This window comes from Solanum lycopersicum, chromosome 7, assembly GCF_036512215.1.
Source record: "Solanum lycopersicum chromosome 7, SLM_r2.1".
NCBI classification, from domain to species: domain Eukaryota; kingdom Viridiplantae; phylum Streptophyta; class Magnoliopsida; order Solanales; family Solanaceae; genus Solanum; species Solanum lycopersicum.
In genome coordinates this window covers 49,219,144-49,291,232 of record NC_090806.1, presented here as the reverse complement: position 1 = coordinate 49,291,232, position 72,089 = coordinate 49,219,144, and the positions used below count along the sequence as shown (strand labels likewise).

The following is a 72,089-nucleotide window of genomic DNA, read 5'->3' as shown; positions in this document are numbered from 1 at the left end:
AAATGCAAACAAAGAAACAGAATTATGGATTTCCATTAAAATGCATTCAAAAATAGAGGGCCCTTCCAATCTTGCCTGTCTCACTCTGATTCAATTATGAGGGGGATGTTTTTAAACCAATCTTTTTTATGCAGTATCATAATTGAAAGACAAAAATGACCTCATTAGTGATATCTCTTGTAATTATTATGGGTACAATAAATTATCTTTGGATTTTCAAATTGAATAAATATGGTTAGAAAACTATTTTTAGTATAATGAATAAATAAAATAAATGAAATTAATTGTTGCTGAACCTCAGGTTGCAAAAATGTAAGAAATATATTAATCTTTTGACTAAGTGCTGCTTAAATGGATAATCCCTCACTTGTGGCCATGGAATAATTTGTCCCTATCAGTATTTGTATCGAAAAACAGATAAAGAAAATGTATTTTATTCATAATATTATAATTTATTTTTTTATAACTATGATTAAACTATTTGATTTAACGTTCATAGAGAGTACCTTTAGATTTAATGTGGAACTCATAAAAGTCGTCGGCTAAAATAAATTAGGGAAAGATACTTATAACAACGCCCCTCTTCTTTCAATATCATTACTATACAAGGAGAATCAAGTATCAACAATAATTACTCTCTTCATTCAGTTTTACTTGTCAATAATAATTTAATTTATCTTTTAAGAAATAATAAATTAAATGATATTTTATAGTATTTAATAATAAAAATAAAGTAAATATCAAATAATAAAATTATTTTTTAATTTTTTAAATTAAACAAATCTTTTTTAATATACTAAAACAAGTAAAAATGGACGAATGAAGTATTACTTAAAAAACCAAAATTGAGAACCTTTTCAAGCTTACTTTTCTTTTTAATCTATTAAAAAAAATTATTTTTCTTTTTATATCAATTCTCTAATTTTAACTTTTTATATATCATGTTTAAAATCATAAAATTTTAAAAATATTTTAAAAAATTTAATATATAATTTTTATTTAAAATTATAAAAAATTATTTTCTTGAATTTAATATCATATCAAAATCATAAAAACAAATTAAACGAGAGTAAAAGTTTAACACTTAAAAGTCGTTTGGTGTGATTTTGAGAAATAGAAATAAATAGTGATAGAATAAAAATTTTGTATCTTGTTGAATTATCATGTTTGAGATAATATATTTAACTATTTATATGATAAAAATAAAATAACTTATATCATATATATGATGTGATAAGTTATCCTAACATAATTAAACGAGAATAACTAATTTTTAAGATAATTTGTTCTCAAACAAGTTAGAGACATTTGAGAAGCACATGAAAAAGAAGTGAAAATTTTAGGTGGAAAATAAAAGGGTTTGGCAGAAAAAAGCCATTAATATAGATGTACCCCTAAGGGTAGGGTCCAATAATTTAGTTTGGTTAATTACTTATTAATTAAAATAAGAAAGTTGAACTAGTTGAGGTGTCAAATGGCAGTTGACACATGCCCACACAACTCAACTCACAGACATCAATTACCTAAAACGAGGATCAACTACACAAATCCCTAAAATTTCAGACCAAATGCTCTAATTTTATCAATTGAAAATTCAACTTTTTAATTATACAACAATAAAATTATTTCTAAACTAATTACAACTAAATATGTGTGCTAAACATTATTTAATGACCTAGAAAATGTGACTAGTAATTTTTTTATTTTTATAATCATTATTACTTGGTTTCCCTAAGGTATTGATATTTCTTGCTTGGTAAAAAAGTTTGATGGAGAATCTCATAACTCTAATCCAACCAATAAGAGTTGCACCATTAATTGTCTCTTCTTCCTAATTACACCCCCAATAAAATAATAAATAATAATTTTAAAATCACTTATTTTAACTTGTTCATTATATTAAAGTTAATTGTCTATTTGATTTGTTTAATTTGAAAATGAAATAATTTATCATTTAATTTTCAATTTACTTTTATTATTAAATATAATTATTTTTCAATAATTTTTTCAAAACATTAAATTTTGATATAATAAAATTATTATATTTTTAACTTTTGAAGTGGTGTGCCTAAGTTAATTCTCGACAAGTAAAGGTGATAGAGAGTAGAGTGCTTACCACTTGTAATTAAAAAAAGGAGGAGTCTTTTTTTTTGGGCAATCTCTCTCTTAAATTATTCTAGGTAAGTGTATTTTCAAAAACAACAAAGAATAATTTTTATAGTGTTTAATAAAAAGCAGTCTAAAAATTAAAAAATTATTATTAATACTCTAATAATTATTCCCTTTACTAAATGAAAAAATGTTTTAGGAGTAAAATTACTTTTTAAATAAGATATAAAATAAAAAGTAATCTAACTAATACCGGTGTATACATTAGTTTGGTGTTAGTTGTTAAGAGTTCAAAGGTTATTAGCATTTAATATAATAGTGTAGTGTAATTGCTCACATGCTACCTGAAACGCCATGTTAATCTCACCTTCTTATGCTTACTCTGACACCCCATTTTTGGGCGTTTCTGCCTCTTCGTTGCTTCTTTCTCAATTCTCTCTCTCTTTCTTATTGCTTCAACTCATCTAATTTATCTTTCTACGTATTTTCTGCTTTTATGTTGTGAGGTTTGTTGTTGTTAGTCTATGGGATGGGTGGAGTGAAGCTGCAACTTGTTTGTTTGCTGCTGCAATTATGTGCCTTTGCTTTCTCTATGGGATCTGCAGGTAATTCTTCTCTTTCTCTACTTCTTCAGCTACCTATTTATTTATGAGTTTTGTGCTATGTAAGTTTAGTGTTGCTAATTTTGACTTCTGAAAAAAATACCTAGATTTGATAATTTTGTAGCACTCAAATCAGATTGATTCATCTTGTATGTGTGTGTGTGAGAGGAAATTGAGACTATTACATTCTGAATTTTGTTTTTATGCCAAGCTCAAATTTGTGCCTTAACTTCTTTAGCCAATTTAACTGTTTCATTGATCACTGATTTTCCCTTTAGAGGCCCTACTTATATTATTCTTCTTACCGGTTCCTTGCAAATTGATGCTGCAATGACTATATTAATCTGCCATGGGATAATTAGCCTGCTTTTATTTCAATGATGTGCCATCTTGTTGGGATGTATTTGCAAATAAGTTAACCAAACATGTAATGTAAGACCATGGTAAAAAAATGATTCACTATTCATGTTCATCATCCCCTCCGCATACGTTCTAATGCTTTATGATTGTAATTAATCTAAGTATGTTGAAAAGGAGGGAAATGATTTTGCTAATGTCTTTTTATTTGTCGTCGAGCTGTCATTTGCACTAAGATTTTTTGTGAAATGGAGAATCTTTTCAAATGAAGAACTGCATATCTAACCTAATATAATTTTTTTGGAATTCATTTTAGGCGTCCGTTTATCGCCCTCTCCGTCAGCATCCTCTGCAGTTCATCCTGTTGAAGAGGGAATACCCTTTTTTGTCTCTCATGGGAATGCGTCCACAAGTAATGCACCTGCTCCTGCATTAGAGTTGAATGGTCAGACGGTGATTCTTGACTTCCAAATCTATTAACCAAATTTGATGTTTTATGTTATTCATCTTATGTTTTTCTTTTTTTAACTCAGTAGCATCTCCTCCTGCAAATGTCTTTCCACCAATGATGTCCCCCACTATCCCTAAACCAATAGAAGTTCTTACACCGTCTCTGCAACCAAGTGCTCCTATAATATTGCCACCACCCAGTTCAGCTCCACCCACAATCAATTCAGCCCCACCACAAATTGCTTCTCTACCAGGTCCTCCTCCTCCAATAGTGTGGAGTGATCCCGCTCCAGTTCTGCCTCCGAGTGCTCCTAAGAGAGATCATCGACATACTGAACAGCCTGTTGTCGTTCCAGAAGCTCCAGGTATGTGGCTGACTGTAGTCATAATGTTCAAATGACTTGATTTCTGTTTAAGTTGATAGTTTTTTTTGGAGAACAGCACCAGTGTCGTCACCTGGAAGGAACTCTACTGAAGATGCACCAACTAAAACTCCACCGCTACCTGGATCTATGCCACCCAGTGAGAGCAGGTCACCAGAGGGTCCTCTCTCCTCAATTGCCCCAGGTAATTGTTGGCTGATGAGAATATCTTAACTCTTAAGATAGAAAATGATTATCACTTTTATTTTGTTTTGCTGTTAACTCAGTTTTGAATGCGCCTTCTCCAAGGGGAATGCCGAGAAATTCACTGCCCACCCTCCCAAGAAATCCAGAAATTTCACCATCCATTCCACCAGGTATCCTTGGCTTTTTTTCTAATATAAATTGTGACATTCATGTTAGAATAAAGTTGCAGATTAAATTAGATCTGATCTTGGATGCCATCAAATTTTGTACATTATTTTGTTTTGCTGTAATTTTGCTCAGTCCTGAATGCCCCTTCTCCAAGGGGAAAGCCACAAAATCCTCTGCCCACCCACCCAATCATTCCAGAAGTCTCACCATCTATGCCACCAGGTATTCACACTATATTTATATAGTGCTCCCTCCATTTCATTTTATATGGTGGTGTTTGATTGGGCACAGAGGTTAAAAAGAAAGGAAGAAAGACTTTCAATGCATACCAAAGGTAGCCTTAGAATCTGTCTTCTTAAACATATGATGATATTTTTATGGCTATAGGAGCATGTCATGAAAGGGTAAAATGGAAGCTTTAAGGTTTAAGAGTTTCTTAATATAGAAAAGTGTCATTCTTTTTAGAACATACTAAAAAGAAAGATTGTCATATAAAAATGGCACAAAGGAAGTATGTGATACTTCCTAACAAAAAAAATAAAGTGCAAATTAGATGTGATCATGAATGCATGAATTTTTACATTATAGAGCTTTCTCTCATTGCATTCAGTCCTTAATGCGCCTTCTCCAAGGGAAAAGCCACAAAATCCACTGCCTGCCCGGCCAACCAATCCAAAAGTTTCACCATCTATTCCACCAAGTATACTTCCTGCGTGTACTTAGTGAGTGATATTTCTGCAAATAAATTGTTTGTAAACAAGATCTGATCATCTATGTGTTGAATTTGCAGCAACATTTGCACCACCTCCGAGGAAGTTGCCTAACAATTCACCACCCAGCCATCCAAGACATCCTCTAAAACCTCCATCCATTTCACCAGGTAACAGTGCTTGCTAGTGTTGCTCATGTACATGTATTCTTCATATTTCAACCAAATACTTTTGGCATGATACAATTTACAAATATTCTTGGCAAGTGTACCCCAAGTAGTCACCTCCTCAGGTAAAAAACCAAATCGATAGAATCTTAACCAGAGGTTTGCTTGCTTCCAAATATTTAATGATTGTCAATGTAGAACTAGTTAAGAAAAATGAACTGATGCCTACTGAATATGTTCGGAGTTGAAATAGTCAGTACTCCTTTTTTTGAATTATCCTTGCCTTCAGAAAGATATAAGAATGTGTTTTATTTCGTTTTCCCATTTTCTGTTAAATAGCTACTTGGTTCTCAAAGTGGCATTGTCAGCATAGTTAATTTAAGTCAGTTTTATTATTGTAGTTAAGCATAATATATCCCCTGTATCAATTCCGTGGCCAAGCATCAACCGCAAAAGAGCAAGTGCTCCAACTGTTGCACCTACCAAGGGAATGAACCATCAGCATCCAGCAAAAGGTATGTCAATGCATTTCTGCTATCATTTCTTCTCATCAGCAGCATGAGGAACGGCCAATTATGTCACTGAAGGATTACTTTTCCTCTCGTCGCTCATACTGAACACAAAGCCATGGGGTGCTCTACTGATGCTCTTCCTCATAAATACCCTAATTCTCCCCCTGTGGAAGTATCATATCCTCCCTTATGTGCACCTTAAGTCTCATAAGAGGGATCACTACCTAAAAGATAATATGACAGAAATCACTCTGTCATCCTATGAAGGTTATCCTCCAGTTTCAACTGAACTAGGTCCTGTATCTTACCTGAGAAATGTCAGTTCATATACTCATTCTGATATACGACAGTAACCAGAATTCAGTCAATAACTGATGAACGTGTATTGATTTCTCCATCTCCTTTGTTTCATTTCACTCAAAATCATATCCAAAGACCCTTGGGCACCACTCGTTCACTTTTAACTGCAGGTTTGTGATCATTCTAGTCATCCTCAGTTGACTATCCATTTGCCTCTCTGAAAGAAAAATGAATAGCGAAAAGAAAGAAAGTGATTCTGATAACTCCTCCTTTACAGGATTGTCGGTACCACCGGTGCTTGCACCTTTAGCTTCTCCGGAGAGTCATGATTCTCCTGCAATATCATCATCTCCAAGTGCTTCATCTAGACCAACTAAAAGTAAGAGTATGTCATATCTTCCCTTTTCATGCAATCCATAGTCAAGGCATTAACCTTATATTTTATTTTTATTCCTATGCATGGTTAATGCTTATCTCTATATCATCTGTCATTGCAAGAGCCATTTCTTTCCCCTAAATTCTCTCCCTCTGGGTCTTCACCAAGGCATCCAAAGATACCGCATCCATTTCAGGCACTACCACCTCCACCTCCTAATGAAGGTACCTTTTATCTGCCTCTGCTTGCTCTTCTAAATGATATAGATTTTACATGCCCAAGTTGCCAGCTGTTGCCCCATTGACTATTCTAAACATGATGCCGATGTTGCAGATTGCGCATCATTGGCTTGTGCTGAGCCTTTCACAAATGGTCCACCCAAAGCACCTTGTGTTTGTGTCTTGCCCATGCGAATTGGACTACGCCTTAGTGTAGCACTCTACACCTTCTTCCCTTTGGTTTCAGAGTTAGCTACAGAAGTTTCTGTTGGGGTATTTATGGATAAAAGTCAAGTTCGTATAATGGGAGCAAATTCAGCTAGCCAGTACCCAGAAAAGACCATTGTCCTTATTGATTTGGTACCCCTCGGAGAAAAATTTGATAACATGACAGCATTTGTGACATCACAAAGATTCTGGCACAAACAAGTTGTTATAAAATCATCACTTTTTGGTGATTATGATGTATTATATGTGCAATATCCAGGTATAGAATCATTCCAAATGCTATTGTGTCATCTTGATGACACATGCTATGTGTTGAGTAACTAAATAGAATTGTTATATGTACAGGTCTTCCTCCCTCTCCACCTTCAGCAGCTTCAGACATTGATACCATAAGTAGCCAACCATATCCTGGTGATAATAACGGAAGGACCATACAGCCTCTTGGAGTTGATGTGAGGGGGCAACAGCACAAAAGTGGGCCAAGTCGGAGTGTCATAGCAGTAATTGTGCTGTCAGCCTCTGTCGCAGTTATTTTATGTTGTGCTGTTGCATGGGTTTTGCTTTTCAGACATAGAGATCACGGATATCAGTTAGAACCAACTCCACCAACTACATTACCATCCCTTGCAAAGTCATCAGGTGAAATCCTTCTCTTGACATGTAAATGATCTACTGCCATGTGGTTTGCCTAGTGTTCGTATTGTCTGCGTTAGTTTCTTCATTCATGCTGAAAGACATTGAACCAGTAAAATTCAGAAGCCTAGCCCTTCATTATCGCTGTGCCTTTGTAGCATGCCAGGTAAATACTATGTGAGGGAAAAGTAAATCATGTTGGAGTTTTGAATATGCTATTTGTTGCTCAACTCAGTTACTTTTACTACTTATCCTGAGCATACAATGGAATGAAATGGAATATAGGAAAAGTTATCTGGTTAGTTGCATAATGTTAATATGGTGTATCTCTTGAATGGAATATCTTGAAGTATCAACTCTTAATGGGTGCATACAGGAACCTTTAAACTTCACAAATTTATTAATATGCATCTAAAATGTGTACAAATATGTGATTCTCACGAGTCTTGTGTAATAAAGATGATTGTTATGCATGATATAGGGATTGCAGCCTCCATGATTGGGAGTAGGCTGAACTCTCCTACATTATCCTTTAGTTCAAGCTTTGCTGCTTATACTGGTTCAGCTAGAACATTTTCTTCAAAGGAAATTGATAGAGCAACTGACAGCTTCAATGAAGCAAGAGTACTAGGTGAAGGGGGATTTGGTCGTGTTTATAGTGGTGTGCTTGATGATGGGGTGAAAGTGGCAGTGAAAGTCCTCAAGAGAGATGACCAACAGGGTGGTCGTGAATTTTTGGCTGAAGTAGAGATGCTTAGCCGCCTCCATCATAGGAACTTGGTCAAGTTGATAGGTATATGTCTTGAGGAGCGCAGTCGCTGTTTACTTTATGAGCTCATCCCAAATGGCAGTGTGGAATCTCACCTTCATGGTAATATTCAATTTGGATCACTCATTAACTTATTTGGTTGAAGCCATGTGAATTTAGATTTCAGATTGGCTACAAACTGTCTTTCAGGTGTTGACAAGGAAAGTTCTCCACTTGATTGGGATGCCCGAATGAAAATAGCACTCGGTGCTGCCCGAGGCCTGGCCTATTTACATGAAGATTCCAGTCCCCGTGTCATACACAGGGATTTTAAGTCTAGTAACATCTTACTGGAACATGATTTCACCCCAAAAGTGTCTGATTTTGGTTTGGCTAGAGCTGCATTAGATGAAGGAGAAAGACACATATCCACTCGAGTCATGGGAACTTTTGGGTAAAATATTCATCTGACTTAATATTTGTATTTTCATTAGGCCAGCCTTCGTCCGGTTTATGACTGACAAAGGTCCAAACCTCTTAAGCAGATCAGCTGCTTCATGCTGGTCTGCTTTCCTGGAGTATAATTTTTTTCCTTTTGAATGTCTTATTTATTTTTACTCGAAAGGTGTTATTACATTGTTAACGGATTGTCCTCAATCAATTGAAATTGACTATGCATAACAAAACCCGTTCTCTTATCATTTTGTTCCTCTGTTGTACACTTCTGACTTTGTTATTTTACCAGGTACGTGGCTCCAGAATATGCTATGACAGGGCATCTACTTGTAAAGAGTGATGTTTACAGTTATGGTGTTGTCCTGCTTGAGCTGCTAACTGGAAAAAAGCCAGTGGATATGTCTCAGCCACCAGGTCAAGAGAATTTGGTCGCTTGGGCACGTCCACTCCTAACGAGTGAAGAAGGTCTGGAGTTGATTATGGACCGTAATTTGGGGCCTGATTTCCCTTTTGATGACATTGTAAAAGTAGCTGCTATTGCGTCAATGTGTGTTCAACCAGAGGTGTCACACAGACCTTTCATGGGTGAGGTTGTCCAGGCCTTAAAGCTGGTATGTAACGAATGCGGACAGACAAAAGACGTAGTGTCTCAAAGTTGTAGCCAAGATGATCTGTCTATTGACATGGATGCTGGGGTTAGTACAACTTCAAGCCAAGTGCTAAACCCTATACAACCTCAATCCCCGGTTTCTAACTCTGACAGTGAGCTGGATGTTGAGAGGGGTCTTTCAATGTCAGATTTACTGAGTCCATTAGCAAGATATGGACAGCAAGAATCTGGTTCATTTAGGAGGTACTCTAGCTCAGGTCCTCTGAGAAAAGGAAAAACTAGGAGGCTATGGCAGAAAATGAGAAGATTATCTGGAGGTAGTTTGAGCGAGCATGGCGTGATGTTTGGGTTACGGCCTGGATCCCACTAATTGAAGTTTTCATCTTTGACTTTGATAAATGTTTCACCATCCATGCCGGATATACTAGATTGAGCATGGAATTGTACAGTATCTTCTTATGAAGACATATAATGAGGAAGCAAACACCAATATACTCAAGTTGTCCTGAATGCTATCGCGTAATCCATGAGTATGATAAGCCCTCCGCCAAAAGCTGGGAAGAGATATCTGAATACGGATTTCTTCTTATGTAAGAAGATTGTATTTATTGTAACATGCTAATTGTTCATAAAAGGAATCATAGTTCTTTATCTTCTGGTATTGAGTTTGAACCTTGAGAGGCAAAAGAGTAATCTGCTGCTAGGATGTTATCCTTTGAACTCTCCTCTTCCACAATGACATTTTCAATTGAAAAACAGCATGTGTTTACTAGGCTTCCCCCCATAGTTCCAACTTATCACAACTCTTCTTATCACACAAACATTTTTGGGTTAACCCAACACCTTCTAGTAACAAACGCCCATCATTCTTTGGATTAAGAAAAGCGTCTTCCCATCTTTCGTCCAAAGATCCATTTTTGCTTCGAGGGAACTCAAACAAACGAGAGAGGATATTTTAGGTATGAAACTCATACTCTCAATAGTCTAAGTAAGAACTCAAAAAAAAAGAATATATTGTTGAAACTAACCATTTGGTTAAAAGGTGTTAATTAGAAAATTTAAAATCTTATTAAGTGTAAAATAAATACCTAATAATTATTATGGTAAAAAAGATAAATATATTCTCGCACTTTTGAAAATGGTATGTCAATACCCTTCGTCATATTTTCCATCCATTAGAGCTCTTGATGTCCAATAATCAATGCACAATTATAAGCCACAATCCAAGTTGACCAATTATCTAACCCAAATTTTAAGAACCCGCCCATAACCCATTTAACCCAACCGATTTATCCACAAATAAACTATACATCAAGTTCAGTCAATGTACCGGCCACCGCCATCGGAGACACCAAAAATTAATCCCATTGTGTTAAATCTTATGTCTCACTAGTACACACCCTATAATATCATGTACATAGGCCCAAAATTCCTATCAAAATAGTACTAAATAATTGGATACATTACTGGACTTCCGGATACATCACTAGACTTTCAAATAGTTTAGCAGACATCTGGATACATAGGTGAGAGATGTATGCGAGAGAGGATAGGACATTCGGATACATCCCTGGATTTTCGAATACATCAACAGACATCCAGATACATAGGTGAGGAGTGTATCTGAGAGGGGGATAGGGATGTATCAACGAGAGTGAAGTGATTTATCCAAGAGGAAATTTTTGAATTTTTTTGAAGGGATAATTGTATATAATAGCAAACTAATAACCTAAAATAAATGGAGTAGCTACGGTTTGATTTAATTGTGCTCCATTGCAAACGTTAGCCAAAGTTTGCCAGTCGCCTCTCTCCCAAAAATCTCACTCGCCACTCTCCCATTCTCGTTCGCCACTCTTCCTCTGCTCGCCTCTCTCGCTTTATACACAGAAGTGTATAAATTGTGTTTCTGTTTTGTATAAAGCGAGAGAAAATTGTATATACACACGCAAAGACATATATTTTCGTGCTATACACTTAATTATACAATTTACAAATATTTTACTTCAATCAATTGTAGACAAATGCAAATTTTATACAAATATTGCAGCGAAAAAGACCAACGAATTATAAAATTGAAATACAATTTTCTCTCGCTTTATACAATAGAAGTGTATAAATTGTGTTTCTGTTTTTGTATAAAGCGAGAGAAAAACATATATCTTCTTCCTATACACTTATAATTATGCAATATACATACATTTTACTTCGGTTCAATTGTATGCAAAGCAAATTTTATACAAATATTGCAGCGAAATAGACAGCGAATTATACAATTGTGCATTATACAATTGGAGTGAAATAGGATAGCGAATTATACAATTGCAGCGAAATAGACCAGCGAATTATACAATTTAGCCCAGCGAATTATACAATTGTATATGTATAGCGAATTATACAGTTTTATGTTTGTTGTGGAGCGCAATTATGCAAACTTTGCTATAGCATACAAATATGAATTTCTTGTTTGCTATATGTGAAAGTTGTCCTTTTTTAAATGATAGAAAATTTTAGAGATTATAATAAAATAAGATGTATATTACAATATTTTTTCCTAAATAGTACCATACATAATACATAAAATATTTATCATATACTTTACTAAATGACCCTCAATAAAATAGAACAAATTTTTTTTTTTCCAAAAATGCCCTTATTAAAACCGACACAGAAAACATGTCTGCTTCACCATCAAGTCTCCTATATAATAAGAGAATATCAGTAGTGATACATATTCTATACGACAAAGACATGGTTCTATACACATGCAAAAATTAGTTGAAAAAAAAGACTACAAAAGACTCAAAAGTGTTTTTTAAGCTTCTTGGTCATCCAGTGTATTTATGTCTTTGTCCCATAAATTGTTGTTTTCATTTTGCTGATTGTCACACAATGATATTATTGTCATTTATGCAAGTTAAATTCATTCACTCATAAATATGAGTCCTCGTTACTGGTTTGAGTGGTTTCCTTGAACCTAGTTATTTATTGGTAGTATCTTGTATCTATGGCTGTTTCGTAGAGTAGGAGTGACAAAATCAAACTCAATTAATTTAAGTTTGGACATATTATTAATTTGCTCATTCATTAATTTTTAAATATGATTCAATAAAATTGGGTTGATAAGTACCCGAATCGGCTCATGAGAAATTTGGTCATATCTTTTAAAAAAAAAAAACCTTTTTCAACTTGATATGCTATATATAGCCATAAAAAGAAAATATATATATTTAACAGATATTAAAATATTTTAAAAGAACAAATAAAACAATTAAGCTTTGAAATTTGGGGGACGTTTGGTATGAAGTAAAATGTTTTCCTGAAAATTTTCTTAGAAAACAAGTGATTTTTTCCCATTTATAGTTGGTGAGTAGAATATATTTTCTGAAAATATTATTAAGTGTTTGGTTGGGGAACGAAAAAACATTTTTCCTAATTTTTTTTTATTGTTAGTTAGAGAACAGAAAATAATTTATGATTCAGATGCGAACCTCTTTGATCTGCAACGCGACCATGACCTCGACCCCGACACTCAAACTAAAACACAACCCCGATAACCAACCCTAAGATTTGACCCAGGATCCAATCCCGACTTCCAATCTTCCTTACGCCTACAAGCTAGGATTTCGCAAGGGAAAAGTAGCCAACATGTGATAGAAACATTGCGACAAGGAATAGAAAGGTGTCTCTAGTATATTGCTCTTTCTTTTCCTTTCCTGGGCTAGGTAATCGATAATGAAATATCCGAGACATTTTCTACTTAGTGGAGTCAACTTAAATCAAAACCCGGCATTCGAACTGGGACAACATATCCAACCTAAGACCTAACCTCGATATCCAAACCTGAACATAATCGATCAATTTGAGATTTGATTCCAACACCTAAATCGAGATTGCTTTCCCAATCAAGACCCCAACAAATCACAATCGACGCAAAATCCAAGATTCGACTTTCTAGTTGAAAGTCGCCCTATTTCCAATCCACGACCTAACCACACCCAACTCTGAGCGTAACTCTCCAATTGAGATTTCCTCTTTTTGAAAAAAGTAAAATAAAATTTCAAATTTCTTTTTTTTTCTGTGTATTGAGGGGCGGGGGCAGAGTAGGATTGGATAAGAAATAACAATTCGAAAGTATTTGTTTTGGTCGGAGGGGGGCTGGAGCTGGATGGAGTAGGGTACAAGAAATTAAAATATGTTAAAGAAAGAAATTTTTACTTTTACTTTTTTGATGGGAGGATCAGGGTGAAAGGAAAAAAAACTATAAACTTGAAGTTCGAAGGAAAGTTTTGAAAAATAAAGAAAAGTCATTTTTTATAAATTTTAAGAAAGTGGTATTTTCTTCATACCAAACACACCCATGGCCTTAGACCCATTATATAACTCAATACCTAACTCACGTAAATTTAGGTCCTGTTTGGATGAGCTTAATAAAAGTAGCTTTAAAAAAATACTTTTGAAAGTGCTGAAACTTATTTTTAAAATAAGCAGTTATGCGTTTGGATAGAAGTGCTGAAGTTAAAAAAAAGTTGTTGATGTGTTTGGCAAATAAGTGCTAATAAACAGCTTTTTAGATCAAAATGTCTGAAATACCCTTAAAAGCTGTTAACATAATAAAAGTTAATTAATTTATATTTTACAGCCATAAATAATTATATTTTGCTATCATTCACATATTTCTTTCTCATCACAAATTATTTATAAGAGGAATATAAACTTATTATAGATTTTAAAGATATATAATTTGAATAGATTAAAGAACGATTTAAGATTTTATTTTAGTTTCATCCATAGGTAATAATAATTGTCTATTATTCACATATTTCTTTATTATCACAAATTATTTATAAGAGGAATATAAATTTTTATTTAAGTTATATATGCAACTTATTTTACATTTTAATAATATATAATTTGAGTAGATCAGTTGAAAGATTTAAGATTTATTTTATTTTTCATTCATTAGTAATAATAATTGTCTATCATCCACACGTGAAAATGGAAAAATAGAAGAAAGAGATGTTAAGGTTATGCGGATAATTTGGAAATTGTATAAAAATATTAAGGGCAAAAAGGTAAAAATGTGATCAACTTAAAACAGCTTTAAGCTGGAAAAAAAAGCACCCCTACCCCAGCTTTTAACTTTTGGCTTAAAATAAGTTTTTTTTTTAACTTTAAATAAGTTAATTTGAGTATTGTCAAACAACTAAATAAGTCAAAAACCAGCTTTTAAGTCAGTTTGACCAGCTTTTAAGCTGAGCCAAACAGGCTCTTAGATTGAGCTAGATGTTGATCCAACCCATCCTAGATGAACGGACTTGAAACAAAAAGCATCATGCTAAATAAGAAAATGCAAAACATCAAGGAGCAAATTAGCACAGATGCAGTACATACAACAACATGCTCTACAGTCTTTGGTAGTTTGAGGCTTGCTGTCTACTAGCATAGTTACCATTTCCCAGCATATCTTTTACATGCAAATATAAATATGCTCCATTCCAACTATTACACATACTGTTTAACTTGTATAATAATACTAATGGCATCTCTACTGCCTACTATTGCTCAAAAATAACACTCATCAGCCTTTGCACTTAGGGGTACACTTGCCCACATGGTCCTTGAAATGTTGCATCTCAGCCAAAACTTCAGCCTTCGGCCGGTACAACATATCAATCATACGCCATATCTGTACAATCCAATAAAAAATTAGAGCCAAACTAATTATATCATATCATACTCAAAATGCCAGCAACAGAAATGATTATCTACCTGTAATGTGCCCCCTCCACCAGAGGTCTCTGCATCATCAGATACACTAACAATAGTCCATGGATCACAAGCATTCCAGTGAAAGTCCACAATCTTATCCCTGGGTCAAACTCAAAAAAGTCAGTTGGTACTCATTGCTCACGATCCAAAACTAACTACCATAAAACTTTAGAATTTATCACTATCCCCCTTCCTCCTTAGAAGAAAGAGATTAGAAAACAAAAATAAATAGACTAGGTAGATTGATTTATATTCTGTTTTGTTTCAAGTCCAAAAGGGAAAAAGAAACAAAACCAAGAAGCAGCAACCCCAGTGTAAAGGGGTTCTTTCTAACCTGTGGCCAGCATGCTGAAAAAACAAGCCTGGAGGAGACTCCTCTTCATCTTCATCAGATTCAATATCAGAATCTTTTGCTGCGCCAACCTGTGAAGAAAATCAACTAAAACTATTAAGGAGAACTACTTGCTTATAAATATATGAATATAGAACACATCTCAATTCATCATTAGGCTGCTTCTTTATTTGAATGTGCACCAGATACCCACTACTAATAAATACATAATAACTCATACTACCAACATCTAAGCCCCACCAGTCAAGAAGGAATTTTACAAACTTGGAACATTTTAGACTAACGAATCATTGCCTTTATACGATAAAGCATCAAAGGCCCAACAAGATAATAAATTTGATAAGTAATCACCCCTGTGTAAGTATATCATGAGCAGATCTCATTTTGCTTCTTTTTCTGTGAAAGGTATTAGTTGGAATTTAAGATTCCATCTTAACATTTTAAAATGTGTTACCCACTCTCCCCTCCCTTTTGCATTGGAGAATGTACAGTTATCATGTATCTTTTGCAAACACTTCGCTATCCAAAGACTAGCAGTGTAACAGAAGATGAAGATCACACAGCAGCATTTACAAATAAAAAAGCTTCTTCAAGAAGCTGGACTCCCAGGGGAATTGTAATAATTTCAACTAGAGGAATAACACACAAGAGGGAAGGGATAAATGGGAGAAATAGACGAGTCTGAGGAAGTTCCAAGGACAGGAGTATCTATACCTTCTCATAGTCCCAAATATTTAAGAGACCATCCTCTGCACAGCTCCCAAACACAGAAGACCTATTCGGACACCACTGTAAATGAAAAGTCATCAGTTAACAGCAATCTAAAGCAGAGGTATCAATAAACATAATTTCACTGATTAACAGAACACAGCAAATGAAATACCTGAACACAGAGAACTGCAGCTGTGTGATGTTCAAACATATGTACTGGTGACCCAACCCCATCTGAAGTCAAATTTCGCCGGTCAAATAAGCGTACTGAATTATCAGCGGACCTGAGTGACACTAGGTTAGGTAAGATTTTTGTAACTAGATAAACTATATGAACTAAAAAAAAACGTCCAAGCAGGCGTGCGCACCTACATGACCACTGATGAGTGATATTATACGAATTCATGATATAACATACCAGTAATGGAAAATTGGTCATTTACAAGAAAAAGAAAAGACAGTTGTAGCAGCATGCCCCATTAACAGCCCCATACATGACCACTCTTCCTTCTTTTTTTTTTCTTTCTTTTTGGGTATTGCACAGTATCTTCTTAATTTATATAATTTTACTATATAACATCATACCCAGTTAATATATAACATCATACCCAGTTATGATAAGATTGTCATTGTGAGGATTCCAATCGACACAATGAAGATCAGCATCATGAGCTTTCTCAACCTGTAAAACAGCAACGACCATTATCCCATTAGGTTCTTTGGATATTTCTTATGAAGGATTATCGACTGAAATTTGACGATCAAGCGTATCTTAAAAACAACTTTATAGAAACGGCTATATGATAGATTAGAACTACATTTGGGACAAGACACCATATTGGTGCTAGAATGAGACAATCTGTTACAGATAATGACGGCAACAAGACATGAATATCTAGGAAAAGCTGACACAGTCATGCTCGAAAGGTAGATATATTGGTATGAACATAATTGAACTATGTTAAATCATCACTTGACCATTAGAATTGCTAAGCTAACATATGCTATCTGGGAAAAGCTAAATATTGCCATGCTCAGAAGGTAGAAATTTTGGTACAAAGATTGGCTTATGTTTTAACATATGTTCAAGAAATCATCATTCAACCATTGGAACTGCATTCAAGATATATCTTCAGAAACGTGAGATGAGTTGCACATTTAGCAGTTTCGGCTCATGATAGCCTACCTATTCCTATATCATTAACAATCTCTCTGAAAGATGAAGTTTGCCATTAAACAATCAAGAAAGTAATCACCAGACCTTTACAGCAGGATTGTTACCAACACGAGCATCCCACAATATGAGGCATGAATCATCACCAACACTACAGAATTCCTGGGAACTTCATGAAGGTTAAAACAAAATGTCAGCTTCAGAAGACTGGTCAGATACTTCAAAACACGTTAATCTCGCAGGTCGAACGCTTATTCACCCTTTCTGCTAAGGATATCACAGAAATCAGAAGCTGTATCAAGAACAAAATGTTTTAGTACACTGATAGCAGAATCGCAGCTTATCTTTGTTCTTGTCAGTGACTCCGGAATGTTCCAAAACATCAGACAGTGAAACTTAAAAGTTTGAATTGAACAGTTGCGCTTTGATGTTTAAGTTTTCACTGTCTGATGTTTATGTGGAACATTCTGGAGTAACTGACAAGAACAAAGATAAGCTACAATTCTGCTATCAATGTACTGTATAATCCAAAGGGAGGATGTAGCAAGCACATGAAGACAAGCAATTGGGAAGCAACAGGTAGAGCTCAGGGAATAAGATAAATTTTTAATATTTCTCTCCCTGGATGATTACCAAAGAAGAACCAAGGAAAATATGAAGACTTTACCATCAGAAGCTCTAATAACCCGAGCCTAATTTGTAAGCCTCACTCCACCCAGACAACCTCCCACAGGATCCAGCAAAGAAATTAAGACATTCAAGTCGACATTACCTTGAAGGACAAAACTGAACATCTTCAACGGTATCCGCATGGCCATGGAAGATACCACGTGGTCCAATAGAAGGATTATCAGCAGACTTAATTATAGAGCCACCAGATCCAGCAGACTTGGTTGCATCTGCTGCCAATGTTGAAATGTGATCTTGAATGCTCCATAATACAACAGTCTTGTCCTTCCCTGACAGAAAATGATCTCAAATGAGGAAATACCAGAAGTGGCTAAATCACTTATAACCCACTGAATTATGATATTAAGTTCCAGACAGCATCTTAGGGGATGCAACATCAGACCATAAGTTCATAATATGATTCTAAATACTACTAGAACAAGTAGCTTTTATGAACCTTACATATCTAAAACTGTATCGGATCAGATGGAGTCTAATTTGGTACATAAGTTGGGCAACACGAGTACCTGATTCTAAAATATAACTAGATGAGAAAATTTAAGAATTAGACATCTAAAAAATGAGAGAACTTCAAACCTCCAGAGAGGACAAAGGGTTCCATGGGGGACAGAGCCAGAGCAAATTCTGCATTGTCCTGATGTCCACTTAATACCTGTAAAGACATTTAATGTTTTGCTTAAAAAGGTTGGTATAGCTTAAGATGCCAAATCATATTACTGGTGTCAGTTGACAGGTGCTGAGATCAATTAGTAGAGCACATTCCACAAGCAAAAAAATTATAAAATCGACCAAAGAGATACTATGAGTGATGAGCACAATGAAGATATACCCAAAATATAGACCAATCAAAAAGATTTAGAGAGCAAGTACACAGACCAGATCTGGACGCGAAGCAGCAGCACCATAGACAGCATGCTTGTTAGGCTGAGCTTCAATGTCCCAAATGAGAACCTAGATAGATGAATAACAAACTCGTTACCAATTAAAAAATATTGATATGCCTAAAATAGAAAAATGTCACAGTAACTTAACTAAGACTTCCACAAAACACCTTACAAAACCACTTACTTCAGGACCATCAGTATGGGTTGCCACTATGTTTTTGTTCTGCGGGAGTTCTCTGATTCTGTTAACCTGGTGAAGGATATCAAAAAATAGTTCAAATAGAATTCCTCATTGGAGAACCGAACTGCACAATTTTTATGCAAGAGGATAAATCTCAAGCAAGTTCAACAAGTGTTTTACTTCACAGAACGTCAAAAGTAGCAATGCTGATTCTAGGCAAAACAGAGCATGATATACATCTCTTTTTAGATTTTTATTTTTAAATTCAAACTTTGCTTCATTCAAGTTACTCCTCTAAATAAATCACAAAACTACAAATGCAGAATCTCAACTTTACTGTGAAAATACAGAAGATGTAGCATTGAAAATTGACGTAAACTAAAACCTTACACCCAAAAGAGCTAATGCCCTCAATGAGGATACGATCAAGCAATGGAAATCCAGTAGGAAATTGGCAATGCAAAAAGCATGAAGACAAGGAGTGAACTATTTTCCTTTTAATCTGAATAGTAGTATCAAATATAAGGTTTTCACTCTTTCATATACTAGGGATAATTTGGTATTACTTGAGCCGAGAGTCTCTCGGAAACAACTTTGCTACCTCCAGGATGTAGGAGTAAGGTCTGCGTACACTCTACCAAACCCACTTGTGCTATTACACTGGGTTTGTTGTTGTAGTTAGCAGGAGAAGCATAAGAAACAATAAGCACATAGCTGAAACAATTCAATACTCTCAAACATCAAATATTATTTATTTCCGGTTTCATTTTAATTTTGTGGTATAGACTATTTATTTTGTTTCACTGCATTTGAGTTCCTCGTCAAAATGATTTATTTTTATACAAATATGGTGGAAGATGGATATACACCCTGTAGCTAGTTTCGAGTGTAATCACACAGATTAAGATCGTTTGTTTGGCCAAGTAATTACTTGGTCAGCATGAAATTGTATGTATTTGAGAGAGAGCAATTACACTCTAACTCTAAAGGAGGTCTGGTAAATACATCGTGTAATTACCAGATAATTTGTCAAATATATATTATGTCTTCCATTTCAAATATGAGTGGAATACTAGTTAAAAACAATTTCAGACATTTTGGATTGTTTCTTTTGCCAAGTTTTTCTTGCTCAGCATAAATTGGATGATTTTTCAAATTCATTTGGCCAAGTTATTACTTTGTTAGCATAAAATTGGATGATTTTTCAAATTCTCTTATATTTCTGTTTTTCAAATGCAGTGTGTCTTTTATTTCGAATAAGTGCAATACTTGTTAAAAGCAATACTCACATGAGTGGGGAAGATGCCAATTACTCTTTAACGATATTAGCTGTCAATTTATAATTATTAAATATATATTTTTTTAAAATGTATAGATTAAACACCTAATAATAAATAAAACTTAATGTTTCATTGTATGCACTTATATTTGTCACTTCACTAAAATATATTACTTGTTTATCCAAAAGAAGTTTATTTAATTTATTCATTTATTGACAAGGTAACAGACTGTGTATATAAAACATCAGCACAAGATGGTGGAAGCCAAAATTACACCATTGAATCTTACATCCAAGAGTAAAAACAATAGAACAACACTAAATCGTTTCTCATCTTATAAGGATCCTAGGATGCCTACTATAGAAATTGAGTGATCTGTATACTCTGAGTTGCACCAATAACAAGAACTTATAATGCAGTTCATTTTCAACTTTTACAGAGAGCTAGTATTGCCTTCAAAACACCTAGAGTTTCTCTCTGTCCAAATGGCCCACCATGTTACTGTTGGTACAATTTTCCATCTGTCTTTGTTAATGCTACCACCGCCCTCAAAATTTCAACTAGTCAGTGCCTCCTCTATTCTTCCCTACATCATCCATCTTATGCCTCTGAAGCTGGTACATAAATTCCAAAGCTGGCTAACCACTTTACAAAGCAGAGACAGGTGATTAATTGTCTCTGCATTATGCTCACAAAAATAACATATGAAGCACATATGTTTGCCCCACTTCTATAGATTCTCCTGAGATAAAACTTCTTTTATTTTTTGAAATTGGTAACATTGTATTCCTCGGGGCATTAAGGGCTATGCTGGCTACCTCCAAAAGTGTTAGTTACATAGAAACCAACAAAAAAAAACAGGACTACTTACAAAGCTCCTATGAAATCCACTAGTTGAATTTCTTCTTCTATGTTCATTTCTTTACACCAAAAACCTCAAGTGGTAATTATTTTCCACTTAATCTTCTCTATAGTGCATTCTTTCCCCACAAAAATTCTCTGATTTCTCTCCTTCCAAATGCACCACTAGATACAAGCAGGTACAGTTCTCCACCACCTCGTCTGGCTCTTACTACCTCCCCTTCTGACTCAATAACTTAGTAGGTCTGTTGTGCATTCTGGCATAATCCAATTTAGGCTCTTTATATTTGGTGAATTACTATGCAGTGGAGATGATTGTTGGTTTCTAGAGCCTCTTTAGAAAGATAACATCTTGAGGCAATAATTTTTCCCATCTTTTGAAGTTTATCATGTGTCAGGCAAGCTCTCCTAGTTACCAACCAAGTGAAACACTTCACCTTAGTAGGGGCTACACTCTTCAATATAGCACTTCATGGCCCTGATTACTTCCTCGCAATTGTGGCTAGATCCCTTTTATACATTCTGTTCACATAGAATTGACCATCACTATGATGCCTCCATAGCAATTTATCTGGAAATTTATCTGTTTCCAGATTTGTGTCGGGAAAATCTCCAATCAAAGCTAGCATATCCCTACCCACTCTATTTCCCAATCATTAAGAAATCTCCTAAAGAGCAAATTTCATCCTTGTGGGGACCAAACCTCTTGTATTTTGCTGACCGGATTCAGGCAAATTAAAACAACCCAGGGGATAAATTTTCCAAGTACCCTTGACCAGTCCAGTCTTCCTTCCAAAACATAGCCTTATTTCCTCAACCAACCTTTTATCCTTACATTGTCTATCAAAGCCAACCATAGGTTTCTTATAGTCTTCCATACTCCCACACCATATGTTTGAGTCACTTCCTTTGAACACCATTGAACCATTGATCTTCTTGACCATACTTGTGTAGAATGAGTTCCTTCATTAGAACTTTATCTTCCAAATTGTATCTCCACAACCATTTGGTATGTAAGCTGTTGTTGTGTATCTTTAGGTTTCTTACTCCCAAACCCCCATATCTTTTGCTCTGTTGAACCGCCATCCATTCAACTAAGTTGTAGCTCTTCTCAATCTTGTTACCTTGCCAAAGGAAGTTTCTCCTCAATGATTCTATAGCTTTGACTACCTTGCCGGGAATAGAAAAAAGTGACATCACATATGTTGGCAAAGAGTCTAAAACAAAGTTAATCAAAGTGACTCTCCCCCCCAAGGGATAGATATTGGGATTTCCAAAGTGCCAGTCTCCTCTCTGAATTTTGTAGTACACCATCCCAGATGCAACTGCTTTATGCTTAGCACCATGGCAAACCTAGATAAACGGTAAACAACCTCTCTATCTTGCACTTCAATATATTAGCCAAAGCTTGAATCTGTTGGACCTCTTTAATAGGAAAATGCTACTTTTCCTCCAGTTCACCTTAAGTCAGAGCATGCCTCAAAAATTACCAGAAGTTGTTTGTGCTCTGCTTCACAAAAAAATATTGTGTCATCTGCATACAATAAATTAGTCATATTCATCACCTCATTAACCCTATTTTTGATTCTGAAACCCCTAATCTAGTTGTTTAGAAAAACTCTCCTCATCAAACTGTCCAACCCTTCCATGGCAATGATAAACAGAAAAGGGTACAAAGGATCTCCTTGTCTAAGACCTCTTTCAGCAAGAAAAAAACCTACAGGTTTTCCTTTAACCAAAATAGAGAACCTGATGGTTTTAATACAGATTTCAATCCACTTGAGCCATGTAGGACCAAAACCCATTTGTAGAGTGTTGATCAAGAAGTCCCAGTTAAGATGGTCATAGGCTTTTTCACTATCCAGTTTGCACATTACCCCTAGCACATCTCCTCTAATCCTAGTATCAATACATTCACTAACAATTAAAGCAGCATCCATTATTTGTCTCCCTTTAATGAAAGTCATTTGATTTTTGTTGACTAGCTTGTCTATCACCTACTTCAGCCTTTTTGCCAACACTTGGGCAATTATTTTATAAACTCCAGTAATGAGACTGATTGGTGTGAAGTCTCTTAGATAATTTGCCCCCACCTTTTTAGGAATTAGAGCCACAACGGTAGCATTGAAACTCTTCTCAAAACTTTGGTGACAGTGAAAGCGTTGGAAGGTCTGCATCAGATCTTCCTTTATAGTTTCCCAGAATGCCTGAAAGAAGGCCATGGTATAACCTTCAGGCCTAGGTGCTTTATCACAAGCACACAATCTTATCCCTTCTAGCACCATATTCTCACTGAATTTTCTAGATAACCAACTTTGCTCCTCCATTGTTATTCACTGTACGTTAAGAATATATACTGAAGGTCTCCAGTTTTCTACCTCCTAATACAAATGGTGGTAAAAATCCATAATAGGATTCTTCATTTCCACTGGCTCAGAGGATAACTCTCCATTAATCATTAATGACGCAATGGAGTTGATTCTCTTGTGAGTTGTTACCATTCTATGGAATACTTCATATTTTTATTGCCATTCTTGATCCAATGAATTCTGGACCTGTCTCCAAAAAATTTCTTCATTTTTTGCCACCTCCTTGTATTTCATGCTCAAGTGTACTTTCAGTATATGTTCATCACCAAGAAGAGCTCTAGTCTCTTGAGTAACTTCCATGTCCCCTATCTGACTCAAAATTTGCTCCTCCCTTGCCTTCCAGTTCCCCCTATTCTCTCTACTCCATTCCTTCAGTTTTGTTTTAAGCAACCTCAACTTAGTAGCTAGTTTGTAGTCCGGTCTTCCTGACACTTCAAAGGAGCTCCACCATTCATGAACTTTACTTTGAAACCCTCTCCATTAAGTCACCACTTTTCGACTCCTGAAGGCCTTATTCACACATGTTAAGACAATGGGATTATGGTCATACCCCAAGCTAGTCAGAGTACATTGCCTAACTCGAAGGAACATTTCATCCCATGGGAACGAGTATAAAAATTTGTCTATCCTGGAGGCATTCCTATGGTTTGCCTCTTTTCCAAGTGTATGAGCCCCCAAATAAAAGGGGGTCAATCAGCTCCTATTCGTTGATACAGCTGGACAGATCTATCATGGCTTTAGAAAGCCTGACATGGTTTTCTCGAAAGGGAACCTAGTAGTATTGAAATCCCCACATACTACCCAGGGCCCTTCACACAGACTCCTCATAGCTTTTAATCTTCCCACAACTCCATCCTTTCATTTCTATCACAAGATGCATAGACTGCTGAGAGAAACCAAATTAGTTCTTGATCGACTCCACTTAATTCACAAGTAATTGATTGGTCCCATATTCCACCATCTCCTCCTTCCATGACTTTTGTCCCACATAACTAAAATATCACCCTTGCTGCCAATCGTTTTCTGCCATATTCCCCCTGCTAATTGTTGTATATGATCCCTTACTGCCCCATTTAGCTTTGTCTCCATCAAAACTATACTATCTACCCATCATGTTATACTCTGCTTTTCACCAAATTTCTTTTATTCTCCATATTTAAACCCCTAACATTCCATGATAGAATTTTTAAATTCATTGCAACTGGGTGGCAAAATTTCTCCCCCTGCTTCTAGATTTACTCCTAGGTTCTCCATCCTTGAACTTCACATCGAAGATCAGACTTTAGAGCTCTTTAAGGATATCTAGTTGTCCTTATGTTCTATAGCACTTAAGGCTAAGGAGCCTTTCTTTTCCCTTCTTTGATCAATTTTTAACAGAACGACCAAGTTTCGCCAGTTTAACCATCAAAAGACATTCCAAACATTTGGCTGAGTCGAAGAATATTGTTTTGTACTCATCGGTTTGTTTTTCCCCCTGCCTCTTTGCTGCATTCAGAGGCATCACAATTGAGAGGTGTCGGATCACTAAGAGGAATTAATTGTTGAGAATTCCCCTGTACCTCCCCTTCCTTAGTTTTAGCACTTATCTCCCTTATTTCCGACATAATCAACTTTGAATGACGCTTCTTTATATCGTCTAGCTGCAGAGACTTCGTCTGACTAGCTATTTTTCACACCATACTCTGTTCTATGCATGTTGACAGTATTTTGGGCTTCTATATTAACTGCCCAAATGTTTATATCTTTACTAAAAGGCTCAACAACCTTTGTTGGACTTTTATTTAAATGGGGCGACTGGCCTAAATAATTTGATTGGGGTTTCACTTGACCTGCAGTAGTGGGGGCCCCGTATGCATGTCCCATCACATCCAAAAGATTATTTTCCTCTCTCCTTAGCCCAATTCTCTATGAAGTCAACATCTGCTTTATGACATCAACAGCTTTATCCACATGGCTACTGGACCCCATAACACTCCTTAAATGCATATCATTATCCTCAAGATCCTCTTGTCTTGCCCCTTTGCGCAAATCCTGGGAAGTCATTATTTGCTCTATGGAGTTGGCAGGTTTAGCCCTTTACTTTTCTAGCCTAGGACTGACTTCTCGGTTTTCAAGCTCACCACCTCAGATCTGTAAAATCTTGTTGGAGCTTCAGCCCAAACTGGAAGGGAAAAAATCAAACCACCATCTTAAATTTCAACTTCCCTGGGAATATTTTCAATGGGGCCTTTCACTTTGATTCGAGCCCATCGCAGATGGTCTTTTATTGTGGTTTCTTCTTCTGTCGCAAGCCATCCCCCACATTTATCTCCCATCTCTTTCATAATATTCTCAGACCATAGTTGGAGAGGTAGACCAAGTACTCGAATCCAAAACCATTCAAAGGTGGTGTGGGCTGGATAAGCCTCAGATGTACCAGTCAAGCACAAGTTGTTTGCCCCGTCTCTTCCAATTACCAAAGAGAATATGTTGTGCATCTTTCCTCGACTGAAATTCAAACATGAATTGAATGCCATTCATGTCGAAAACCTGGATATTGTGAACTCCTTTCCAAGTTTGTTGGATCCACCTTCTTACATCATTTCTTGTTGGCATCACGTTGCAATCTGGAAAGCTTCCTACTAGGCATCTCTGTAAAGATCCTTTCCATCATAGTTTGAAGAAGTTGTCATAGTGCCTTGTACCTTGGAGATAGTTGGTTCCTGCACCATCCATCTCTTCTCTATTCTTATAGAGAGCATCCTTTTAGCTACCTTCTCCCCTCTTTGAAGGATGATTTACCTCCCCTACTGCTGGAGTACCAGCTTGCATTACAGACCTCCTATTGATGAAGCTTTAAATTCGTCTGACAAGTCCCAACCACCCGTCATTCTCCTTGTTTTCTGGAATAATAATAACAGATCTCATTTGGCCATCAACCATAATGATCGACAAAAACCGACCAAACTAATCGAACTTCAAGGAGCAAAAGATATTAGTTGAAACATCTCTGCCTCTCCATGTCTTAAACATTTTACCCCTGACTTCTGATGCTTCTCGCAACCTTCTGCATAGCCAACCTAGAGCCCCTTTGCTCAAATTCAAACCATGTATCAAAATACATTACTCTGTAATGTCAAGATTTCCCACCTAGTCTAAACTAAATACGATTTTCCATGAAGAAAAAAGGCTTTCAAAGAAAAAGAAGGATAGGTAAAGATTCTGGTGGTTGAGGACCACCGAAAAAGGGATTAGAGACCCTGAAGTGGTCTTCTAAATGGAATCGATAAAAGTGCCTCAAATACAATAAAATCAAACTCCCACCACCCATCTGCACACGGACACACAAAAAAAAACAAATGACTAGATAGGCACTGTGATATATCCTAGTGTCTTATCTTTCATTCTAGAATATATGCATTCATTGGCAATAAGATCGGGATATGTGATCTATATGCCTTTCAAGACTGCAAGTATCTATTAATTTGTGAATCACTTTCTTCGGTCTCTATGTGAGGATCTTTGATATCAATTTATATATATTTCCTATTAAGCTAATAGGTATGAAATCACTAAATTCTTACCCCCATTTTTTCTGAATAAGAGCTATGTAAGTTAGATTGAAGCTTTTTTTACAAAAACTACTTGAGAATGAAAGTTGTACATAGTGGACATCGCATCATTCTTTAAAGCCTCCCACAACAATGAACAAAGAACCCCAGAGTGTACCCATCTGGACCTGGTGCTTTATCTATTGTACATGTCTTCAGACTATTCAAAACTTCTTTCTCCTCGAAGGTATATAGTAATAGGGCATCCATTTCTCGTTTTCAGACTAGAACGTCTCATGACCTCCCTTTTAATGTTCTCTGTCTCCACAATATCTTTCACTCATACAAGCAAATGATCAATGTGGTTATTCCTCTTGCGAACAATGATCAATGTGGTTATTTAATCCACAATATTCTTGACCTTTGTCTCCATGCAATCTCGTCTTTTTTGGAATAATCTTCAAATTCATGAATAAATTAATTTTCTAAATGGCTTCCTCAAATTAAAGATCTATTCTGTTGAACATTGTCAATCTTTGCAATTTTGCTTAATATCAAAAAAAAATTCTTCTCCAAGTTCTCACAGGTGCTTGAGCTCCACTATGTCAATTTAGCCTTCAAAGCTTTTACCTTGGTTACTAAAATATAATTGGCCTTCTATTAATAATAATGGAATACCACCAAACCTTAAATTTCTCATTGAAGCCTTTAGTTTCCAGCCACCATCGTTCAAATTTAAAATAGGACTGTATTTCCAACTTTGCCACTCTAAAGGGCAATTGGTGTGTATTCAGAACAAATTCTAGGGAGGATATCTTGCTTAATATTATTGAAATTTTCTCCCAATTCAATAGAGTATAAAAACCTATCATTCCAGGAAGAGTTTTTTAGGTTGTTCCCTCTAGTTCAGGTATAGCTTCTCCCATCTAGTTGAGGATATAATTGGCGTTCTGTTAATAATAATGGAATACCACCAAACCTTAAATTTCTCATTGAAGCCTTTAGTTTCCAGCCACCATCGTTCAAATTTAAAACAGGACTGTGTTTCCAACTTTGCCACTCTAAAGGGCAATTGGTGTGTATTCAGAACAAATTCTAGGGAGAATATCTTGCTTAATATTATTGAAATTTTCTCCCAATTCAATAGAGTATAAAAACCTATCATTCCAGGAAGAGTATTTTAGGTTGTTCCCTCTAGTTCAGGTATAGCTTCTCCCATCTAGTTGAGGATAAATCAATTCCATCTCCTCAACAAAATCAGAAAATTATGTTCTGTATGTAGAGGTTTTGGAGAAATTCTTTTACTCTTGAAGCATATCTACCAATATTAACATCATCCCCTATAACCCAAGGACCTGTAAACAAACTTCTGATCAACCCTATTTTCCACCATACTTCTTGCCCTTTCTTGATTGCTATTATGTGTCGACCAAAATCATTATATGTTGACTTGAATCTTCAAGGTCAAAGTAAGCACCAACTTTAGTACTTCTCCTTTCCAAGGTTTGTCAACCCATAATATCAAAATACCTCCTCTAGTTCCACTTGCCTTTAATTGCTCATACTTGACTCCCTCGTTTCCCCACACCTGCTGCTGTATTAGTTCCCCCAATACGCGCTTCCAATTAAGTTCCCTTCAAACAAATGATATCTACTATCCATTTTTAACCTAAACTGTTGATCACCCTCCTTTTATCTCAACAATATAGTGACATTATTAGTTACAGTTCCATTAGTTAAAGGCAATTACACAGTTGGGTACAGTGGAAATTAGTTAAGAGCAGTTTGATGGTAACACATTCAGCTTTAGCTTAAGAGTTCAATTTAGTTCAATTCAATTACTATAAAGCCTGAAATCAATTCATTGTACAATCATGACATGAAATATAAATCTCTCTCTCACACTCAATTCTTCTTCCTCCTTACTAACTGTTTTCTCGAGAAACTCCTGAAACAGTGCTTCGATCCTTGAATTCATTGTAAATTCCTGCAACCGAGTAACACTATAACAAAGCCATTCTATTCTTGGATGTTAATGGCAAAAGGAACATGGTCTGCCGATAATTCTCCAACATAAATGGGGGAATTGAAGGAAATAATGCAGAAATTGGCAAAGAAAATGGGGACTTAGGCAGGGGAAGTTGCAAACCTAAAGAGTGGATCAAGTGGTCATGGAATTGAAGGAACATTTGGTCAGCAATCGAGAATCTAAGAGGAAGAAAACTCCTATGGAATAGGATGGTACTTCGGCTGCAAGGGCTTCTGAAGAGATAATTCATCATTCTAAAGGGAGAACTCACATACCTAGGAGTCCCATCAATTTCACTTATAATTCCAATTTCTCAACGTGGTCGAGAAAGGAATTTATGAAGTTTTCTGGAGAGGATTTGAGTTATTGATTATTCAAGATCGAGTAATTTTTTTCAATGGAAAAATGTTATTAATGAAGAAAAGGTATCAGTTGCAAGGCTTAAAACTGGAAGGAGAAGCTATATCGTAACATCTCTCTTTTATGAGACATAGGCAATATTTACAACTGCTACTTGTACCGAGTATGTGATGGCCATGGTTGAAAGATTTGGTACCGACTTCAATGACCCTATGGAAGAGATTAAGAAGATCAAGTAGGTGGGGAGCGTGAAGGAGTATCAAGCTATGTTTGAGAAACATCTGACTAGGGTGAAACTTCCACAGGAAAATGCTATTAGCTATTTCATTAGAGGGTTAAAGCATGAATTAATATTGTCGTGAAGGTGACAAATCCTATATCATTATCTCATGCTTATAGAAGTGTAAGACTACAGGAGGCCTATCTTACTGCGATAAGGCAACCAAATAGATTTCAGAGTTTCAATTCATCTAGGAAGATAAGTGATCATAGAATGCAGAGTAAACCAATGATATTGCCTACACCTGGGATTAATAACTTCTTTTCTCCTAAAGGAGTCAGTATAAGGACATTGAGCATAGAAGAGATCAATGAGAAGAGGATAAAAGGGTTGTGCTATTTCTGCAATGAAAAATACACATTTGGCCATAAATGCAAAAATTCCAAACAGTTTTTTCTGTTGGAATTGGAACAAGTGAAGGGTGATGATAATGTGGAGGAACAAGGAAAGGATGTCCAGGAAGAAGGGTTCAATCAACTTGAAATGGCTCAACCTACAGAGCTATGGAAATCTCTATTCATGCATTAAATGGTTCATTAGGTTATTTATAGAACCTTGAAGGTGGTTATCACTCAAAGAAAGAATTACACATATTGATGGACACTGGGAGCTCACACAATTTCATAGATCCTAACTTGGTAAAGCAACTAGGAGGTGAGGTTAGATCTACTATTCCTCAGATGGTAGCTGCAACAAATGGAAACATGAGGGTGAATAAGGTGTGTACAATCAGCTGATTGTTACAAGGACCTGAGTTTGTAATCAAGAAAAATATCTATATTCTTACACTTGTACCACCAAACATGACAATGGAATTACATTGTAATTACTTAATTACTAGCAAGCATGTATGTGTAGTTATTTTTGAGTAATTACTGTGCTAGTAAGTGGTAAATACAAAAGAATACTGAACTTACATTCACAGGCAAACTAGATCAACTATTAGCTCTGTGAACATGCGTGCCAGTTCAGTATTTTTTCAGTGTTAAAGACTTCAACTAGTTTTTACCTCTCCCGGATGTATTATGGTTTTGTACTTCTTCACAAATGGCGAGCGTGCCTCTTCATTGAACTAGAACCAAGCCATTTAAAAAAAGTCATGATGATTGATGTGCAGTATAACTAAGACAAAACCATATTAAAATGTGAAACATACTTACATTTGCAATATGATTTTCTGCTGCAACCCTGGGCTTAACCACATCACAATTGGCGATGATCAAAGTATTAGGCACTGACTTATCCGTCTGAAAGACAAGTGTTTAAAGATTAAAAAAATGTATGAGCCTAATTATAGAATCCAGAAACTCAACTCATTTCTTGTACATGCAATGGGAACAATAAGTTATCATATTTGTCAACACTAGCCTATCAGAGAGCAAACTATAAAAATGAAATTATTTGATAATACTAATATCAACAGCAACGGTGACAATAATAATGGTAGAACTGAACTCTAGCCATCGTAGTAGCAAGGCCTGGTCAACCCACGGAACCGCCCAAGCCTAGCTCACTAAAACTGGCCCCAACCCCTACTGTAGGGAGAAGGAGCTAGCTCGGATCCTAATGGAACTTGAACCAGTTAATCACATCCCAAACTTCTAGGTTCTAACAGCTCAGGAATGGTCTTAACCCTGGCCTGCAGCACGCCAAAGCCCACTTCTTAACTCCTCGTCAAAAGTAATTTTCAGGATGCTACTTCAAATTTTGAAATCTTTGATCTTACATTTCTAAATTTAAGGACACAAGCAACAATACAGAAATAGCTGCTTGTTAAGAAAAAGCACACTTTAATACAAACAACATAATTGCTACTTAAACCTATAAACTCTACAAATAACCTGTTCACAAATCAAGCAATTGACATCAAACTAAATAATCAATATTGATATTCTTATATATAAGATATATGGAAAGCTTTATAATAGCAAGCTCTGCTTATGTTAGAGAACTATGTCATCAAACAAAAATCCGTTAGAGAATCTGTTATGAAAAATGTGAGAAATGAATATATCTACTCTTAAAGATGATTAGAGAGAGAAAATTAACAGTACCCATGATTAAGTAAAAAAGTAGAGGCAGTGGAGTAATAATGCATCACAAAAATATCAAGAAATTTACAATGGAAGTTTAAAAACTAAAATTTGGAAATAAGAAAATTATTGGGCTATGCTTGGGGATATGAAGGAAGAAGATGTTTTCAAACAGTATTTTATACCTAAACCTCATTGATTTCATTTCCACCTTCACAGTGGAACTGCAAATTACTTAGTAGAATGATAACTTAGCACCAACCAGAGGCACAATAGATAATCTAAGACCACAATAAGAGCCTACTCAGATAGGCTTATAGAAGCCAAAAGCCATTAAGTTCAAAAAAAATTGGCTTATTTTTATTTTTTTGGCTTAAAAACTAGTGCTTAAAAGCATTTTTTTAATGTTACCCACACAATTAAAGTGCTTAAAAATCATTTAGCTTAAAAGCACCTAAAATAAGCCACAATCCAAACAGGCTCTAAATCATATTTCTAAGCTTCTAACCCTATTCCTCACAATACACCAAAAACTCAGACAAGAAATCTTCATATATGATACTCGAACCAACAACCTTAAGATCAGAGGTGGAGGTGTGCTCCAGTACCTCTTCCACTCAAGCATCTCAACAAACCAAAGGCACGCAGGAGAATAACAAGGATTATATACCCCAAGACAAGTAAATTATTGATATTATTTTTATAATAAAGAGATTTGCCAAAAGAGGGAGAGCAGGTGCCCTCAATCCCAAAAAGAAACGAATAAAAAACAAGACATAAATCACCTACACTAAATATAACCTTTTTCCATTAAGGAAAGAGTATACTTCTACAAAATCTTGGTGATATGGTAAATCTTTTGGGAAATCAATGTAGAATACACAGGAAATGCTGAAAATATTAACCAGAAAATAATAATCATGTGCAATGCAGGCTTGCCTGTTCAGAAAGGTAGAGTCGCTGGCGGTTTTTATATTTACCCTCCTCAACTACTGCACCCCACCTGTTGCCAAAGACATGACCATTAATATGACTGATCAATTTTTATACCAAACAACTTGATAAGACCAAGATCAAAATGAGACAGCAACACTAATTCTCAAATGTTCATAAAAAAAGAGATTATTATCCACTTCATTAAACATATAAATGCAAGGCCAAAGAGCTCTGTGGATAACCATCACATGGAAATAATAACCACAGCTCTCTCTATCTCTCTCTCTCACACACAAAAAAAAAAAAGAATCACATACCAAATACAAAACAACCCAATTACATAGTTTGAGATCAGAACTTAAACAACATGAGCTGAAATGATAAACCATGAAACCAACTAGCTCACAAGTAGAAAGGACATCCCATATATGTTGTTCAACCATGTGCAAGATGCATATACTCTACCACATACATAGTATTTGACCACCATGTGCAGGGACGGATACAATATACTCCTAAATACATAAGCATGTGTCCTACTTATCATTTAGAACATACCTCCTCAACAAAGCGATCACCCAAATGGTAATTATTCAGATCTTTTTTTTTTTTTTGCTTCTTTTGGGAATTCAAAACTTGGTTTAAAGGATACAAATTCCTTTTTTTATAACGCACCTCGGTTATTCCACAACCTGCTACCTTGAATTCAAATCTTGGTGAAAGCGTTAGCAGATTCTCCTAAAGAGATTTTCATTTAATGATGAAAGGGAAAAATCAAAAGACATCACAAAGTCATATACCAAATTAATACCTATCTTCCAAGTTTTAAAGATTTGTTTTCCATTTCTAAACTAGAAAACTTACTCATAAAGCTCTATTACAATAATTGCCTAAGTTTTAACATTAGGCATATACTCAGATTTAACTTTTGTCATCAAATCTGTGATTTCTAATTGTCCACCTGCAACTATACATACAAATGACATAAGCAAATATACAGTTTCATGAGATCAACTACATGCCTAAGAAAGCAAAAAAAAAACAAAATGAGTTTTCGTCTTCATCAATAGAACTTGGTACAGCATAACAAAATTACAGTATACTGCAAATGAAGAAAGAAATCATAATACCGGCAAGAAAGAGAAGGCCATATAGTGCTATGGTTGGTGAACCAGTCATACAGCACAGGGATATTAGACTTCCACACCTGATACTCCTCACCGTACTTGCTAACATTCTTCTCCCCATCTTCACTACTTGATCCCCTAAGAGCCAAGTTTCGTTTTCCTTCGTTGCCACTTAAAGAACTTGAGGTAACTACCATTTTGATTCGTAGATGGATCAAATCTTTACAATGGAAAGAAGCAAGAACCGACAGAAGATGTAATGGCTCAAAGTGGATATATTCACCACAGAACCCTAGAAAGCTAACTGGTAGTACAGCCGCTATGATTATTTTATGCCCTAATTTGGGGGGGGGGGGATGGGGGAGGGGGGGTAGAGGGGGGATGTGAAAAAATATTAGGGAAAGTATGGTCTAGATATATAACGAAGAAGAGCTTGTTTGGATTGACTTAAAAATTGGTCAAACCTAATTTAAAGTCATTTTTTAGCATTTGGAAGTGTTTGACAAGGTTAAAAATAACTTAAAATGAGTTTAAAAGTTAGAAACCAAAAGTAGATTCCCTCTACTTTTTATTTTTGACTTAAAAGTCATTTAAGTTTGACTTTTTATTTTTCGCCTTAAAAGCTACTTTTTTAAGTCAATCCAAACAGGGTCGAAGAAATTAAAAAACTTTTTGAAATACTTTGCACGAGAAAAAAATATTCTTTGATTTTATCAACAAAAAAAACAATCTCCAATCGTCCTAAATTGACCATTTACAACTTATTCTTTAAATAATCTTTGTTCACACGGGGAGGCAGATGGGAAGGTAAAGAGAAACAGAGGTATATAAACAAGGGTTTTACCGTGGATAATTAGTGGGCAATTATACTCCTACGTGTGGATTCACTATATTAATGAATTGCAAAAACTTCCGAAAGTGAGCAGTTCAACTAAGAATTAATTGAATGAACTCCAGAGTTAAATAAGTCAAATATCACACTTCATTGAACAGCAAATTGTGTTTCCACATTTCTGTAAGCACTACTTAAAAAATTTTGAAAGCAATAACTACCAATCTACACTATCACCCTATTTTACAAATTTGCAGCAATTGTTACCTCAAAATACATCTCATCTTAAGAAACAGATATCAGTAACCTTTATCAGTAATTTCATTGTTTTACACCGCTCATGAAAAACTGTAGCTTCCTAGATGGATCTAGGCACACTAAAGCAAAGTCAGTGAAATCAGCAGGCCAAAACTCAAAAGGAAATCTGAAACAGCACAATCAGGGGCAGACCTACATGGTTGCAAAAGGGTTCATATAAACTCACTTCCTCGAAAAACTACACCATATATAGACATATAAAATCTGTTTTTTAAACAATATTACTATATATAAACATTTGACTCCACTTGAACAAAGAGCAAAGCGTAGCCCAGTAGCAAAGTGGGTTCAATTTTTAAAAATGGCCCCAATTTCGAATCACGCAAACTACAAATTAGCTGCCTCTTTCTTTTAAACATTAAAATCCTTTAGTATTTTTTCCCCTTTCTGTAGTTTGCCCCAAAACCTTTTTTTAATATAATACAACTGAACTTAAAATAAAATAAAAAGGGTTCCCAGTTCCAATCTAAACAGGAATAATAGTCCCCAATTCTCAAAAGATCAGAACCTAGGGATCTTTTAGTAGAGTATATTAGAAAAAAAATAATGCATGTATTTGTTTTATGCATTACTAGTACCTTGTTTAATACTTTTTTTCAACAAGTGTATAACTAATACTGCTTGTATTAGACTATTAGTTATACACTCTATTTGGTATTAAGGTCCATATAACTAGTGCATGGAAATTCATGGTATTAATAATGCAATGAGTTCTAATATATGCATTAACATGGTTAAAGACACAATTGTTCCTCAACACCTTTTCCACATCTTCTCCATCATATTTTTGGAGGATATTTTAGTTTTAAAAAATTGTGAAATTGAATGGACTATGACTTGTGAGCAGGTGTGTTGCGCCTCATATAGGATAAAAAATTAATATTATTCTGATGATAGTACTATGAATAAGTTTCAAGAAATGAATAACTCGCAAAATACAATTTACATAATATATTTTTATTAATCAAACTTTGTTTTGTTGTTATTTTGTTTGCTTCTTTGCGAATTAATTTTTCCGTTTTAAATATTGAACCCACTTAGTGAAAGTTCTGTGTCCGCCACTGTTACACAACAGTATACTGAATTAGCTGCCATATCTCTAGATCAAAGCATTAGCGATGTCTAGTAAACAGTATGCAGCAGCAGCAGTTCTTATACAACAAAGTGGTTCAAATAATTGAAGCATGGGCCACCAAAAACAAAATCCATCTACTGATCCAAGTCCAAAACATCCCCCGTATATGTTCATAAAGTCAACCTCTAGTGTATACAGCTTAGTAAAGAGTGCCACCATGTATTTAGGTATTTAGTAGGCCAATTTATTTTTCAATGAACACGGGTTGAAATTCTATTGAAGAAACTTCCCAACAAAACGGGAGCCGTTGGTCGGGGATAACTACTAACAGTTACAAAACTCAATCACTACAGTGATTGCATTGAAACAAGGAAATCAAACAGCGGATCTATGTCATATAAATTATTTGCTCGGACAGGTCCTGCATATGTCCATATTACTGCTACTCTTAAATTTTACTTATTCAACATAAGAAAAACTACCTACTATCCACTATAGATGACAGTTCAACAATGGCTTAGGCAGTGCTATTGAGGATTATCATTTTGTAGCTTAAGGGACGAAGCAATGTGACATGAGAGGTTAGGGATTCATAGGCAAAATCATGAGCTTTTGAGAAGTTTGTTAGAAACAATGACGCATAAAATGATCCCAATGTGAAACGATCAATCTTTTACCTCATGAAAAAGGAGCTGGACATTACCTACATTACCTATATTAGATGTTGAAACCTTGAAATTAGTTATGCCACCAGGGCTGTGATCTAGAGGTAAGAGCACAAGGCGTGACATATGGGTAAAACACACCTCATGAATTTGAACCCTCCACAGACAATGGCCTTTAGGTGGAGAAGGGTAGAGGGACAGACACATCATCCACCAAGTTCCAACTCATTAACAATGCCTTTCGGTGGAGTGTTATCAAAATCAAAAGATGCAAAAAAGTTTTAAGGTCCCTTGGGGCTTTAATCGCAAAGCGCAAAATAAAGCATGCTTTAAAGTTTAATGAAAAAGGGTGCAAATAGAATATATATATATATATATATATATATATATATATATATATAACACTTATTCGCAAGGAAAAGATTGTCTCAGAGCTTTAATGACGACATTGAAGTGCACATTAAATGAGGCAAAGCGGTCAACATATTTTGAGCCTCACTTCAGGTCTATGGCTGTGACACCTTTGACAACACTACATTACAGGACCAAATTCATATATGTTTGCAATCTTGAATTTAACGTAAGTTGCTTACTGTTGGTGCTTTCATCCAGCGATAACACTTCATTTTACAGTTTCATTGGTGCTTTCATCCAGGGATAAATTATTTTGTTGTGTGTATTTCATGTTGTAACTTTTATTCAGCGATAAATATATATAACAGTGCTTGTGTTGGAATCAAGTAATGTACTTCACATCAACCTTCTCACTTTCTGTTTATTTTTCTCTTTTCCCTTTTTTCCTTATAATAAAACTGATACCACCAGATTCCAAATTAATTATATCTTCTCAATTGAAAAAAAAAAGGGAAAAGCGTATCCCAAACATAACAAGAGAAACAACAAGGCAATGTGGTTGCTTCTTCATGAATAACCCTCATCTACCATGAATGTTTTGGGTAAAGACAAACCAAAGAGCAAAGGTTGTTAAATCCTAGATCTAAAGTAATCGAACATCATTGCCAACAGAGTCCAGAACACATAACAAGGACTTCAAACGCAACAAAACCGAAAAGCAGAAGTTCTAGAAATGTATAAGATACCAAATATACTTTTAAAAAAGAGGCATATATACCTGCAAGAGAGCGAAGGCCAAATGAGGTTGTGATTAGCGAACCAGTCATAGAGGACAGCAACGAGTGACTTCCACTGAACATACTCCTCGTCCACAGCAGCAGCTTTCTTGCTAGCACTACCTCTCATCTTGCCGGAACTGTGAGGTTCCTTTTCTCTTTCGTCTTTGGATTTGGCAGCAGAACCCTTTGGCCTGCCACGCCTTTTGGGCTGCGAAGAAGGCGTTTCCATGGTAGAAATTTGTTGGGGGGAAAGTTAAACCCTTGGAGCAAATACGGACCTACCACACAGTAGTGAAAAGACTTGAAACTGAAAGGGTTTTGTAGAAATATGACAATGACCAAAACACAGTTTTTGCCTCTTCGATCTTTCTATTTATAGAAAGGTATTTTGATTTACGAAACCACAACCTTGATCCACCTTTTCCCTCTCTTCTTATCCAAAATAAAATATTAAAATGGACTCAAATTCATGTTGGTTTGAATATGTTATAGTGTACAATGTAGACAAAAGAAAAAAAGATTTAGATTAAAAAATGATGACCGGAAATTGAAGTTGAATATCAAAATGTAATTTATGATAACTGAAAATTCAAGTTGAATTTCTGAAATTTCAAGAAAAAAAGTAAAATTGAATCATGGTCAAACGTCTTCATGTTATACTCTTGAGTCATACTTATTTAAAGAGTTTACAGAACTGAAAAATAGTAAGGTGCAATACTGTAATTGTCTAGAAATAGTAAAGACAATGAAAATGATGAAAGAGGAAATCATGATTGCATATCAAGAAAGTCATCTTAAAATTAATCTCCGCACAAACAGCTACATAGTCATAATACTTCGTCATGCTCCACTGGTGCATGGATCTGGACATGTTCTCAAAAAGGATTACAAGAATAAAAAATAAAAAATATGCATCCAAAAAGTATCATTGATTGATCGTGTTAAATTAGAAATGGTTGCTGAAAGAACATGTATTAATATTAATTAGGTATACGCACTAAGGTGTTAGTGCTTTCATAAAAATTGGTTGAACGAACTTAAATGGATCGTATCAAAATGATTCTTGAGTTCTCTTAAATAAATTCTAAGTTTCAACAAAAATCTATAATATGTATTGACCTGATCCGGCGTTATTAAAAGACATCTCGTGAAGAGCTTCAAAAGTCCTGAAGTGCACTGTAAGAGTTTTAAAATTTGAGCGCACGACGATTATGGCCCAAATTTAATTTTGGGTCAAGCTGACGTTATTAGTCCACTTTAACAGTCTAATAGGTGCTATAGCGGAATGATGAAATTTTACAACCTAATTAATGCGTCGTCTTTTATTTTCATCCCACTTTTGAAAGGAAAAAATAGACTAGGGCAACTCCAAAAACCTCCAAAGGCACCTATGGCAGGGGAGCAATAGAAGTGAAGAACCACCACGCAAGGAAGGTGAAAACCTAAGGACTTTCAATGCTCATTCATCATAGGTTGCTTCCCAGAGTCAATATTCAGAGGCAAGGTTCATCAGTAGTTATTTGGCGCTCAAGTAGGCTAGGTTTCCTTAATTTGAGTTGTTCAGACTTGTTTTACTACTTTATATCTTATAGATGTTTAGAGATGATATACATAGGCCTTTAGTACAGTGTCTGGATGGTTATAGGTCGTTTATTGTCTTTAAGGCGGGAGACTAGATACTTGCTGAGGGTGGTGCTCTAGGTCTTACTTAGCGTTAAGTTCATTGTAAGGATGGTTGGCGTTGTCCAATAGATATAGGTGTGCATGTTTACTGCCTTTTGTATCACTTGTGAGTCACGTATGCATAATAAGGATGCATATGTAATGACATCATGCTGATGATCTCATGCAATGACTCAGTTATGTGACTTGCGGTTTCAAGTATTATTGTTCTTGATGTATTTGATTGTACATGATGTTGCGTGTTTGATGGTTGGCTTGGGCATTAAGTTAGTACAAAAATCCCCACGATTGGCTCAGATACCACTCATGTTATATACTAAAAGTTGACTTAATTATCACACGTGGTATGGAGATATCCATGTATGGTTGGCTGGGGTACCACTCTGGTACATTAACTATGGATGATTCGAGTATCGCATTGATGCACTAAAAGTTTGATTTGAGTTCCGTGACAGGACCATGTATATTTTATGGTTCCACGAGTGGACCTAAATTATTCTTCATAATATAATTGTTGCATGTTTGATCCTTGAGTGGTCCAGATTACTTGAAAGGGGAGTTGATCCCAGATATGATTTGTAGCAATCATGTGGGACATGATTCATGTTATTGTAAGGTAGAATAAGGACTAGAAGTCTGGGCTATGTGTTACTTTTGATGATAAAGGTATGTTATTTGTTGTGACAACTCAGTGCGTAGTAGTAATTTCCTGTATAATTGTTTCAATTATTGGGTTGAGTTTATAAGGATTCAGTTTTTAGTTGTTTCTAGGTGTGATTCTTATTAATTATCATGTTTAACTTGATTTTATAAATGTTGTTGGTTTAATCTTAATAGATGAGTGGATCTAAGGCACCAATTACATTTACTGCTCTATCCAGGGCCAGTAAGCGGGCATGAGAAATTGACAAAGTATAAAAAGTTGGTTGATAGGGATAGTGATGGCCTACTATTCATGAATATTAATGTGGTAGAAGGCTTAAGTTGTGATTTGATATTGTGGTGATCTTGTATTTGTGGATGTTAATATGGTTGAAGGATTAAGCTATGATTTGACATTGTGATGGTCTTTTATTCGTGGATGTTAATGTGGTAAAAAAATTAGGCAAAGATTTGACAATATTGATGTCTTGTATTGATGGATATTAACGTGGTAGAAATATTAGTCTATGAGTTGACATTATCGTGGAGTAACAAATAGTTATGGGATCAAGACGATAGTTATGATATTTATGGGGGATGGCTATCAATATGTGAATGGAGAAGAGGAATTGTGTAACATTTATATTTTATGATTATTTCTGAGTGTCTATTCTATATTATATGGTAGGTTCGGGTCTATTCATGATATCTATCAGTATGTATTGTTTGTATTGACACTACTCTTGCTTAAGCTTGACAACGAACAGGTAATGGCACTACATAAAACATGTAATGACACTACCAGACTGGAACCAACCATTCCACGACGAAAACAATCGAAACTGAAACGGTATCGATACTTGTCCATCAGATAGTTTTTACAACGTGTCGTCTCGGATCGGTACAGTATCGGGATCAGACTGAATTAATTATTGATTGAAGTTTATCAAACATTTATGAGAATTTTGTCATGACTGAAAATTAAAATATTTGAAATTATATAACTTATTGTTCATTTATTTTTTTAAAAAAGAAGATTTAAATTCTTAAAGTTTAAACTTTAAATAAGGGTGTGTTTGGTATGAATGAAAATGTTTTCCAATTTTCTCATGTTTGGTTGGGACAAAAGTTTTGAAAAATGTTTTCCAAATCAACTCATTTTCCTCAAAATTAAGGAAAATGACTTCCCTTCAAAAATTAAGAAAAACATTTTCCAAAATTTTCATTAAACTTAAAATTACATTTTTTTTTTGAAAAACATCAATTTCTAAAAAATATTTTCAATTTTTGTTTTAAAAAAATATTTTTCAACTTCAAATTTTTATTCAACTATACCCCTCCCCCCCCCCCCCCCCCCCAAAAAAATGAAGCTTGGTACGTATATGCCTTGTTATACTTTGCATCCATATAAGCCTCTGCCGTCCAATTATAGGTATATATATACCCCTCTCACTAACGGACTCCTAATTTTTTTACACATGTCTTAATCCTATTGAACTATCCGTTTGATCCCCTTTTTTAACACATAACCCAACTATCCGCCCCATAACCCAATACTCACCCAATTTCCTCTAAAAGGAATCCAAATTAAAACACCTTCTGTCAACAAAACTCGGGGATGTCAAGAGCTCCACTTATAGAAAACATCAACTTCTCCGCAAGACGGATCTCGTCAACTGATATATATCCTATAAATATGACATATTTGGGTGTTTTAATAGTTTTAAAACATTCTTGATTATTTTTTTCAGTTTTTCATTCAATCTGGAAAAAAGAAAGTCAAAAAATCCTAAATCCATCACATATTCTTGTAAATTATTTCAACCCCACTTGAAACTTTCACTTATAAACCTCAAAGATTAAATCTTTAGCATCCCCATACAAAAATTAGTGCATTCTTGATTCGTTTTTTTTTTCAGTTTCATTCAATCTCGAAAAAAAACTTCTAAATTTATCACATATTCTTGTAAATTATTGCAACCCCACTTGAAATTTTCACTTATAAATCTCAAAAAACACAATCTTTAGTATGCCCATGTAAAAATTTGAGATTTTTAATACATTCTTAATTTTTCCCCCCTGTTTCATACAATTTGTGAAAAAAAACCCAGAAAATCTTAAACCCATCACATTTTCTTGTAAATTATTCCATTTCAAATTTGCACTTATGAACCTCAAAAAACACAATCTTTAGTAGTAGAAATTGTTGATTTGTTAGTTTAGCTTTAAGCTTAATTAATGTCAGATGCTTGTGGATTTGAGTGTGTTGTGGTTTTAGGATGTACGTGTTGCGTGTGGAAATGTTAGACATACATAGGCAATGATGACAGTGCCATGTGGCTTCCAGCAACCTATGATGAATTTGAACCTATTCGTCGTCTTTGTCGTACAATTCTTGTTGTTTATGAAGATGATCTTCATAACCCAAAGTTTCCTCATGAAGGAGGATATAGGCTTAACCCCAATTGAGTGTTTTAATTTGGATTTTTTTTAGAGGAAATTGGGTTGATATTGGGTTATAGGGTGGATAGTGGGATTATGGGTTAAAAAAGGATTCAAACGGGTAGTTCAATAAGATTGAGACATGTGTAAAAAATTAGGAGTCTGTTAGTGAGAGAGGTATATATGTATCTATAATTGGGCGGCAGTGGCTTATATGGACGCAAAGTATAGCGGAGGGCATATACGTATCATTTATTAAAGTTCTGTGGTAAATTTGTCCCTTTTAGTTTAAATTTCAATCGTTAAAAGTTTAAAGTTTAAATTTTAAATTTCAAACTTTAAAAGTTTAAATTTTAAACTTTAAAAGTTTAATTTTCAAACTTTAAATTTTAATTTTTTAAAATATCAAATATAACTTGAGTTTGAACTTTGCCATTTAAAAATTGTAATATAATAAAAAAAACACTTGTATTAAATTGGAGACAATAAATAAAAAAAAATTAAGGCGAATAACCTATGATTTTATTAATAAAAATTAAATAATACAATTTAAGTAATAGATTTAGTAGAGGACCTAATCTACACAATCACCTTCTAGGAAGGGTTCTGTTTGATTTAGACCTCGAATTATCATAATAATAGTTCAAGGTACCAAGATAGTTAGTTGTCTTAAATCATTTAACATCTAGAATTGGTTGATCGACTATTTCCTCCAATGCATCAATGTCATCGTCACTAAAATCTTGCAACATTTCATCAATATTATTTTCAAATTGGATTGGTAAAAGTGGACACGCATAACTCCTTCTCTCGGCATTAATTCAATCTCTAAATAATACTAATATATCCAAGCTGTCTGCTGCTAATGAATATCCATGTTCTCTAATTTGAAGTCTTGTTGCACTAGAAGTGCCCTCCGAAGCTACTTAAAATGCTTAAATGGATAACACAACTCTAACCACTGATTGAAGTTTTGAAGTCCCTTGTCGTGATTGCTCCATCAATGTAAAAGGTCAAGTAAACCTTGTGGATGCTTAATAGTTTCTTTACATTGATTAATATATGCATCAAAATTATTTTTTTCCTTAGTAGCAAGTCCAAGATAACTTTCTAGCATATCATTAATGTAATCTTCATCATATCCATATGTAGAAGTTTCAGGTTCTTCATGACATACAACTTCATTTATTCTACGAGAATTATACAAGTCATACAATTTTAAGCTTCGCTTTTTATAATACCTTTAACGGTTGTCAAGCTAGGTATTTCAAAATCTTGAACATCTAAATTTAAATATATATTTTCAATCATTCATGATGCACTTACATATTTATAAGTTGGGTTTAAAAATCAAGCAATTAAATGATTTTGAGGAATAGGAAAAAAATATTTTTTAAAATTTTCAGTTATACTTAGCAAAATCTACAAACCTTGGTTTATTTTTGAATTTATAAAATTTAGTAAAAATAATATATTTGGTAAAACAAAATAAATAGTAGGATAATAAAGTCTAGAAATTTATTTTGTAGCTAAATAATAAACTTCTAAAAATTCTATAAGTTCTCTTACGTCATTCCAATAATTATCAAGTCTATAGTCCATATTTGAATTACGAGCATTCCAAGCCCTTTGTAAAGATTTTCTATATTCATAAGCGACTTAAATCATTTCAAATAAAGAATTTCATCTAGTAGACACTAATTTAGAATTTTTTCTAGGGGGAGATTAAATTTATGACAACGATTTCCAAGTTCTTTACATCTAGCCTTTACTTGACATTTAAAAATAAAATGACATGTTGTTTCACATTTTATGCGACTATTATTATACATTGTTATACCATCTCTAACAACCAAATTATATATGCATGCGACACATCTAATATGAAAATCATCAATATAAATAGAGCAAAGTGTCGGTTTTAGTTTATGAGCGTGGCACACTAAGGACAAAAGCATTATAAGAGTTTAATTGTGGTAGAATCATATTAGAGCTCCCTACTCCTACAGATGCATTAGGAAGCGGTGTATCATTCTCTTTAGCTTCAGCTGCAACTTTAACAAATATAAAATCATTTTTACAATATCCCATTAAATGATTACTTAAATTTCCCATCCCGCTTGCCTTTTTCGCAGTTTTATGATTAATTCTATATTTACACTTATTACAAATAACTTGTATTTTATCTTCACTTTCAGTCAAAAATTTGACACACAATAAATTTTTTAGAACATTTTACCTTGGGCCTAACTCGATTAGGATATACAAGGGGAATGAGAGTTGAACAACCAATAGGAGTGGGAGTCAGAGTGGGAGTGAGACTTGTAGTCGTAACACGTGTTTTAACATCATCATCACCAAAAGTATTAATATCATCATTAACATTATCATGTTCTAATTCTTCATCAAAATTACCAAATCTTGCTTGTAATGATTCATGATATTGATCTAATTCAATATTACTATCAATATTAAAAATAATTACGTCGACATGAGTAAAATATATCACATTTATTTTTATTTGAGATACTTGTCTAGTGTAGATTTAGAAGAACTATCAATTTATTATTTTTTTCATAGTTTTGTAAATATAGTGAGAAAATTATATATAATATGCAAATTAAATGCAAACAAATAAATAACTAAATAAGTAATGACAAAAAGATGAAAATTGAAACGAATGTACCAAACGTCACTTAAAAAGCAGGCGTGTACGACCGAAAGTAGAAAGTTGATAGATAAAACTTGAAAGTTGAAGGTAGTTCCAAAGAATAAATAATCCACAAAAATTGTTTTCAAACTAATACAATTTGTACTTTAATAGAGATAAGAGACTTGAGAGTTGAGAGAATAGAAAATGAAGACAATTTGTGAGTAAAAATAATGAAGGTTAGGGTTTTTTATAGTTAAAAAATAGGACTAAAATATAAATTTTAAATTTTTGGGATATTGAAAAAAGTTTGAGGGTAGGGGGTGTTGGGGGGGGGGGGGTTAAAGTATCAAAGTTACCAATGGCTAGCAACGACTAGTTAGAATTTAAAAAAATGAAATATCTAACAGAACCGGAACGGAACGAAATCGAATCTAGTTTCTAGTCCAATCGAGACGGTCCAAGAATTTCCACCTTCCATTCCGTTACTGCTCCTTATTTCCTTTAAGTCGGGCCTAATTGGGGCCTAGAGAACCCGTACCGTGCCGATAATGGACCAAGATGGAACAGTATCGGTATCGACAACCACCAGTTATATTGCCAGACTTACTCTTATTATACCACTTGACATAGTTTAGTTACATGGTCAGTATTGTTTTATACGTGAAGACGATGATATTTTTTTAAAACTTCCATTTTTCCTTCCTTATAGTAGGTGTTATGTCATCCTATGTTATATAAACTATATCATTAGTAGCTCTTTAATTTGTTTGGACCAGTTCTTTGTGGATTGTTTTCGCTGTTGTAAAAGGGGTTTTATTTAAGTTTGAATATTTGTATAAATATTTAAGGTATTAAAAGAATTTTGCTGTATTTTGTTAATTTTCGCATACTTTGATTAAATTGGATAGTAAGGATTTTTGCTCATCTTGGAGTTAGAGTTGGTGCCCACACGGTTTAGTGGACTGAGTCGTGACATAATCACACTAAATAATTAAGTAATAAAAATAAATCAAAAAAATATCGTACTCAATAAATTTAAATATATAAATTACTATTACTTCTATACATTAATAAAAGTATGACGTTTAACTTAAAAGGTAAAGTGCCTAAAAAATATTTAATGTCAATACTCTATTTTAATTTTAAGATTATACTACATTCACCGCATAAAGTTCCTAACTTACCATTTAAATTGCCTAAATTTTATTTAATGCAAAAACTCATTTTTTTAATTATTAATATTTCTATATATTAGAAAAGAGTGTTTCAGCATGTCAGTTTAATGACATTAGATGAAAGTTTAAGTGTATAATGATATTTTGCAAGATAAGTTTACTTAAAGAGGTTTTGTTTTTCGTTTTAATCCTTAGAACACATTAACAACTTCTTTCACATCAACAAGTTCTTAAAAGATCCATTATTTTCTGTTAAATTTTAGGTGATGTTATTTACCGAAATATCATTGTATACGTGGAACCTATTTAACTACACATGTAACATAACTACATAAGACTTGTGGCCTCCTGATTTTGCCTTATTTATTTTTTAATAATAAAATACCTTTTAGGCAATTAATTTATGAAATTTCCATATCAAAATTGGTCTTAAATATTTTTTTTTTCAGGAATGAAATACTATTAATTCAGATTGAAAATAGTATGCATTAAATAATATATTTTTGAAATGTTATATTATATAATAAAAACTGTGAATATTAAAAATTAATTAATGGTCTTACATAATAAATAATTATATGTTAGTTAGAAATATTATATAGTAGAAATAATAATGAAATAATCCAAAAATTAAATAGAGAGTATGAATAGTAAGGTCTCCTTTGTTTGCACTTAATGAAGATCTGAATCTTAATCAATCAGATTTGCCTCATTCAGTGTGTTCGTTTTTGAAGATTGAATCTTAATTATTCAGATTCAGCTTATTAAGTTTGTTTGTTTTATTTTCTTATAAGTCTCTTAATGAGTCTGAATACATCTAAATGAATCAGATCTGTAACACAATCTTAACACTATTCAAATTCAAAAAAAATAAATAAGACTCCTATCTTAATTCAATTATATCACAACAATTCATGAAATTTTTTTTTCTTCTTATAATTTCCTTTATTCATACTAGGTTAATATACGTCTTTTACTTTCATAAATTAATCAATATATTTAAATTGATGAACACTTCATGATATAATATTTAGCACGATTTTAGAAAATAAGATAGTATTAATAATTTGATCGATAACAATAACAAATCTCCACCATAAAATAAAATGTTTTCATAAACATTATACTACTACTCTATATAAACTATTTTACATTGTATTATATTAGATTCTCAAAGTTTTTGAGTGCATAGAATAGTCATTTTAATGTGTAACTTAATGTTAAATTCTTAATAAATAAATCATATTATCTTGTTATGATAAAAAAGTTCAAAATGTTATTTTCTTTTAAAAAAATTATTATATTAAAATAAGGTTTTTATAATATTTTATTGATATAACGTTTCATATGTACATTCAGATATTGAAAATAAAAAATCCCAATAATTCAGTATTAAGATTCAGAGATAACATCTTAATGTTTAGATGTTTATTCAGATTTACACATCTACATCTTAATGCATATCTTAATATTTAGATGTGTATTCAGATTCAAATGTCTAAATCTTAATAGAAACAAATGAAGCCTAACTCTCCAAACTTCTCTATAAATGAAGAATAAGGAGTGCAATGGTGGATGGAGATAGTTGTATATGTTTTTTGTTTACAAGATATTCACGATTGATAAATCTTATAATTAAAATTAAATTATGATTAAATATAATTTTTTTTAAAAATAAATATAATATCATGTAAAATAATATGAAAAAGGTGATAGACTCCTTATAGTTCGTAGGAATTTATCGTGATTGAAAAACATCTCCCTCTACTATATTATATTTTTAGATATTGATATTTAAAATTTTAATTAGAGTATTAATAGTATATAGAATTTATAAAAATAAATTATGCATAACTTTATCCTAATATTTTGTATTTAAATTATTATAATGTTGGGCACGTGTCAACACAAGCTATTTTCTCTAGTTTTAAACTTGATAATTTGTGCCCGTGCTCACACGTGCCCAGTGAATGATCGTGTACTTTTTTATTAAGCTAGCTCATTTCCAATACTTTCACAAGTTTTTTCCATTTGAAACTGCATCATATCATCAAAAAAGGTTATGGTAATAGTAAGTATTTTGTCATTCTTAATGAGAAGTTTCAGGTCCTATCTAAGTCGAGAATTAATTCATTTTTCTAGCTAAAGGACTGTGCTGTGCTGCTAGCGTTGTTGAATATTTTGTATTTCCAAATTTGATATACAATGGACGGAAAACACATGTGGATTATTTTTAATAATAATTTGGACTATATAATTTTAGTGGTATTTTTTTACTTAAATAGCACATATATATGTGTTAGCATGTTATAAAATATAATAAGAATACATAATATTTAACCATGATGAAGTAATATACATGCACACTCATATTTTAGCGTTAATTTATTTGACAAAAACATTAGATTGTCTTTCCATCCATGGTACTCATTGATATTCATTTCAAACATTTTCGAGGTATTTCAGATTCTGTGGCTGGTACTTCGCACACTGGGCCATGGATGACGCCCTATCTAATCAGCAATGTTTATTCGTTGATATACTAAAAAGCCCTCACTTAGTCAAAAGGCATCAATCACATAATTTGCATTGTATGGCCATTGCATTCGAGCAGTAGAAATTTGATTTCAATTAAGGAGTGAACTGATGAAATCTACTAAAAATCAATTGACAAAAAATAAGTAAACTAAGCAAAAATAGACGGAATATATCCTAAGAAGAATTGACATGAAAATGAATTAAAGTACTAATTAACATTCAACAGATGAAATAGACTTTTGAATATTGTCTCCTCTCATCACGAAGAAGCAAAGAGATGAACAAAAATCAATGAAAAGGCAGTACTCACCGGACTCTCAACTATTAAACAAACACAAATCAATAATTATTTTATTGTTATACAAAGCAAAAATACAAAAATATATATGACTATTTTAGAGATCATAAGCATAAGTTATCTATATCAATATGTCTCCACATCTGGTGTTGCCCCATATCATTACTAAATAGAATTCTAAAACTACCCAGTTATAGGAGTTATAATAACTTAATATTTTTATTAATTCTATTTATCCAGTTACAACAACTAAATAGTTATCAATTGTATCATTATTATATCAATCATAACTCATCCTTGAAAACCACATGAAATTTTCAATTAAATTAAAAATCACTACACATAAAAGAAATCCTGATCCAAAATTATTAAGCGCACAAGAAATAGGTGCAAGAAATCCAATGAAGAATTAGAAAATAGACATCTTAGCCAGTGCTCAAAATAGAGTCATTTTTAGTACGAAGGAGGAAAATGAAATTTTTGTTTCTTTACCTCATAGAAATTGATTCTCTTTGAAAGGTGAGAGAAGAGAGATAAGAAAGACAGAGATTGAAATTAGTGAAGGATACGTGGGAAAATCAATTGCTACTTCAAGGATACGTAGCTTTAATTGATGGTGAAAAGTCTAAAATGCCCTCAAATATAATTTAAATGACATATAATTGTCATGATGCTACTTAATCTATAACTCATGCTTCTAATATAGTGGAAAAAATAACTACTTCGTACTCCTATTAGTAGTCACAACTTTTCAATTAAAACTTATTATGAAAAGTGACTTAGACAATCGTAAATAAATTTGTCAATTAAGTTATATTAAAATTGGAAGATAATTATTTTACTTAGGGAAATTGTAGATACTTATTTGTTTGATGACTATTCATTCATAATTTAATGTCATAATTATTTCATGTGATGTAACGATTCGAGCCGTCGTTATTTAGGAAAGGAAAGATGTTTGGAGAATTGAGCCCATTATCCCGCTAGAGCGGCACATATGCCGCTAGGGCTGTGGCGCTCCAATGTGACAAGGAGTGCCACAGCGAGATAGTTGGGGGCAAAATTTAAATGACATGGAGCTTAATTTTTTCATTTTATTGAAACACCAAAGAGAGGTAAAGTTTACCCCAAAAACACTTAAAAGACTGCTCTAGGCTTGGGGAAGGAAGGGGAAAGAGATTTCTAGCATGAGATTGACGATAACTTGCAAATTTCCGACCAAAATCCACCATCTCGAGATCCAAAAACAAGGATTGGAGCCAAAATCCCGTGCAACTGCTTGACGTCCAAGTAGGCTAGCTTAATTTACTTGAATAGTAGTAAATTCGTGCTTGCTGCGTAGTACATAGTTAATTGAGGGTAGAATTCATCCGTAGTCCTTCGGACATTGGGGGGTGGGGGGTGGGGTGAGGGATTATACATGTTCCCTAGTTGCTAGAAGTAATGTGTATTATGAGGAAAATTCTCACCTTGTGAACTAGGGGTAGGTGACGGTTTGATTTCATATTTTTGTGATATATGCCAGTTGATTGCTATGTATGTGCATGCTTGAATGAGAATGAGAAATATGAATCGAATCTAATGAAATGATTATATGCGTAAAACTACATGAAATGAACCTACATACTTAATTATGTGATTATATGTACTCTTTATTATGGTGTGGTTGTAATTATGGTTGTGCTGACTAAACTGGGTGTCATGTTCCAACACATATAGTAACACCTTAGGAAATTTTTCAAACTTAGACTCAATTCATCCTTCATTCATAGTGAGTAAGTTTTTGCTAAGGAATTTAATATTTATTTAGTATTAAGTTCAGGTAACTAGACGTAGCACCTTGAGTTCTAAAAACACCTAAATTGGAAATAACAAAAATCTGAAATTTGGAGAGTTAAACTAAGTATGAGTTTTGGGTCAAATTTAAATGACCATAAATCCTAGCACATGATGATTTAGTTGTACAACAAGATATCTTACGAAATATATTTGAATTATCTTTCCAATGTTGCTGAGTTTTCTAAGTTTCGAGTTTGGATGAGTGAGATATGACCTTTTGAAGTTAGGCTATCAAGTTAAGTAAAGTTAGCCGAAAATAGTGAGGGGTATTTTGGTCTTTTCCTTAACCAACAAGAATTAATTCGTTTTTAATAATATTTTAGAGGTAAAATACTATTAGATTCAGTTTTATAATCCTAACATACACCTAGGTTTTAATTTAGAGGTCAGGAAAAGAAAAGAGGAGAAATAGGGGAAGATAAGGCGTATGTCGAATTCTTGCGTGATGTCGTGAATTTTCTCCATGGGTTTGATCCCTAAGAGGTATGCAAGCTTCCACAGTGTTGGTTTAGTTTACCCACACGCCAATCATGTTATTTTCAGCAAAATTTCATTCTTAAAGTTTAATATTTAGAGTTCTTGATGAGTTCTTGAGAGGTGTTCTCGAAGTTCATTCTAAATCTTGTTGTATTGGGGTTTTAATGATTTGTTGAGATGGAGTTGAGAAATTCAAGTTTAGTTTTAAGTAGATTAGAGTGTAATTAAGTTAAGAAATCAAATACAAGTTATTAGGGGAAGAAACCATTCGATTCTAGGCTAATTAGAGTGAGAAAAAGAGCAAGAAAACTCATTAGATTTTTTGGGTTGGGGCCTGGTGCGATGCACCTGCTAGACCTCCCCAAACCCACTTCTGAACTTTAGAAGCTGGTGCGATAGGTCCAAGGTTTCCTGCCCCATCTAGTTTGCCTCCAGTTGCTCTGTTTATATTTGTTGAAAGTGAACCTTCACTCCTTTTCGATTCTAACTAACCTAAGATACTTCTAAACACATAAAATCATTCCTAAAATGATTATAACCTTGAATGATAAATCAAACTCAAGGTAGAGTTTAAAGTTAAGTTTTGAGAATTCTTTTCAACATTCTAAGAAAGTCCCTTTAGATCCTTTTTGTGGAGTCCTCTACAACTTTTAGTACGTTGTTTCAAGACTCGAGCAAGTGAGAATGAGAGAGAGGAGGATATATTCATGATTATACACTATTAAATACATATTTTATATCATGAACCATAAATTTTGAATTCATAATTCACATTCAAGAGAGAGTTAAGAGTAGAGTTCAAGAAAACTTTTGAGTCCAATGGTGAATCCTTTGAGATTCAACTATTAATTTTAACTATTTTTGAGGAAGTAAGTGAGAGAATGAGAAGAGTCATATACACGTCTTCCATGTGGTTATGTAGACCTTAGAGTTGAGTTGCTTCATGCCCATAATTCAACATGAACTTTGGAGTTGAGCATCTTTAAGAGAAGTGGTATATTCAAGCCTTCTGTCTTTGAGATTCATTCCTAATCATATGACTATTACATGTTACCCGTGAAGTCCTTGAGTTGAATAGTTCATTCCCATAATTTCGAATGAACCCTATGAGTCGAGCAGTCTTGAGGTGAGAGGTATCCTTGAGTCCTTGATTTAAGTAGTTCATGCCTATAATTCCGCATGAACCCTCTGAGTCGAGCATTCTTGAGATGAGTAGTATCATTGACTCCATCAGTTCTAAAGTTCTTGAGTTCCAATATTGAGTTTTATGCATGATTATTGTAAACCTTGAATTGAGTTATTCATGTCCATAATTCTGCATTAACCTTATTTTAAGAATTCTATTTACAAATTGTTTTAAAACTTGTTTTAAAGACTTGAGCACTGAGTTGAGAAAGAGTACAATTGAAGTTCTGTTCTTCAAAGAAGCATATGAGGACTAAGTATTCCCAAAGAGCTTTCAGGCTATTTTTTTAGAAAAGAGTAATCACTTTCTAAGTAAATCAAGAAAGGAAACTGAGGTTTCCAACGTAGCCTTCGAGCTAAGTTTTTGAGCACTAATCTCAAATCAAAGAAGAAGTATATTTTAAAACATAAGAGCTAATATATATTAGGAGTAATATTGAGCACTGATATGGGGAGAGTTCAGACAACTCACAACCCCCATAAATCATGTAGCTCTATCATGGGTAGAGAAGGGTCATACTTTTTAGATGAACTCGTTTCACATAGACTAGTGGATCCATTAGTAATTCAAGTCCTATACCTTTGGCCGGATATAAGAACCTCTAGCAGCGTGAGGTTGATCACTGTATCATCACTATATCTCTTATGTGATGGTTGTCGGTTAGAGAAACTCCCGCAGAAGTTATTGTGTTTTTATATACATTTCAGAGTTATGTTGTATCCTTGTTATATACACAGAGTTGAAATCATATTTTTAAACAACTTTTCTTTATATTCAACTTGTTTTAAACTACTTTATATGAAAATGAGTTCAGTTATGTATCAAGAGTTGAGTATTTCAAGTTGAGTACCTTAAGTTGAGTATCTTGAGTTGATCCGTGATTTATTGAGTATACCCTTGAAGTTGAGTATCTAATCTTTGTGTTGTGTATCTAATCTCCGAGTTGAGTATCTTATCCTTGAGTACTTCTGAGTTGAGTAAGTTGAGTAGTTTTAAGTATCCTTGAAGCACTCCTTGAGTTGAGTAGAATTAAAAATAGGTAAGTATGTTTCCTTTTTATCAAGTTTCAAGCTTATGTTATGCTTTATAATTCCCCTTAAATGCTCGTACATTCCATGTACTGAGCCATTTTGTCTGCCTCTTTTGATGATGCATACACATTTACTTAGGATCATCAATGGAAGCTTCGTTGATACATCCGAGAGTTTGAGTTAGCTATGCTGAGCATCCTTGCTTTCGGAGGATTTCATTTACCTTTCAGTTATATCAGGTTTTTTTGGATACTGTCGGTCTTTTCCCGACTTCATCTTTATCAATTAGAGGCTTCATAGATACTCACTATTATTGAGAAGTTGTATTATTTATTTTTTAAAAATGTTTTAAAGACTTAAGTTGCCTATTTTATGGCGAGTTGAATATCTAAATTTTATTCAAAGTTAATCTTTTGAGTTTTTATTCAGTTTTAAGTTTTTTCATGCTTAAGTTAGTATTTAACTTGTAGTCAGCCAAGATGAGGATTCGCTTGGGGACCACCAATGGTTCTGGAGTTTCGGCCACTTCCAGGTTGTATACTTAGATTGTGACAAACTTCGTATCAGAGCACAGAGTTCAAGTGTCCTAATTATGGTGTCTATTAAGCTGTGTAAGTATGATCTTATCTATGGTTATGAGGTCCCCACTTCTATAAATGAGGGACTACAGAAATTTAAGATAAGTTTCCCATTTTTCATACTCTTACTCATGCAATAGAGCTATGTCGTAGAGATTTATTCTAACTTGTGCGTTCTCAGATTCATTAATTTGACTACCTGTCAGACAAGAGGTGGTTGAAAAGAAAAGTCAGTCTTCTATCGATGAGTTGCTATTAGCATTAGTCTTGAGGAACTCATGAGACTTTAGTGGGGCTTGTTTATAACCCCAAAAGTAAGTGAAATGTTCAGTTTTAGAGGAATGTACCGATAATCATATGAATCATGCGTTTTGACTTAAAAACGAGTTATACTCTCTTCTGCAGATCTTGTTTCAGCTAAGATCCTTAAGATAAAGTATGTGTAGAGCTTGGGCAGTATTTTCATCCCAAAATGAGAGTACCAATGACGAGATTATGAGCAAAAATAGTTAATACGCAGAGGTATACATATCTGAGTAAGAAATATAGTGATGGAGATTGATTATGTTACTATTGTATGCACCTAGGAAGTCACTAATGAAGAGTTTTTCCTAATGGTTAGACTAAGAAGTGATGAGTAGTGAAAATTCCATCATAAGACGTAGAGTGTGTTGTAACTACAAACAAGTTTGTGATGAAGTGTCATTGTGTAGGAAATGACCAAGTGTAAGTTTTCAATAGAAGAGAAAGAGTATTCATAAAGTGATAAATCTAAGCTAGGCTTATGATTTATTTTCGAAGGTGATGATGTTCATAAGAATATTATAGAACTGATCAAGTAATAAGGTATAGTATAGTCGGCGAGCGATCGTATTGATATTCGGGTTTGGAAATGAACATTAAGCTTGAATTTGAGATGAGTGTCATGATAAAAAAGCATAGCAACCTGAGGGTGATGATGTTAGTCAAGATAATTGACCCAGAAGACTTGACATAGAGTAGGTGAAGAATTAAGATGATAAGCTATAATAAATATAAGTGGTACAAGTAGGAGACCCTAAGATTTAGATGAGGGAAGTGTGGCTAAGTCATAAGAGTAACAAGAGCATTAAAAGGTATGCCGAGATGATATATTACCAGATGAGGTTCCAATTAAGTTATGATTTTCTATGTGTGTCTAGATAGTATAACTGAGTTGTCAATGTGGAATAGGTCCATAACTTTCAAGTGTTAACTTTAGACTTAAGGGGGAGATGATAAGATGAAAAATCATGTCAAGTGTTTGATAGTAAGGTAGTAATGAGTTCCAACGAATTTTAGGGATATCTTTTAGAGGTCATCTCAGTTATGGAGTTTTTAGAATACTAAGCTTGAATCTGGCATTGTTAAACATTTTGTGGTTCTTGACATGAGCCCAGCGTGGTGGTAAAAAGTAATAGTCTTGGGATGAGATTCCCTATAGAGAGGTGTGGAACTTGAACCTAAGGATTTAAGTTAATATTGAATATTGTAAGAGTCGACAATTAGGCGCAGACCTTAGTTAGAGTAACTCATTCTTTATCTAGTCCAATCATCATTCGAGGACGAATGATCCCAAAGGGGAGATATTGTAACAGCGCAGAAAATTTTTTGAACTAAGACTCGAACAATCCTTAGTAGTGCGTAAGTTTTTGCCAAGGAATTTCAAATTGTAGTATTAAGTTCAGGTAACAAAGATGTAGCACCTTGAGTCCTAAAAAGAACTAAACTGGAAATAATAAAAATCTGAAATTTAGAGAGTTAAGCTAAGTATAGTTTTGGGTCAACTTTAAATAAACATAACTCCTAGAACAGGATGAGTTATGTGTTCCATAAGATAACTTAGGAAATATCTTGAATCATCTTTCCAACGCCACCGAGTTTGCTATGTTTTGAGTTCGGATTAGTGAAATATGATCTTTTGAAGTTAGACTTTCAAGTTAAGGAAAGTTAGCCGAAAATAGTGAGGGGTATTTTGGTATTTTCCTTACCCAACCAGATTTAATTATTTTTTAGTAATATCCTAGGGGTATAATACTCTTAGGTTCAGTTTAATAATCCTAATATACAATTATGTTTTAGTTTAGAGTTCAAGGAAAGAAAACAGGAGAAACGAGGAGAAAAAAAGGGGAGGATCAAGCATTTGTCAAGATTCTTGAGTGATGTCGTGGATTTTTTCCATGCGTTTGATCTCTAAGAAACATTTAAGCTTCCATAGTGTTAGTTTAGTTCACCAACGCTCCAATCATGTTATTTTCAGCAAAATTTAATTCTTAAAGTTTAAAGATTAGAGTTCTTGAGGAGAGATGTTCTTGAAGTTCATTTTAAATCGTGTTGTGTTGGGGTTTTGATGATTTCTTGAGATTAAATTTAGTAATTTGAGTGTTGTTTCCAGTATATTAGAGTTTAATTAAGTTAACAAATCGAATCCAACTGGTTGGTGGAAGAAATTATTCAATTTTAGGCTAATTAGGGTGAGAATAAGAGCAAGGAAACTTGTCAGATTTTCTGGGTTGGGGCCTGGCGCGATGCGCCAGCTAGAGATCCCCAAAACCACTTATGAACTTTATATATGGGAACCCTGCTCCAACCATAGCGCCAGGGTTGCCTACCCCATCATGTTTGCCTCCGGTAGCTCAGTTTGAGTTTATTTAAAATGCACCTTCACTCCCTTTTGATTCTAACTAACCTAAGATACTTCTAAAAACCTAAAATTATCCCTAACATGATCATAAATTTGAATTAATAAATAAATTTCAAGGTATATTTAAGATTTAAGTTTTGAGAATTCTTTCCAACATTCTAAGAAAGTCCCTTTGGATCCTTTTGTGGAGTCTTCTACAACTTTTAGTAACTTGTTTCAAGACTCAAACAAGTGAGAATGAGAGTGAGGATAATTTATTAATGATTCTACACTATTAAATACATATTTTATATCATGAACCATAACTCTTGAATTCATAATTCACATTCAAGAGAGAGCTAAGAGAAGAGTTCAAGAAAACTTTTGAGATCAATAGTGAATCCTTTGATATCAACTATTAATATTAACTATGTTTTGAGAAAGTAAGTAAGAGAATGAGAATAGTCATATACATGTCTTCTGTGTAGTTGTGTAGACCTTCGAGTTGAGTTGTTTCATGCCCATGATTCAACATGAACTTTTGAAGTATAGTATCTTTTAAAGAAGTGGTATCTTCAAGTTCTTAGCCTTTAAGTGTTGAGTTACTACTCCGTCTTCGAGATTCATTGCTAATCATGCGACTATTACTTGTTACCATGAAGTCCTTGAGTTGAGTGGTTCATGCCCATGATTCTACATGAACCATAAGAGTCGAACAGTCTTGAGATGAGAGGTATCATTGAGTCCTTGAGTTAATTAGTTCATGCCTTTAATTTCGCATGAACCCTCCAAGTCAAGCATTCTTGAGATGAGTAGTGTCATTGACTCTATCAGTTATAATGTTCTTGAGTTCCAAGTTTGAGTTCTGTTTATGGTTATTGAAAACCTTGTGGTGAAATTTCCGTTAGGCAGGCATTGAACACCCAAACTTTGGAAATTTTAAATGAAGACCATAGACACCTGAATAGACCATGGTCTCTTTAACGATCCATCATGTTGCCCTGGTGAAGTTTCCAATGTTCAAGTATTGGAAACCCACTTTTGGGGAGTTCCAAGGGAAGACCACAGAGGGCTTCACAGTCTGTGAAGCCTTTGATGGGTCGTGGAAGTGTTAGTGAAAGAGCCCAACAATTTAGTCTTATTTCGTGTATGATTTATTTTTGAAACACTTGAATTTATTAGGTCGTTTTCCATATTTTTATCATCATACCTTGAATAATGAACTAGTTTCCATTATTTTAAGTTTGTATTCTCGATTTGAATATTCATAATTAGTTGGAAGTTCAAATTTCGTTTCTCAGATTATTAAAGTGGTTGTTGGTTTGATTATTTCTCGTACGTATTTTTAACATGCTTTCATTCTTTATTGATGATTGTTTACATGAAATCATGAGTAGATAAATACTAAAACTGGGTTATGGGATCCATGACGTAGTTCCAACCGTGATTCCATAATGAGTGAATGGAAATTTATGGTTAGAAACTCTAGTCTAGGTTTCATATTCATGTATTCTAATGAGTGGGCACATTAGATTAAACCTGTAGATGTCATTTGTTCGAGACAAAAATGGTAGTTTGGGAAAAACTAGACTAACCTAACAAATTGAATTTAAAGTTTAAGTTCGAGAGAAAAGAACTTTAACATCGAACCATTGTAAGCAAGGGTAAATGTTAGTAACATTCTAGGTCCGAGAGGACACAAATGAGAATTATTAGATGAAGTTAACTCACATATAATTTTTAAAGATGAATTGCCTGCAAATTAATTATGGAAGAATACTAGAACTTGCATTATGAGGAATACAATCCTAGTTTCATTTAATCAATTGAATCAACTTGATAACATAATATTCTTTTAGTCGTTTACGTGGAGGTTAACTTCTAATCTTAGTTACTATAACATTAAATCAACTCCAATTTACTTTCAGTAATCATATTGTTAGGAGATAATAACAACATTCGAGTAAACACAACAATTAAACCTTTTATATAAAGAAATTATTGTGATATCGACCTCAACTCACGTTGAGCTATAAATTCACTTCGACCATTTACACTTCTTAATTGAGGTCTGAGTTTGGACGTATCAAATTTTGGCTCCACTACCAAGGAATTTCAATTCAGAAGTTTTTTACTAGATTTTATTTGAGTTGTAGTTATAGTTCCTAATTTTACTCTTTTTCTTTATCTGTGTCTCCTACATGTGAGTTTGATGGTGTATGCCAAATACTTGAAGTAAAATATCTTTATTGGTACCTTAGGACCCAGAACTTCGAAGGACTCTTTGAAAAATGGTGAATGCACAATTATTGGAGGCACAAAGACAAAGGCTGGGACTAGAAGCTAAAGCCGTTGCAAGATGTGTTCAGCAGAATGCTATGAACAACTAGCCTAGGGTGGTGAAAGAGTTAAAAGGAGTGGGTGGATAGATTATTTTCAACTGCCAACCAATGGAAGATGATGATGGAGAGTTGGATGGAGCTGGAGCTATAAGAGCAATAGTGTTACCTGCACTACCTCTAGGGGAGAGATTTACAATCACCAACATAATGATTCAACTTTTGAATTTTAAAGGTATGTTCATGGGTGCAACCGCTGATGAGTCAAATCAACATCTTATAAATTTTGTGGAGATCTGCAAGTCACAAGAGATTCCTAGAGTTAGCGAAACAACGATGAGGTAGAGGTTGTTTCCTTTGTCTCTTGTTGGTGCGGCAACTAACTATTTGAACAAGATGTTGAATGAGTCCAAGAATCATTCCTGGAACGATCCTTCCTAGAATAAAAAAAGCTACAAATGAAGGATAAGATAAGTTCTCATAAGAAACTACCGGGAAAACAATACATGATACTTGATGAGATCCAGGCAAAAGCTGAAAAAATGCCCAAACCATGATCTCACCGGGAGACTTCTTAAACAAGCCTTCTATAAATCTTTAAACTATGTTACTAAACCTGTTGTTTATGCAGTGTGTGGATGATCAGTCATGAGAAAACCATATTCAGTGAATGTACAATTGCTGGACGAGGTTTCAGAGAACAAGAAGGCATTGTTCATCAGAGATGCACTAGTAGGATATCTTGGGTACACTTTTGAACTACCATCCAAGCAAAGGTAGAGAGAAGAATAAAGGGACCAAGACATGGCGCACATGAGGAAACATATATATCCGCTCACAAAGCATAGTGTCTCTAAGTTTGAAAAGGTAAATATTGTGGAACAACAAAATAACAATGAAGATTAGGGCATCAATCTTGATGGGGAGGCTAACTACCTGGGCAATCAAGGAGGTTTTCGGAATTATAACTTGAGAAACGAGGCTTACAATTCTAGAAATGTATGTTGAAACTATTTTAGAGAAGAACACTATGATAGGCCAACAAACAGAGAGAAGGAAACTGGTAAAAATAGATGGGTACAAGAATGATTGTAGTGGTGTGTATCCAAAATGGAAGACATGATGGCTAAGGTACTCTAGAAATTTTAGTTAATGGATGCAGGGGTTAAAGAGCTGAGAGGTGACTTCTCGAGTATAAGTCAACTAATAGACTCTCACACTAGTTCTATCAAGAAAATTGAGCAAAAATTGGGGAAACTTTCCACCTTATTGAATTAGAGGAAGAATGGGTCATTACCAAGTGATGATCCAAAATCTGAAGAAGGTCAGACACTGCATGGCTATCTCCAACAGGATTTTTTAGATTCTTACTAACATTATTTATGTAGGTACTAAAAATGAGCCGGTGTTAAAGCAAGTAGATATAGAGGAGGATGAAGCTGAGAAAGTAGATGACTTGGAGGATACTCAATCAATAGTCAAACCAGTTGGAGCAAAAGAGAAATAGGTTGAGGGAATCTTACCGTTACAACAAATCCCAAAACCACCACTTCCTTTCTCTCAAAGGCTTTCAAAGAAAGCCGAAGATGGGGAATTCACTGAATTCATCACCATGCTGAGAAAGTTGTCAGTCAACACCCCATTGGTGGAAGCCCTTGAGCAGATGCCAGGATATTCCATGTTTATGGAGGACTTTGTTACTAAGAAAAGAGAAGTGAGTATTGAGTTGACTAACCATTTTATCACTATAGTGCTATTACTACCAGGTCTTTGGTGCAGAAGAAGGAAGATCCAGGTGCATTCACCATACCATGAATTATTAGATTGATCAAATTTCTAAAATCCTTATGTGATTTAGGGGCCATCATAAACTTGATGCCACTGGCCATCTACAAGCAACTGGGTTTAGGAATTCCAAACCCACATCCAAGAGGTTGATGATGGTCAATAGGTTAGTGTAGCGATTTGTGGGAATACAATGTTATGTGCTAGTAAAGGTGGATATGTTCTACTTCCCAAAAGACCTCATGATCTTAGATTTAGAAGTGGATTATGAGGTTCCCATTGGAAGACCATTTCTAGCCATAGGAAGAGCATTGGTAGATGTTGAGCGAGGAGAACTGAAATTCAGAATCAATAATGAATACGTAAAAATTAATATTGTAGGTCCATGAAGCAGACACATGACATAAATGTGGTGTCTGCAATAGAGATCTTTGATGAAGAAGAAATGAGAGAAACTATTGATGAGAAGCTGACTGTTACGACTATACTCGCAGTACTCGTGAACTTTGAATCTGGTTTCCAGTGTGACTATGTAGAGACTGTGAATGCTTTGTAGGGTATGTGAACACACTCTTGTAATCCAAATAAATTTGACCTAGATTTGAAAAACAGGTCATGTCCTCCAGCAAATTCGTTCATTGAGGAGCCACCTATGTTGGAATTGAAATAGCTAACCAATCACTGAGTTATTTATTTTTATGAGCTACGGTTATTTTGGGTGCAAATTTAAATGATAAACAGGTTCCGGCTATGATCAAGGTATAGATAAGGTATAAAAGGGCCATTGGGTGGACCATTGTTGATATCATCGATATACCTCTGGGAATATTAACCTATAAGATTCAACTCGAGGAGGACTTCAGTCCAAACATTGAAAACTAACAGAGTTTAAACCACCTATGCAAGAGGTGGTGAAAAAGAAGATCATCATGTGGTTAGATGCTGGGGTGATGTACCCTATTTTTGTTGGTAACTATATCAATCTAGTGCAATATGTTCCCAAAAAGGATGGTATGACTATGGTTGCAAACACCAAGAATGTGTTAGGCCCATAAATACCAATCACTACAGAACGGGTGTGCATGGGTTACTAGAAGCTGAACAAATGGACCCTGAGGGATTACTTTCCAATGCCATTCATAGACTAGATGCTTGAACGCTTGGCTGGAAAAGGGTGAACTATTTCCTAGATGGATACTTTAGCTACAACCAGATATCAGTTACTCCTGAAGATCAAGAAAATACAAATTTTGCGTGTCCTTATGGCACCTTTGAATTAAAACGTATGACATTGGACTATGTAATTGTAAGAGACCAAAAATGAGATAAGGTGTATAGAGACTAACATGTTTTTATTAAAGTTATAATGTCCTAAATATTCTTAAAATCTAGTATAGACAGTAGCTAAGATATTAGAGTTATTGGAAATTAAACGTTAAGAGACGACTAAGATGTTCGACGACTAAGTCACCTAGATGCCTAATATATGGTTTTATGTGTTTATAGATGTTTCATGATGTTATAAGGTTATAAAATGTCATATTATATGATTTATAGGTAGTTTACTAAGTTTGAATTTATTTGGAAGTCGAACGTCACGGAACGAGCAAGACGTTCGACGACTAGTCGCTTATGTGCCTCATGTGTCTAAGCATACTTAAATTTGTATAAATGAGTATTATAAGTATTAAAATGGTTTAAAGTTATTTTTTTTATGTTTTTCTTATATGAAGTTTTATAAAGTTTGGAGGTCAAACGCCGAAGAACGTCCAAGGTGTTCAAAAGATAGCCCCTAAGATGTTCATCATGTGTCATGATGGGGCTTGGCCTGTTTGGGCGTCTTGTAGGTGTTTGTTTTGGATGAAATTTATGTGGATGGTCTATAAATTGTTAAGTGTTATAATAATATTTAAAAAATCCGGGTACGACTTCTAAAGGGCCCCACAAGAGGCCCCAAAAGAAGGACCCAAAGCTGCCTAAGACACTGCAAGGGCAGTGTACATTGATGGACCCAACGACGGATTGTTGGTCCCAACGGCCCGTCGAGCAGGTATCATCAATATATACATTCCTTGGGCAGGTCTTAATCCAATTTAATCTAAGTTTCAGGCGACTGAGGCTAGGCACGGCCCGTCATGGCCTCGATGCACCGTCATTGTCATCGTCGAAGGTGGCCTGCAACTAGCAGCCTGCGTCTGTTTCATTTAAGGGGTGAATGGGAAATTCACCCACGTCCTAACCTGATTATTATGGGTTTATTTAAATAATTTTGGGTGTATATAAGTCATCACAAAACGTGAGCACCCCATTCTAGAATCCTCTCACATGTAAGAAACCTTTCCCTCCAAAAATATTTCCCTTCAAAACTCCATTGTTGGTGAAGCTCAAGAAATGCTTGGAGCTGGGTTTTTTATGGATGAATAATCAAGTTTCATAGGTTTTCAACTATACAAAGGTATTGTTATCTTCATCTCAAGTTATCTTTTCATCTAGAGATCCATTCTCAAAGATTTCAAAGAAGAAAAAATATGATCAAAGTCCTTCTTCAATCTGCCATGGGTTCTTTCTTAAACTGATTTCAAAGGAACAATATGAATGTATTTATAATTTTCTACTGATTTGTAAGTTTTTTTTCAATCCAATTGCATGGTGAAACCATGCTTCTTCACCAAAACGATTTAGCCTTGCATGTGCTTTGCGATCTTGAATTGCTGTCTATTGAATTATGATTCTATTATGTTGAAGTGATTGTATATGCTGTTATTTACATGAATTTATGTTGAATTTATGTTGAAGGATCCATGAGGATCAATGTATGAAGATTTGAACATGAATAGCCTACGTTTCTACATGTTGAATTGAAGTCGATTGTAAGAACGGTTGTGTAGAGTTTTGATTATGTATGAATTGCTTTAGATACTGTTTTAGGGTGATATAATAGATGAATTTTGTAGGTAAAAATCCTTAATGATCAAATTAATAAAGGCTTGCATGAATTGATCTAGATTCCTGTAGGCTATGAAGTCAAAAAGCTTAGTGTGTGATGGATCTCCAATTATGATTAGATGAAGCATGATTTCGTATTGATTTATTATATAATTAGGTGCTTCCTTATGAGTGTATTGTTTATAAATATGAATGATGATCCAAGCCTTAGAGAGTTCATAGTATTGGTAAAGTCTTCTATACTCTAGCAAATCGATAAGCCTAAATGCCTATGTTGTAACCGAATCTTGAAGGTATGAAATTATGATTTCAATATGGTTAATTTAAGGTTTAGATACTTCCTTATACTTATAATATGTATTAAATATGATATAAATCAATGAAAGGGAAATTAGCTAATGATCTATGTTATTCTACTTTCGTAGTATGTTGATGTGTTGTATTATGTTATAGTATAATCTTGTAGAGACTTTTACATAGTTTCTTATATGTAAAGTACATTTATCTACTTCCAAATATGTGTTTTATTGATGAATAAGGTGTATTGATCAATGATGATCAAATGGTGAAAAATTGGTAAGAATGCTTATTCCCTCTACTCTTCTACTTCTCTATTTCTTTATAGTAATGTTGATGAAGCCTTGTATGGAATTGTGTGGTATGGTCCACTTATAGTGACAGTGTTTTCTTTATTGTCAATCTATATATATGTTGACCAATGCCATGAAGGAAAATTGATGAATATCTGAGCATGTGCTTAGGATGATACTATGTGAAGCTTATGGCTACTTTTTGTTCTAGTTCTGATCTAGGTTGTATGACTATTGTGTAAGAATGTGTATATTCATGTTAGGGGTGAAGTACAGGTGCTTCCATTGATGAGTTAAAAATGTTTAAGAATCCCTTACCTATGTACCCCTATGTAAATGAATGAATAACACAAGTTAGGATTCTTAAGTGTAATATGAAGTTGGCTTGTCTCCTATGCTATTGTGTGTTGTGTGGTTTATGCTTGAAGGTATATTATGGTCTAAGAGGGTAGCTGCCTCAATATGTTGTTGATAGCCATTATGTGATCATGTTGACCAATGTACACACACACTCACTCACATGCATATTACAAGTAGTATAGGTCATGGTGTCTAAATGAAAGGTTATTCTCATATTCACTAATGTCTACTACTATTCATGTAAAGTATATGTATGTGAAGTATGTTATGTATTCCTTACTAGAATGAATTGATAGGTGTACTACTATGGGCAAGGGTATCGGACTTTGCCTATGCATTTCACATGTGTAAAGTGATAGGATAGTTCTAGTTTTGGTTTCTATATGTATGAATATGTATGAACTTGTGTGACTTAATGTTTTATGTGAAAGGTTTGCTCACATATATGAACACACACATGTATGACGATCTAGTCAAAAGAGGGGCCTTCAATGGTGTATTCATGTGTACCCTAAACTAGATGATGCTTTACATATGCTATGTTCATGTGAATGGATTCTTTACATAATTTAGGTTGATGAACTTCCATCAATGACCTATGAGTTGAGCAAATGAGGGGATGACTCTCCTAAACCTATGATTTATAAAGTAAAAATATAATAATGGTTTTTAATGAAGGGAACTTAGCTTAGCACTGAGTGAGCTTGAATATGAGTGTCTGTCCCTTCCCATGGTATGAAGGGAGGTCACCATAAATCTCATGAGGTGGATAACCACAATGCCTCAATGGGCATAAATAGGGTTTCTATAAGTGAATAACTATGATGCCTAATCTTGGCATAAGAGGGTTTTCACATGTACCTCCAAGTTCCATAACTATGTTGCCACTATAGGATACTAGCTAGTGGATCCACCTCTAAAGCTATGTCACATTTGGTTCTACTTTGGACGGTAGACGACCTCCTTTCGTTGTGAGGTTTTATGACACCGGATTCCATGTTTAGAATCACATGGTCTATGTTGGTTAAGGCTATAGTTTCTTTAAAGTAAAATGTACAATGTAAGTCAATGACTAGGACCTTAAATATAATGACTTTAGGGAGGTTACTTTGTACATTGCACAAGTAGCTTCTTAGGAAGTTCTAGGAAGATGTACTAATGCATGTCAGTACGTATGTGTTCCGTATGAATGACATTGTACTATTTGTCTACTTGTTAAGATGTGCATGACATGAGTCTTTATGCATGATGTTGATCTTGTTGACTATATGATGAAGGTCTTGACTTAACTATGTCTATGTGGTATTATACTTCTATGATGGTATGTGTTGTCTTGTGTAGATGATATCTATGATTTTCCTTGTGATCCTAAGGTGGTACATTGCACCAAGTCTTCCTAAAGGATTACTTGGAGACTAATGAATTAAAAAAAATAGTTCACTGTAATGACGAATGAGCTCACTTTAAAGTAACCTCAAATTGGACTTAAATTCTATATGTGCTTTTCTATGATGTTTGGCCTTTGATTGTGTTTCTATGAAGTAAGCAAATGATATATACGATATTGATAAAGGTTTTATGATCATTTACTCAAAATGTCTTGAAGTATGATTTCAAAGAAAATGTCGCTTTTAATGCATGTTTTTGCATGGTCGCCATACTTAGTACATTCTTGTGCTAATCCCATTCTTCTCTATTTTTAACACAAAGTGTAGGTTATGGATGCTTAAAGGATGTATTGAACGATGAAGAGCTTGATAGGTGATTCCCAAGCTCAAGTAAAGGAATCCTTAAGTCCAAGGATGTCCTAATGTGTACTTATTGTAAAGTCTATTAGATATTGTATACTTCGTTTTATGTCTTAAGGGCCGTGTCAGTAACGTATTCTAATGTTGTTGAGTCTAAGATGGAAAAAAGACTATGAGTCTAGTTATGTATTATGACTTATATTTTATATGTATATCAAGTATAGTTTCTAGCATATGAGGTGCTATGAAAAGTTTTACATTTTCCGCTAAATTTACTATGTCGATGCGATGAATGATAACTATGGGCTTGTATAAGACCTCTGAGAGGTCAAGTATGCCATGTTACTTCTAGGGGGTGCTCTCTGTATGTGACAATAATGTACTAACAACATTTTAAAGGTGTATGATGTCTATTTTCTTGTACATGGTGGAGGACGCTCTGGAGGTATTTATGGACGATTTTTCAATAGTAGGTGATACTTTTGATGATTGTTATTTAATCTTATCAGGGCCTTATTGAGATGTGAGGAGGCAAATCTAGTGCTGAATTGGGAGAAGTGCCATTTCACGGTGAAGGAGGGCAAAGTCCTTGGTCACAAGGTGTCACAAAAGGGGATAAAGGTCGACAAGGTCAAAATTGAGGTGATTGAAAAGTTACCTTTGCATATCTGTGTGAAGGGTGTGCGAAGCTTCTTAGTACATGATCGATTCTATATGTGTTCCATAAAGGAATTCTCTATGATTGCACACCATATGTGCAAGATTTTGGAGAAGGAGGTGAAATTTGTTTTTGATGAGGCATGTCCTAGTTCTTTTGAATGCCTGAAGGAGAAACTGATCTCTGCATTGATGATCGTTGGACCATATTAGGCTAAGCCATTTGAGGTAATGTGTGAAGCAAGATGTTTCATCCGATTTACTATGCTAGAAAGTCACTGAATGAAGCACAACGAAATTACACAGTTGGTGATTTGAAATGCATGTCATTTGCTGGTTGAGCTTGAGCATAAAGAACTGTGGGATCAAAAGAAGTTGAATCTCAGTTCGAGAGAAACAACAAACCTGAGACTAGATCAGAATAATGAGATGGATGAGTTGTTCTTGAAAGCTCATGAGAGGTCGTACAAGGAGAGGATAAAGTTGTACCATGACAAACATATTGAAAAGAGAACCTTCAATCCTGGTGTCTTGGTGTTACTTTTAAACTCTTGACTTCATTTGTTTTTGTGAAAATTGAGATCCAAATGGTGTGTACCTTTTAAGGTAACACATGTTAGGTGCTATTGATCTAAGAAATGATAAGGGAAAGAGGTTCCAAGCCAATGGCTGGTGAATCAAGGCATACTTGGGTGTTCCAGAAGATGTGAAGATCATTGAGGAATGCAAAATTGATGAAGTCTGAGTAATCAAGTAACCTATATCGCGCCGCGATTTTAAATTGTGCCATGGTTGGGAGGCAACCCAAGATGAAAATTGTATTAGGTTTTTTCCTTTTCCTTATTTTTCTTTGTTTTTATAGAGTTACTATGTGTTGCTGTGTGAAGGTGAGTTTGGGTGAAAAGTTGAAGAAACTGGGTGCATACTACACTACACGGTTTGCTTCACGGACCGTGGTGCTCTTCACGGGCAAATTTATGGTCTGTCAACCTTATCACCAATATAATGGAGCTACTAGAATGTGCAGGAAAAAGGTTCACGGAAGGGTTCATGGTTCGTCATGACTTGTATAGATCGTCTAGCCTTTCGTGAAACATACATAACTATTTCATCCCAAGTCAGTTCAACGCCCCCTGTACGGACCGTGATAACTTTCACGAGGATTTGCACGGTCCATCATCCTTATGCCAATCCTAAAAATACTCGATCCGACCCACAATGACACCAAAATTAAAAGAATTGTTTATATGACTCCTAAAGCACCAAAGGTTGGGTTTTTTTTGTAACATCTCGTAATTTGAAATAACTAAGAGTAAGCCAATGAACCAAGAATAATCATTTTTGGAAGTAAAGAGGGGAGTCTGGAAAATTTCCTAATTTATAAAAATGAGTTTTGGTCATTTTCAAAAGGCCATAACTCCCAAATCAGGAGAAATTTGGGTGAGTTATTTTTATGGTTGGAAAGCCCTTGGAAATATCTTTCCTACGATGCTAAACTTGTGCATTTTTGATGTCGTATGAGGGCGATATGCCTTTCGAAAGTTGGCTTGTTGGGCTAAGAAAAGTCCAATCCGGATTTTAGTAAGGGTAAATTAGTTTTTTCACCCTAGTATTGCCTAATTCGTTTTAGAGGTTTATTAGGAGTAAAACCAAGTCCTAATTCAGTTTTAGAAAAGTTGAGAACACTTGGGGCTGGGAGAAAAGAGAAGCGGAGGACCAAGATTTTTTCAAGAATGCTAATGTTTCGCCACTGGAATTCATCGGGGGTGATCCCTATCGAGGTATGTGAATCTTCTATAAAGTTGGGTTCATTCACCCACGTGCCAAGCTTATTTGATTCGGCGTGATTTCATCCTGAAAGGATTGAATTTTTGAATGTTCATAAATGTTGTTCTTGAATTGCTTTCCTTCTTGAACATGAGTGAGATTTAGGAGTTCTTTGATGATCTAGTGTGTTGTTCTTGAAATCATTGCATTACATCATTGTATATACGATGTGAGAACATGAATCTAAAGTGAATTTGAGAAAAAGAATTGAATTAAAATGATTTAAGATTAGAAAACTAGAGGAAAAAATCGGCAGATTTTTGCCTAAGGAATAGGTTGACGTGATACGCACCATAGAGCCAAGAGGGCTGGGGCTGCTGCCAGCAGTGCGCCAGAATGGTGCCTCAGCAAGTGAGGCTGGCGCGGTGAGCCATGTACGTGTCGAAAATGTTGTTTTTCATTTATTTTTTATTATTGCATATGTTTAAGCTTTTCTAAAGTGTTTAACACTTCCTATTGATTCCAACTACTCTAAATGACTTCTAAACATATATTAATCATCAAAAAACATGAATTACGACCTTGAATCCGTAACTTAAAATTCAAGGAAGTTTAAATCAAATCTAGACAGTTCTTAGAGTTCTTTCAAGGAGTCTTTTACGAATGCTTTTAACATTGTTTCAAGACTTAAGAATAAAGTTAAGTAAAGAAAAATAATAATGATAAGAACATTTCAAGTTACATAAGTCTTTGACAAACATTTTAACTTTGTTTGAAGGCGGAAGTTTCAAGTCAAGTAAAGAGTTAAGAGTTGAAGATCTTCCTTCAAGGTAATATAAGTGAACAAAATATTTCCTAAGGGTCGAGTTCATTTCTCAAAATCTATAAGGTAACTAAGTATTCCCTAGGAGTTTTTAAATGTTTTCACATTTAAGTTAAGAGGAAACTAAAAGTTCTAAAAACTTTTTTAGTAAGGGAAGGGAGCATTGATTCCCAGAGAGCTTTTGAATCTAAGTTTTGAGCACTAATCTAAAATCATAGAATCAATATGTTTTATCAACATAAGAGCTAGTATATTTTTGGGAGTAGTATTGAGCACCGATGTGGGGATACGAGTTCATATTAACTCAAGTCTTCATGAAAATCATGTAGCTATTATGGGTAGAAAAAGGGTCATACTTTTTAGATGATTTCTTCTCACAGTTTACTAGTAGATCCATTAGGCAGTCCAGGTCCTATACTCTTTCAAGGTTAGGATGGCTGGACAGCATGACCGAGTCACATTACAACATAACTATAGATCTTAAGTGATGGTTGTCGGTTAGAGAATCTCCCAAAGAAGTATTGTATTTATATACATATCAGTTATTTGTATTTTTAGATACATCTCAGATATTATTTGTAAACTAGTATACAGTCTGAGTTTACAACATGTTTCAGTCAGTTGTTCTTTATATTGTATTTACTTTTAAATTGCATATATTGAACTAAAGTTAGTAAATCATGAGTCGAATAGAGCAAAAGTAATTGTTCTCTCTTACTCATTTTCATGCTTATGTGTTGTTTAGCATTCTAATTTGCATACTCGTATATTCAATGTACTAATGCCAATTGGCCTGCATTGTATTATAATGCAGACACAAGTAACGAGGATCGACATCCAATGCATCATTGATCCAGTTGAGCAACCAAAGTCAGTTGGTGAGTCTCCTTACATTCGGAGGACATCTTTTATTACTTTCTAGTTAGTTCAATAAAATATGGTGTGGTTTGTCCCAACATTCGTCTTAGTTAGTTTTGAGGCTTCATAGACTGTTAGTAGTTCAGTAGTCTTTACATTTTCATTGTTATGATAAAGACTTGTATTTCCAATTTGGCCAAGACGAATGTTTAAACTTTTAAAACATTCCAGATAGTATTACAAATTAGTTTAGTTATGTTCTTTTATCCTTATAAGTGTGATTGTTGTCTTTCGCTTAGTTAAGTATGCCAGGCCAAGGGTTTGCTCAGGGCCAACAATGGTCACCGAATGCCAGTCCTTCCTAGGGTGTAGGATCAGGACATGAAAAACTTGGTATTAGAGCCCAGAGTTCAAGAGTCCAAGAGAATATGAAGCCCTGTATGTAGAGTGTTAGTCATTGGTGTGAAGCGCGCTACATCTATGATTAGGAGGCTACAACATTTAGGAATTCCTAATTTCTTTCGTGCATTAGAGTTTTATCTCTAAAAGGCTATTTCTAATTCATGCTTGCGCGTGTTTCAGATAAAACTGCCTCCACGAAGAGTAGCAAGAGTCGTTTAGCTAGGAGAAATGTAGAAGCTCAGGAACAAGAGTTACCCAATGCTTCTTAAGTGCAATCTGAAGAGGAGGGTACTAATGCTCAGTTTTGTGAGGCTATCTAGATGTTGAGTCAGTATCTCCAACCAAGTAGGGCAACAAAGAGGAGCTCGACAAGAAAGGGGGCTGACACTTTAGGTTTGGGAATTCTTTAGGATGAATCCCCTAATCTTCACTAGTTTAAGCACCATTGAGGATCCGGAAAAGTTTGTAGAAGAGTTGAAGAAGGTTTGTTATGTAATGTGTGTTGGTGTTCAGAGAGTCGAACTGGCTGTGTACCAACTTAAGAATGTGGCTAGGACTTGGTGCGACGAATGAAAGGAGGCCAGAGATGAGGATGCACCACATCCGAGTTGGGATTGCTTTTTCTTGTGGCGTTTCTTTCCCCGGGAACTGAAGAAAGCTAAGGTACGGGAATTCCTTACTTTGAAATAAGGATTCCTTGTGTGTTCATAAATATGGGTTGAAGTTTACCCAACTGCCTTGCTATTCTCCTGAGATGGTAAAGTATATGAGTAGCAGAATGAGTTTATTTGTCATTGGTTTGGGTCGTTCTTCAAGTAAAGTAAGTAGG

At 34.5% G+C, this 72,089-nt stretch overlaps 2 protein-coding genes and 1 long non-coding RNA gene across 13 annotated transcripts; 1 reads left to right on the top strand and 2 right to left on the bottom strand.

Moving 5' to 3' along the window:
* Positions 1 to 2,353: 2,353 nt before the first annotated feature.
* LOC101268702 (receptor-like serine/threonine-protein kinase ALE2) lies at positions 2,354 to 9,969 on the top strand. 10 transcript variants are annotated; one of them, XM_069286859.1, is made up of 15 exons: positions 2,358 to 2,714; positions 3,385 to 3,513; positions 3,602 to 3,883; positions 3,960 to 4,085; positions 4,168 to 4,257; positions 4,388 to 4,477; positions 5,046 to 5,135; positions 5,534 to 5,647; positions 6,222 to 6,323; positions 6,443 to 6,544; positions 6,654 to 7,025; positions 7,112 to 7,405; positions 7,881 to 8,270; positions 8,358 to 8,601; positions 8,893 to 9,969. In XM_069286859.1, exons 1-15 carry the CDS (start codon positions 2,639 to 2,641, stop codon positions 9,581 to 9,583), a joined length of 3,192 nt encoding a protein of 1,063 aa, XP_069142960.1. In that variant the 5' UTR covers positions 2,358 to 2,638; the 3' UTR covers positions 9,584 to 9,969. The 10 variants fall into 10 exon arrangements, with proteins under 10 accessions (XP_069142966.1, XP_069142960.1, XP_069142965.1 ...); XM_026031956.2 differs by having other exon boundaries at positions 2,422 to 2,714; positions 6,222 to 6,329; XM_069286860.1 differs by having other exon boundaries at positions 2,427 to 2,714; positions 3,605 to 3,883.
* A 4,559-nt stretch (positions 9,970 to 14,528) lies between these two features.
* On the bottom strand, positions 14,529 to 38,640 carry LOC101243728 (WD-40 repeat-containing protein MSI4). 2 transcript variants are annotated; one of them, XM_004243709.4, is made up of 15 exons: positions 37,802 to 38,640; positions 32,656 to 32,719; positions 30,844 to 30,930; positions 30,693 to 30,755; positions 18,978 to 19,043; positions 18,786 to 18,860; positions 18,486 to 18,561; positions 17,992 to 18,178; positions 17,307 to 17,388; positions 16,654 to 16,727; positions 16,218 to 16,329; positions 16,049 to 16,123; positions 15,317 to 15,405; positions 14,983 to 15,082; positions 14,529 to 14,899 (listed from the first exon to the last, which is right to left on the bottom strand). In XM_004243709.4, exons 1-15 carry the CDS (start codon positions 38,029 to 38,031, stop codon positions 14,792 to 14,794), a joined length of 1,488 nt encoding a protein of 495 aa, XP_004243757.1. In that variant the 5' UTR covers positions 38,032 to 38,640; the 3' UTR covers positions 14,529 to 14,791. The 2 variants fall into 2 exon arrangements, with proteins under 2 accessions (XP_004243757.1, XP_069142958.1); XM_069286857.1 differs by lacking the exon at positions 37,802 to 38,640 and adding an exon at positions 33,783 to 33,991.
* A 10,124-nt stretch (positions 38,641 to 48,764) lies between these two features.
* Positions 48,765 to 49,804, bottom strand: LOC109120745 (uncharacterized). The gene is made up of 2 exons (XR_002028157.3): positions 49,726 to 49,804; positions 48,765 to 49,050 (listed from the first exon to the last, which is right to left on the bottom strand). It is a non-coding gene; the product is annotated as an uncharacterized lncRNA (long non-coding RNA).
* Between the last annotated feature and the right edge of the window lie 22,285 nt (positions 49,805 to 72,089).

Bases quoted from the DNA above. Each gene is read 5' to 3' on its own strand.
- LOC101268702 (XM_026031956.2), top strand. From the start codon at position 2,639: ATGGGTGGAGTGAAGCTGCAACTTGTTTGTTTGCTGCTGCAATTATGT. The intron at 2,715-3,384 runs GTAATTCTTCTC...AATTCATTTTAG, and splicing joins TTTCTCTATGGGATCTGCAG to GCGTCCGTTTATCGCCCTCT. The intron at 6,330-6,442 runs GTATGTCATATC...TGTCATTGCAAG, and splicing joins TAGACCAACTAAAAGTAAGA to AGCCATTTCTTTCCCCTAAA.
- LOC101243728 (XM_004243709.4), bottom strand. From the start codon at position 38,031: ATGGAAACGCCTTCTTCGCAGCCCAAAAGGCGTGGCAGGCCAAAGGGT. The intron at 18,179-18,485 runs GTTTGAAGTTCT...ATTTTCTGTCAG, and splicing joins ACCCTTTGTCCTCTCTGGAG to GGAAGGACAAGACTGTTGTA. The intron at 14,900-14,982 runs GTAGATAATCAT...TGGATTGTACAG, and splicing joins GTGGAGGGGGCACATTACAG to ATATGGCGTATGATTGATAT.